The 72089-nt window shown below is 38.2% G+C and overlaps 1 protein-coding gene and 1 non-coding gene across 2 annotated transcripts; both read right to left on the bottom strand.

Moving 5' to 3' along the window:
* Window positions 1–36070: 36070 nt before the first annotated feature.
* Window positions 36071–39768, bottom strand: CXCL8 (C-X-C motif chemokine ligand 8). Its single transcript, XM_047854837.1, has 4 exons — window positions 39613–39768; window positions 38079–38214; window positions 37710–37793; window positions 36071–37227 (listed from the first exon to the last, which is right to left on the bottom strand). The coding sequence occupies exons 1-4, from the start codon at window positions 39674–39676 to the stop codon at window positions 37206–37208; spliced, it is 306 nt and encodes a 101-aa protein (XP_047710793.1). The 5' UTR covers window positions 39677–39768; the 3' UTR covers window positions 36071–37205.
* Window positions 39769–70165: 30397 nt separating this feature from the next.
* Window positions 70166–70267, bottom strand: LOC125165008 (U6 spliceosomal RNA). The gene has a single exon (XR_007151917.1). It is a non-coding gene; the product is annotated as a U6 spliceosomal RNA (small nuclear RNA).
* Window positions 70268–72089: the final 1822 nt, after the last annotated feature.

Here is a 72089-nt window from a genome sequence, read left to right on the forward strand (position 1 = left end):
GAGGTGCCTGGGTGGCTCAGTCGGTTAAGTGTCCGACTTCAGCTCAGGTCATGATCTCGCTGTTCATGGGTTCAAGCTCCCCATCAGGCTCTGTGCTGACAGCTCAGAGCCTGGAGCCTGCTTCGGATTCTGTGTCTCCCTCTCTCTACCCCCTCCCCAACTTGTGCTCTGTGTCTCTTATTTAATCTTAAATAAACATTAAAAATAATTAAAAGAAAAAAAGAATGCATTCAGTTAACACCTCCTCTGACACAAGACCTAAAGGCACTAAGGAAAGAGAATTAATCAAGTTTTTAATTTTATTAAAATAAACAAAACACCAGAAATTCGTTTCAATGCTTTGTTGATATCTCAACTACCCCCCGGATGATTAATTTCTTACCTTAAAAGTCCCTGGTCTCTCCGTCCATAGTGTTGAAGCATATGTATGATAAGCAGTGGTTGTAAAAGATTTCAATGCAATTGGGGCTGATATTAGGGAATATCGTTTTCATATAATTAATAAAGTTATTTAATCTTAATATAATGAGACATTGCAATGTGGCATTCCATCACTCACCATATTTGTTGCTTATAACCTCCTACTCCAATCAAACTGTGGGGTTTTTTGGACACAACATGGAACATTAACATCCAGAAATGTGGCTACATACAGTCATTATATGCAGCTGTTTTCTCACTTTATAAATCTGCTCATAAATGGCATGTCAACTGAGTCTACCCGCTCATGTGTGTGTGTGTGTGTGTGTGTGTGTGTGTGTGTGTGTGTGTGTTGGAGGGTGGATATTCAATTAGAATGAAGTGTCTGAACAGGAAGTGTCTAATATTGAGAAGACCCTAGTTAAGCCAGCCATAGATCAACACCTTCCACTCCCTTTCCGGGTGCCTGTCTTGACCCAGAGTCCAAAAGAGAAAACCCACTCAGCCAGCTAGTGGTGGGCAACTCCTTAAACATAACTTTTTACCTTCCATCTGGGAAGTATTTTTTTCAGGGACAGAGCCTGCTTTGAGCATCTAGTGACCAGGATTACCAGGGTTACCCATAGAGGTTGGAAGATACAGTTTTGGTTAGCAAGCAGTTTTAGGATTCTCTTATCAGTGGCTCTATGAGTCAATTCATTCTAAAATAAAAATTATACATTCTATAATCACTTAATTCTCTAATGTAATTAATGCTTAAACTATACAGATACAAAGAAAGACCGAGAGAACAGTTGCTAATCTTTTGTGATTTCACAGTCTGTAGGTCAGAATTTTTAAAGAAATACAAAATGCACTGACATTGCTTCTAAACATAAGTTGTTTATTAAATATTCCTACATTTATATGTTTTCCTTATCTAGTCTAATAGATTCCACTACAAAAGATATAAACTAAAATGGTTCTGGGGAAGAGAATGATACTTTAGATGGGAAATTTCCTTTCTGAGATAAATCGATTCATTATTGATAGTACCTTTTATAGCTTGTTTTAAAAATCCTTCATATCTGGGGCACCTGGGTGACTCAGTTGGTTAAGCGTCCAACTCTTGATTTGGGCTCAGGTTGTGATCTCACAGTTTGTGAGTTCAAGCCCTGCATTGGGGAATTCTCTCTCTCTGTCTCTCTCTGCCCCTCCCTTGCTCTCTCTCTCTCAAAAAAAGAAAAAAAAAATATATATATATATCTTCCACATCTCAATATTTAAAAAGCATTCACTTGTTTTTTTTCCAAGAGTTTTAAAGATTGAATTTGGATTTGTTTGTTGTGCATGCTGTGAGGGAAGGAGCCACTTTTATTTTGTAAATAGATAATTTTTTTTCTCTCAGTGTACTCCTTTCCTCATTGATTTTCAATGTTGCCTTTGTGATGTGTCCATGTTCCATAGGTGCCTATTTCTGAGCTCTCTTCTCTCTTCCATTGATCTGCTTGTTTGTCTCTCACTGTATTTGTATTTTGCTGCATTTGCCTGTCATTGCATATACCACACTGCCTTAACCACTGTAAATTTGTAATAATTCTTGAAGCCCAGTATGGCAGGTGTCTTCTCCTTATTCTTTTTATTTACAAGAATCTTGGCTGTCCTAGGAACTTTTTCATGTCAATGTTAGGTTCAACTTGTCAAGATCCATGAAAATCCCAATTAAAATTTTGGTCGAGACATTATTGAGCCTATAAATCAATTTGAGGAAAATCTACATCTTCAGAATTTAAGTCTTTCCTGTCACTTAGGACAAAATATTTAAAACAACCACCAACTGTTGATTGCTTTTTGTGTGCGTTCACTCATCATGTCATATAATTTTTATGATAACTCTCTCTTGTAAGCATTATATACTGTTTTCAAGTGTGAAGAAACTCAATCTTAGAGTGTTTCAACTGACATGGATGCTCAGTAGCAGCATGGGGATTTAACACTATGTCAATCTTAGTGTAAGCTCATGCTTTTAACAAGTTTCCAGTGTTCCTTTTGCATATATCATGAAAACTTCTAGCTAAGACCTTTATTTTTTTATTTATTTATGTTTTAATGTTTATTTTTGAGAGAGAGAGAGCGCACGAGCAGGGGAGAAGAGACAGCGGGAGACACAGAATCCAAAGCAGTCTCCAGGCTATCGGCACAGAGCGCAACGCAGGGCTTGAACCCATGAGCTCTGAGATGGTGACTTGAGTCAAAGTCGGATGCTTAACTTACCAGGCACCCCTAGCTAAGACCTTTATTAAAAAGTGTTACAGGGGCACCTGGGTGGTTCAGTCGGTTAAGCATCCAACTTCGGCTCAGGTCATGATCTCACAGTTAGTGGGTTTGAGCCCCACATAGGGCTTTGCACTAACAGTGTGGAGCCTGCTTGGGATTCTCTCTCTCTCTCTCTCTCTCTCTCTCTCTCTCTCTGTCTCTCTCTCTCTCTGTTTCTCTCAGCAACAACAACAAAAGGGTTGCAGCAGCAGGTTCCCTGGAAAGAAGGGAAATGCATTGTCCCACGTGTCTCCACCATAACAAAAACACAGCACTGCTTATCACTGAATTGTCTTCTACTGATTATCTTTGTATAATCTGTATTGTTTGCTAGGGCTGCTATAAGAAAGTACCACAGGTTGATTGGCTTAAACGACAGAAATCTATTCACAGTTCCAGAGATGAGAAGAAGGAGATCAGGGTGTCATCAAGGTGGGTTCATTCTGAGAGCTGGGAGAGAGAATCTGTTCCATGCCTCTCATCTAGGCCTTCAAGTTTGCTGGCAAACTTTGCCATTCTTTGGCTAGAAGCATCACCTCCATCTCTGCGTTCATCTTCACATGACATATTCCCTGTGTGTGTACCTGCGTCCAATTTTTCTCCTTTTATGAGGACACTAGATATATTGAATTTGTTGCCCACTTTACTCCTGTATGCCTTTAGCTTCAGTAATTACATCTGCAACAACCCTATATCCAAATAAGGTCATATTCTGAGGTACTGGGGGTTATCATGTCAACACATGAATTCGGGTAGGGGGGTTGGACACAATTTTACCTATAACATGGTCCTAGTAGTAAATCGGTGCTACTTAGAAGCTTCTTAAATGAAGATAAATCTGTACCATTGTACTAATCATTATATTTATTTTTAAAGTGGAGGAAGACTATGACAAATTAGCAAGATAAAGGTCAGTCTCTGGGGAAAAGTTTTAAGGAAATCAATGTTCTACCACTATTTTATGTGGTGGGTCACTCAACCTTTGTCCTCTAAATGATGTGTGGGAACAGTGAATGCCCTCGAGTCAAAGGTAGGCACTCAGTTCTCCATGCTCCTGTCCTGCTGCTTTCATTTTGTATGTCCTCTCTGAGTCACGATGGACTTTTGTAGAGATTACCATACACCTTTGTATTCGATTACTTAGCACTGTGCTCAGTATTGGATGTTCAATAATATCACTTCTTTACTCTCATCAGGAGTTTTCTGGGAAGAGTATATGAGTTAATTTGAGGTGCATTAACATCAGCCACCCAGATTCTACTTACCACTTGGAGATGTGAACTGGTGGGGACAATAGAAACCTACACTATCTGAATTAGATAAAACACATTTTATCAGCAAAAGGTTATATGCTCATCATTGTATCTGACTACCACTGACAGATTTCTTTTGCAGGAAGAGGGGATATTAAGGTAAAAGCCTTTCTTATAAGATATATACACACACACATACATCTATATCCATCTATCTATCTATCTATCTATCTATCTATCTATCATCTAATCTATCATTTATCTCCAAGTCACTGGATCATAAATATCTGGCCCACAGTAGGTACTCAGTAGATATTTGGAGAAGAAAATAAAGGCAAAAGGGTAAGTGAAAGAAAGGAAGGGAGGAATGCCTGGGTGTCTCAGTCAATTGAGTGTCCAGCTCTTGATTTCAGCTCAGGTCACCCTGCCCACCTCTCAAAATAAGTAAATAAACTGAAAAATAAAATAAAGAAGGGGTGCCTGGGTAGCTTAGTCAGTTAATCCTCTGATTCTTGGTTTTGGCTCAGGTCAGGATATCATGGTTTTGTGGGTTCAAGTCCCATGTAGGGTTCTGCACTGGCAATGTGGAGCCTGCTTAGGATTCTCTCTCACTATCTCTCTCTCTGCTCCTCCCTAACTCACACAGTCTCTGTCTCTCTCAAAATAAATAAATAAACTTTATTTAAAAAATAAGGAAAGAAGGGAAAGAAGAAAAAAGAAGAAAGGGCAGAAGAAAGGAAGAGAATGGGAGAAGGGGCATGGAAGAGAGAAAGACAGTATCAGACTGTGATCAAATTACCCTGTAATTGGTACATAGGACTGTAGGAGTTTACTGTTGTGGCTGATGTAACTTAGTCTGAGATGGTTCCAGAAACATAGATTTGATTTCCCCACCCATCAGCCCCCGCTGATTCACTTGTTATGTAAGTTTCATGGGAAACTTCCCTTTATTTCATGTCCATAGACAAACGAAGATTTCCTGTACTTTATCCTATATTTCTAGGTATTTGAAGGATTTTTTTTGTATACCGTCTTGCAAAAACAGAAGTTTATTCTTCTCCAATTCATTTTTTCAAAATATTAATTAATTAATTAGTTAATTAATTAATCAATTATTAATTTGTACAGTTCTAAGCCTTGTTGTACTGTCGTAGATAGCCAGGGGAATAAGAGTGAATAAAATATGCAAATATTTTCTAGTGGGGAATAACAATAAGCACTAATAAACATGATAATCATGTAAATTATAAAGTATGGCAGAAGCTAATATGTCTTAGAAAAGCCCAAAACAGAACAGGGTAAGGGGAATGAGGAGTGTGGTGAAGGGTAGAAGGTGGATAGACAGATACATTGGATTCCATGAGTTTAAAGAGGACCTTTGCCTTGGCTGGTAATTCACATAACTAGAATGTTATGTGAGCTATAGTTTAATGCTATATTTTATCCTTTGGTATGGCCCCAATAAAAAATAAACAGCCAAGTTTAAAAAATAAAATACCAAGTTTATCCCTTGGTATGGCCCCAATAAAAAATAAACAGCTCAAGTTTTGGAGGCCCAACTGACCAGCATATTGTGTTGGTTACATTACCCTCAACTATATACTTGACTAGCCAAGTGGAGTCTGTGCGATAATGAATACATCCTGTCATATCTAAATCAACTCTTCAGGGAGAGTGGAACAGTCAATTGATCAATTATAAGAAAAGACTCTTAAGGGGTGGCTCTGGGGTGGTTCAGTCAGTTAAGTGACCAACTTTTAATTTCATCTCAGGTTGTGATCTCTGGGTCACGATATCAAGCTTCTTGTTGGGCTCCATGCTAGGCATGGAGTCTGCTTGAGATTCTTTCACTTGTGGGTTCTCTCCCTCTATCTCTCTTAATTAAAAAAAAGAGATAAAAGAAAAGAAAAGAAAAGAGAAAAGAAAAGAAAAGAAAAGAGAAAAGAAAAGAAAAAAAGAAAAGAAAAGAAAAGAAAAGAAAAGAAAAGAAAAGAAAAGAAAAGAAAAGAAAAAGAAAACTTTTAGTTAACTAAGGTTGGATGAATTGATCCATAGGGCACATTGTTTTTTTAAGCTTATACCAATATTTACTATTAGTGATTGCTTTCATTGTTCTTGACCTCCCCTTACTCTCTGATTCTGAAGTATTTAAAAGTATTATCTTCAGCCAACATCCAGGTGAGCAAACTGTCAAAAAGGGGGAGAAAAAATCATAGTGAGGGAAACAGTGCAGATGTGTCTTAAGTGGAGATGCCAACATAAGGACACAGAGACCACAACTTATGTATATTCCACAAATCAAGAGGTTTCCCGGAAAGCTCACAAGAAGTAGAACTGCCCTCCCCTCCCTAATAATTCTGTTAGCCTACTCTGGGGAGTGTTCCCTTTTTTATTTCAGCCAATTGTTGTACTTTAGAAAATAAATTAAATAGAAGATTTAATTTTAATAGTCTGAGGTTTTTCCTCTAAACTTTGGCTTTGCCCTTCTTTGTGGAGACAGACTTTACAGGCAACAGTGATCCCGGCTGATCCTGGCTCTTAGAGCAGATTATTGGATACTCCTACATTTTGCCAGCCAGTTGTGAAAACTTTGGTAGCTTGAAAAGACCTATGGGGAAAGTATTCACACCTCAGAATTTGGCAAGTGCTGCAAATCAGGGCTCTTCTGAGAGCTGTTGCCAGCACACCACTGTCACAGCCTTGTCTTCCTCGTGGTGGCTGTCCCGTAAGTGTGCCTTTCAGATCTCCAACTGCAAGAAGCCTCATTGACTCTTGCCTTCAGCTGCTATGCCCTGAAACTTACCATTGTTTTTGCCTTAAGGCCAGCTTTCTCAAGCATGGCTCCTCATTGACAGTGAAGCATGGCAGGGATGCTAAAGTAGATCCCCTTCCTGGGAGATGCAGATCTCCTCTGACAGGTGACTTTGGCTCTATGATTCCCGGATGACCTTACCTAACTCTCCCTTGAGCTGCCCTGCAGTCCAAGGTGCCTCCTCCAGTCAACCTACTTTCATTCCCACCTTTACCCTGGATCAGACCTGCATTGTGTTCTGATGACTCTCACAGTCTCCTCCAGCTCCCTCCCCATTTTCTCTCACATGCATTTACTCTAACAAACTTCTTGCATATCCAGTCCTGATATCTGCTTCTCAGAGGATTTGGACTCACTCACACATACACGGGTACATCATCAGCTGCACCCTAGTTAATATCTCTGAATTATGGCACTACTCTGTATTTCATCATCCCCATATATTCTTCCACACACAGTTGCCTTCAATCCTATTCCCTAAGTATGTATTCCTTGGCGAACTCTCTTTTCCTTTCATTCACATTATATTCTGCTACACTACACAGAATACTCATTATTTTTAAAGATTTCTACTGCAGGGTAACATACATCCTAAAAAATACACATATTTTAAACTCACTGAGTTTTAACAAACTGAACTAGCTTCAAGAAACAGAATATTACCAGTACCCTAGAATCCTCTTTCTTATTACTTTCTAATCACATCCTATACCCAAGGGTAACCATGATTCCGAATTCTGAAAATATACCTTGTATTTTATCTTTTTTTCTTCTTTATATAAGTGGAATCATATAGTACATAAATTTTTGTGTTTGACTTTTTAAACTCAACAATACACTTTTGTGTATAATCGTAGGCAGTTTATTCTCCATGTTTGAGTTGCAATGCTGTAGAATATTCCATTATGTGAACATTTCAATATATTCTATTGTTGATAGACTTTTCAGTAATTTTCAATTTAGCACCACTACAAAATAGTATTGCTGTGTACATTCTTTTAAGTTTATACTTAAATTCCAGTTAATTAGCATACACTGTAATATTAGTTTCAGATGTACAATATAGTGATTCAACATTTATGTATGTTACCTGGTACTCATCACAGCAAATCTACTCCTTAATCCCAATCACCAATTTAACCCATCTCCCCACCCACCTCCCCTCTGGTAACCATAAGTTTGTTCTCTATATTTGGAAGTCTGTTTCTTGGTTTGCTCCTTTCTCTCTTCCCTCTCCTTGCTCTTAAATTCTACATATGAATGAAATGATATGGTATTTGTCTTTCTCTGACTGATTTATTTCACTTAGCATACTACTCCCTAGCTCCATCCATGTAGTTGCAAATGGCAAGATTTCATTATTTTTTATGGCTGGGTAATATCCCATTGTGTGTGTGTGTGTGTGTGTGTGAGTGTGTGTGTGTGTGTGAGTGTGTGTGCGTGTGTGTGTGTGTACATTCCCACTGTTTCTGGGAATGCAAACTGGTGCAGCCACTCTGGAAAACAGTATGGAAGTTCCTCAAATAGTTAAAAATGAAACTACCCTACGATCCAGCAATTGCACTACTAATATTTACCTAAAGAATACAAAGGGAAAATGTGAATTCAAAGGGATATATGCACCCCAATGCTAATAGCAGCATTATCAACAAAACCAAATTATGGAAACAGCCCAGATGTCCCTCAACTGATGAATGGATACAGAAGATGTGGTGTATATATACAACAGAATATAACTCAGGTATGTACATTCTATTACATGACTTTTTAGGACACATTTCTATTGGGTTTATCTAAGAAAGGATTTAGTGCGTCATAAGCAATGTATATGTCAGCTTGAGTAGATGCTGCCAAATGGTTTTCCCAACTGTAGCATTTACACTCCCACCAGCAGACTTTAAGAGTTCCATTTGCTCCACATCCTGACCAATACTTAAATATTGTCTATTTCTATTTTAGCCTGTCTGATGAGTATGCTCATTGTTCATCTGCGATTTTGTTAGTACTTAAATGGATCTCTAATTGCTTTGTTTCTGTACCATTGTATCACAAAGAATGATTGCTATTGACTCTTACTCTCCTTTATTAAGTTTCGCTTGTCCTTTGAATCAGAAATGTTGCCAGTTCTGTGTCTTTCTGATATAAATAGAATAATAGTTGTCTTCCATTCCAATTCTTTGCAGTCATTGATGAATAAGGTAGCTACTTCCTTTTTTTATTAAGTATAATTTATTGTCAGATTGGTTTCCATACAACACCCAGTGCTCATCCCAGCAGGAGGAGGGCTCCTCAATGCCCATCACCCACTATCCCCTCTCCCCCACCTCCCATCAACCCTCAGTTTGTTCTCAATATGTAAGAGTCTCTTGTGGTTTGCCTCTCTCCCTCTCTGTAACTTTTTCCGCCTCTTCCCTTCCCCCATGGTCTTCTGTTAAGTTTCTCAGGATCCACATATGAATGAAAAAATGTGGTATCTGTATTTCTCTGCCTGACTTATTTCACTTAGCATAATACCCTCCAGTTCCATCCACGTTGCTGCAAAAAGCCAGATTTCATTCTTTCTCATTGCCAAGTATTCCATTGTATATATAAACCACATCTTCTTTATCCATTCATCAGTTGATGAACATTTAGGCTCTTTCCATAATTTGGCTATTGTTGAGAGTGCTGCTATAAACATTGGGGTACAAGAGCCCCTATGCATCAGTACTCTGTATCCCTTGGGTAAACTCCTAGCAGTGCTATTGCTGGGTCATAGGGTAGTTCTATTTTTAATTTTTTGAGGAACCTCCACACTGTTTTCCAGAGAGGCTGCACCAGTTTGCATTCCCACTGATAGTGCAAGAGGGTTCCCATTTCTTCACATCCTCTCCAGCATCTATAGTCTCCTGATTTGTTCATTTTAGCCTCTCTAACCGGCATGAGGTGGTATCTCTGTGTGGTTTTGATTTGTATTTCCCCGATGAGGAGTGATGTTGAGCATCTTTTCATTTGTCTGTTGGCTATCTGAATGTCTTTGGAAAAGTGTCTATTCATGTCTTCTTCCCATTTCTTCACTGGATTATTTGTTTTTTGGCTGTGGAGTTTGGTGAGTTCTTTACAGGTTTTGGATACTAGCCCTTTATCTAGTATGTCACTTGCAAATATCTTTTCCCATTCCGTCGGTTGCCTTTTAGTTTTGTTGATTGTTTTCTTTGCAGTGCAGAAGCTTTTTATCTTGATGAGGACCCAATAGTTCATTTTTTCCTTTAATTCCCTTGCCTTTGGAGATGTGTTGAATAAGAAATTGCTGCAGCTGAGATCAAAGAGGTTTTTTCCTGCTTTCTCCTCTGGGGTTTTGATGGTTTCCTGTCTCACATTTAGGTCCTTTATCCATTTTGAGTTTATTTTTGTGAATGGTGTGAGAAAGTGGTCTAGTTTCATTCTTCTGTATGTTGCTGTCCAGTTCTCCCAGCACCATTTGTTGAAGAGACTGTCTTTTTTCCATTGGATATTCTTTCCTGCTTTGTCAAAGATTAGTTGGCCATACATTTGTGGGTCCAATTCTGGAGTCTCTATTCTATTCCATTGGTCTATGTGTCTGTTTTTTTGTACCAATACCATGCTGTCTTGATGATGACAGCTTTGTAGTAGAGGCTGAAGTCTGGGATTGTGATGCTTCCTGCTTTGGTGTTCTTCTTCAATATTACTTTGGCTATTCACGGTTTTTGTGGTTCCATACAAATTTGAGGATTGTTTGTTCTAGCTTCGAGAGGAATGCTGGTACAATTTTGATTGGGATTGCATTGAATGTGTAGATTGCTTTGGGTAGTATTGACATTTTAGCAATATTTGTTTTTCCAATCCGTGAGCAGGGAATGTTTTTCCATTTCTTTGTATCTTCTTCAATTTCCATCATAAGCTTTCTATAGTTTTCAGCAAACAGATATTTTACATTTTTGGTTAGGTTTATTCCTAGGTATTTTATGCTTCTTGGTGCAATTGTGAATGGGATCAGTTTCTTTATTTCTCTTTCTGTTGCTTCATTATTGGTGTATAAAAATGCAACCGATTTCTGTACATTAATTTTGTACCCTGTGACTTTGCTGAGTTCATGTATCCGTTCTAGCAGACTTTTGGTGGAGTCTGTTGTGTTTTCCATGCAGAGAGCATCACGTCGTCTGCGAAAAGTGAAAGTTTGACTTCATCTTTGCCAATTTTGATGCCTTTGATTTCCTTTTGTTGTCTGATTGCTGATGCCAAGACTTCCAACACTATGTTAAACAACAGCAGTGAGAGTGGACATCCCTGTCGTGTTCTTGATCTCAGCGGGGAAAGCTCTCAATTTTTCCCCATTGAGGATGATGTTAGCTGTGGGCTTTTCATAAATGGCTTTTACAATCTTTAAGTATGTTCCTTCTATCCCGACTTTCTCGAGGGTTTATATTAAGAATAAAAGCATTTGTCAAATGCTTTTTCTGCACCTATCAACAGGATCTTATGGTTCTTATCTTTTCTTTTATTAATGTGATGTACCACATTGATTGATTTGTGAATATTGAACCAACCCTGCAGCCAAGGAATGAATCCCACTTGACCGTGGTGAATAATTCTTTTTACATGCTGCTGCATTTGATTTGCTAGTACCTTGTTGAGAATTTTTGCATCCATATTCATTAGGGATATTGGGATATTGGCCTGTAGTTCTCTTTTTTTTTTGCTGGGTCTCTGTCTGGTTTGGGAATCAAAGTAATGCTGGTGTCATAGAATGAGTCTGGAAATTTTCCTTCCCTTTCTATTTTTTGAAACAGCTTGAGAAGGATAGGTATTAACTCTGCTTTAAATCTCTAGTAGAATTCCCCAGGAAGCCATCTGGTTCAGGACTCTTATTTGTTGGGAGAGTTTTGATAACTGGTTCAATTTCTTCACTAGTTATGGGTCTGTTCAAATTTTCTACTTCTTCCCATTTGCGTTTTAGTAGTGTATGGGTTTTTAGGAATTTGTCCATTTCTTCTAGGTTGTCCAGTTTGTTGGCATATAATTTTTCATAGTATTCCTTGATAATTGCTTGTATATCTGAGGCATTGGTTGTCGTAATCCTATTTTCATTCATGATTTTATGGATTTGGGTCCTTTCTCTTTTCTTTTCTTTTCTTTTTTTTTCAATATATGAAATTTATTGTCAAATTGGTTTCCATACAACACCCAGTGCTCATCCCAAAAGGTGCCCTCCTCAATACCCATAACACACCCTCCCCTCCCTCCCACACCCATCAACCCTCAGTTTGTTCTCAGTTTTTAAGAGTCTCTTACGCTTTGGCTCTCTCCCACTCTAACCTCTTTTTTTTTCTTCCCCTCCGCCATGGGTTTCTGTAAGTTTCTCAGGATCCACATAAGAGTGAAAACATATTATCTGTCTTTCTCTGTATGGCTTATTTCACTTAGCATCACACTCTCCAGTTCCATCCACGTTGCTACAAAGGGCCATATTTCATTCTTTCTCATTGCCACGTAGTACTCCATTGTGTATATAAACCACAATTTCTTTATCCATTCATCAGTTGATGGACATTTAGGCTCTTTCCATAATTTGGCTATTGTTGAGAGTGCTGCTATAAACATTGGGGTAAAAGTGCCCCTATGCATCAGTACTCCTGTATCCCTTGGGTAAATTCCTAGCAGTGCTATTATTGGGTCATAAGGTAGTTCTATTTTTAATTTTTTGAGGAACCTCCACACTGTTTTCCAGAGAGGCTGCACCAGTTTGCATTCCCACCGATAGTGCAAGAGGGTTCCCATTTCTTCACATCCTCTCCAGCATCTATAGTCTCCTGATTTGTTCATTTTGGCCACTCTGACTGGCATGAGGTGATATGTGAGTGTGGTTTTGATTTGTATGTCCCTGATGAGGAGAGACATTGAGCATCTTTTCATGTGCCTGTTGGCCATCCGGATGTCTTCTTTAGGGAAGTCTCTGTTCATGTTTTCTGCCCATTTCTTCACTGGGCTATTTGTTTTTTGGGTGTGGAGTTTGGTGAGCTCTTTATAGATTTTGGATACTAGCCCTTTGTCCAATATGTCATTTGCAAATATCTTTTCCCATTCCATCAGTTGCCTTTTAGTTTTGTTGGTTGTTTCCTTTGCTGTGCAGAAGCTTTTTATCTTCATAAGGTCCCAGTAGTTCATTTTTGCTTTTAATTCCCTTGCCTTTGGGGATGTGTCAAGTAAGAAATTGCTACAGCTGAGGTCAGAGAGGTCTTTTCCTGCTTTCTCCTCTGGGGTTTTGATGGTTTTCTCTCTCACATTCAGGTCCTTTATCCATTTTGAGTTTATTTTTGTGAATGGTGTGAGAAAGTGGTCTAGTTTCAATCTTCTGCATGTTGCTATCCAGTTCTCCCAGCACCATTTGTTAAAGAGACTGTCTTTTTTCCATTGGATGTTCTTTCCTGCTTTGTCAAAGATTAGTTGGCCATACATTTGTGGGTCTAGTTCTGGGGTTTCTATTCTATTCCATTGGTCTATGTGTCTGTTTTTGTGCCAATACCCTGCTGTCTTGATGATGACAGCTTTGTAGTAGAGGCTAAAGTCTGGGATTGTGATGCCTCCTGCTTTGGTCTTCTTCTTCAAAATTCCTTTGGCTATTCGGGGCCTTTTGTGGATCCATATGAATTTTAGGATTGCTTGTTCTAGCTTCAAGAAGAATGCTGGTGCAATTTTGATTGGGATTGCATTGAATGTGTAGATAGCTTTGGGTAGTATTGACATTTTGACAATATTTATTCTTCCAATCCATGAGCAGGGAATGTCTTTCCATTTCTTTATATCTTCTTCAATTTCCTTCATAAGCTTTCTATAGTTTTCACCATACAGATCTTTTACATCTTTGGTTAGGTTTATCCCTAGGTATTTTATGCTTCTTGGTGCAATTGTGAATGGGATCAGTTTCTTTATTTGTCTTTCTGTTGCTTCATTGTTAGTGTATAAGAATGCAACTGATTTCTGTACATTGATTTTGTATCCTGCAACTTTGCTGAATTCCTGTATCAGTTCTAGCAGACTTTTGGTGGAGTCTATCGGATTTTCCATGTATAATATCATGTCATCTGCAAAAAGCGAAAGCTTGACTTCATCTTTGCCAATTTTGATGCCTTTGATTTCCTTTTGTTGTCTGATTGCTGATGCCAGGACTTCCAACACTATGTTAAACAACAGCGGTGAGAGTGGGCATCCCTGTTGTGTTCCTGATCTCAGGGAAAAAGCTCTCAGTTTTTCCCCATTGAGGATGATGTTAGCTGTGGGCTTTTCATAAATGGCTTTTATGATCTTTTAGTATGTTCCTTCTATCCCGACTTTGTCAAGGGTTTTTATTAAGAAACGTTGCTGAATTTTGTCAAATGCCTTTTCTGCATGCATTGGCAGGATCATATGGTTCTTATCTTTTCTTTTATTAATGTGATGTATCACATTGATTGATTTGCGAATGTTGAACCAGCCCTGTGTCCCAGGAATGAATCCCACTTGGTCATGGTGAATAATTCTTTTTATATGCTGTTGAATTCGATTTGCTAGTATCTTATTGAGAATTTTTGCATCCATATTCATCAGGGATATTCGCCTGTAGTTCTCTTTTTTTACTGGGTCTCTGTCTGGTTTGGGAATCAAAGTAATGCTGGTGTCATAGAATGAGTCTGGAAGTTTTCATTCTCTTTCTATTTTTCGGAATAGCTTGAGAAGGATAGGTATTATCTCTGCTTTAAACGTCTGGTAGAACTCCCCTGGGAAGCCATCTGGTCCTGGACTCTTATTTGTTGGGAGATTTTTGATAACTGATTCAATTTCTTTGCTGGTTATGGGTCTGTTCAAGCTTTCTATTTCCTCATGATTGAGTTTTGGAAGAGTGTGGGTGTTTAGGAATTTGTCCATTTCTTCCAGGTTGTCCAGGTTGTTGGCATATAATTTTTCATAGTATTCCCTGATAATTGTTTGTATCTCTGAGGGATTGGTTGTAATAATTCCCTTTTCATTCATGATTTTATCTATTTGGGTCATCTCCCTTTTCTTTTTGAGAAGCCTGGCTAGAGGTTTGTCAATTTTTTTTTTTTTTTCAAAAAACCAACTCTTGGTTTCATTGATCTGCTCTACAGTTTTTTTAGATTCTATATTGTTTATTTCTGCTCTGATCTTTATTATTTCTCTTCTTCTGCTGGGTTTAGGCTGCCTTTGCTGTTCTGCTTCTAGTTCCTTTAGGTGTGCTGTTAGATTTTGTATTTGGGAATTTTCTTGTTTCTTGAGATAGGCCTGGATTGCAATGTATTTTCCTCTAAGGACTGCCTTCTCTGCATTCCAAAGCGTTTGGATTGTTGTATTTTCATTTTTGTTTGTTTCCATATATTTTTTATTTTCTTTTCTAATTGCCTGGTTGACCCACTCATTCGTTAGTAGGGTGTTCTTTAACCTCCATGCTTTTGGAGATTTTCCAGACATTTTCCTGTGGTTGATTTCAAGCTTCATAGCATTGTGATCTGAAAGTATGCATGGTATGATTTCAATTCTTGTATACTTATGAAGGGCTGTTTTGTGACCCAGTATGTGATCTATCTTGGAGAATGTTCCATGTGCACTCAAGAAGAAAGTATATTCTGTTGCTTTGGGATGCAGAGTTCTAAATATATCTGTCAAGTCCATCTGATCCAATGTATCATTCAGGGCCCTTGTTTCTTTATTGACCGTGTGTCTAGATGATCTATCCATATCTGTAAGTGGAGTGTTAAAGTCCCCTGCAATTACCATATTCTTATCAATAAGGTTGGTTATGTTTGTGAGTAATTGTTTTATATATCTGGGGGCTCCTGTATTCGGCGCATAGATATTTATAATTGTTAGCTCTTCCTGATGGATAGGCCCTGTGATTATTATGTAATGCCCTTCTTCATCTCTTGTTACAGCCTTTAATTTAAAGTCTAGTTTGTCTGATATAAGTATGGCTACTCCAGCTTTTTTTGACTTCCAGTGGCATGACAAATACTTCTCCATCCCCTCACTCTCAATCTGAAGGTGTCCTCAGGTCTAAAATGAGTCTCTTGTAGAAAGCAAATAGTTGGGTCTTGTTTTTTTATCCATTCTGATACCCTATGTCTTCTGGTTGGCACATTTAGTCCATTTACATTCAGTATTATTATAGAAAGATATGGGTTTAGAGTCATTGTGATGTCCATAGATATCATGCTTGTAGCAATGTCTCTGGTACTTTGTCTCACAGGATCCCCCTTAGGATCTCTTGTAGGGCTGGTTTAGTGGTGACGAAATCCTTCAGTTTTTGTTTGTTTCGGAAGACCTTTATCTCTCCTTCTATTCTAAATGACAGACTTGCTGGATATAAAGGATTCTCGGCTGCCTATTTTTTCTGTTCATCACATTGAAGATCTCCTGCCATTCCTTTATGGCCTGCCAAGTTTCAGTAGAGAGATCAGTCATGAGTCTTATAGGTCTCCCTTTATATGTTAGAGCATGTTTATCCTTAGCTGCTTTCAGAATTTTCTCTTTATCCTTGTATTTTGCCAGTTTCACTATGATATGTTGTGCAGAAGATGGATTCAAGTTACGTCTGAAGGGAGTTCTCTGTGTCTCTTGGATTTTAATGCCTTTTTCCTTCCCCAGATCAGGGAGTTCTCAGCTATTATTTCTTCAAGTACATCTTCAGCACCTTTCCCTCTCTCTTCCTCCTCTGGAATACCAATTATGCGTAGATTATTTCTCCTTAGTGCATCACTTAGTTCTCTAATTTTCACCTCATACTCCTGGATTTTTTTATCTCTCTTTTTCTCAGCTTCTTCTTTTTCCATAATTTTATCTTCTACTTCACCTATTCTCTCCTCTGCCTCTTCAATCAGAGCTGTGGTCGTCTCCATTTTATTTTGCAGCTCATTAACAGCATTTTTTAGCTCTTCCTGGCTGTTCCTTAGTCTCTTGATCTCTGTAGCAAGATATTCTCTGCTGTCCTATGTACTGTTTTCAAGCCCAGCGATTAATTTTATGACTATTATTCTAAATTCACTTTCTGTTATATTGTTTAAATCATTTTTGATCAGTTTGTTAGCTGTCGTTATTTCCTGGACATTTTTTTGAGGGGAATTCTTCCGTTTCATCATTTTGGATAGTCCCTGGAGTGGTGCAGAACTTCGGGGCACTTCCCCTGTGCTGTCTTGAATAACTTACGTTGGTGGGCGAGGCTGCAGTCAGACCTGATGTCTGCCTCCAGCCCACCGCTGGGGCCACAGTCAGACTGGTGTGTACCTTCTCTTCCCCTCTCCTAGAGGCAGGATTCACTGTGGCGAGGCCCGTCTGGGCTACTTGCACACTGCCAGGCTTGTGGTGCTGGGGATCTGGCGTATTAGTTGGGGTCGATTGGCAAGGTGCACGGGGGCAGGAGGGGTAGGATTAGCTCACTTTTATTTTGGAGATCTGCTTCGGGAGGGGCCCTGTGGCACCAGGAGGGAGTCAGACCCTTTTCCATGGGCCTCTCGTCTGCACTTGGCTCTGGAGACTTCATTCTGCTAGTCTTCTGGTGGTTTTCTGGGTTATTTAAGCAGGTGTAGGTGGAATCTCAGTGATCAGCAGGACGCGGTGGGCCCAGTGTCCTCTTACGCCGCCATCTTCCTTACATCCCCTTTCTCTTTTCTTTTTGAGAAGCCTGGGTAGAGGTTTATCAATTTTGTTTATTTTTTTCAAAAAACCAGCTCTTGGTTTAATTGATCTGTTCTACTGGTTTTTATTTCTTTTTTGGATTCTATATTGTTTATTTCTGCTCTGATCTTTATTATTTTTCTTCTGCTGCTGGGTTTGGGGTGTCTTTGCTGTTCTGCTTCTAGCTCCTTTAGGTGTGATGTTAGATTTTGTATTTGGGATTTTTCTTGTTTCTTTAGATAGGCCTGGATTGCAATGTATTTTCCTCTGAAGACTGCCTTTGCTGCATCCCAAAGCGTTTGGATTGTTGTATTTTCATCTTCATTTGTTTCCATATATTTTTAAAATTCTTTTCTAATTGTCTGGCTGACCCATTCATTCTTTAGTAGGATGTTCTTTAACCTCCATGCTTTTGGAGGTCTTCTAGTCTTTCCTGTAGTTGATTTCAATTTCATAGCATTATGGTCTGAAAATGTGCATGGTATGATCTCAATTCTTTTATAGTTATTGAGGGCTGTTTTGTGACCAGTATGTGATCTATCTTGGAGAATGTTCCATGTGCATGTGAGAAGTAAATATATTCTGTTGCTTTGGGATGCAGAATTCTAAATATATCTGTCATGTCCATCTGATCCAATGTATCATTCAGGGCCATTGTTTCTTTACTGATTCTCTGTCTAGATGATCTATCCATCGTTGTACGTGGAGTATTAAAGTCCCCTGAAATTACCACATTCTTATCAATAAGGTTGCTTATGTTTGTGATTGTTTTTTATATTTGGGTGCTACTGAATTCTGTGCATAGACATTTATAATTGTTAGCTCTTCCTGATGGATAGACCCTGTAATTATTACATAATGCCCCTCTTCATCTTTTATTACAACCTTTAATTTAAAGTCTAGTTTGTCTGATATAAGTATGGCTACTCCAGCTTTCTTTTGACTTCTCCATCCCCTCACTTTCAATCTGAAGGTGTCCATAGGTCTAAAATGAGTCTCTTGTCAATAGCAAATAGATGGATCTTGTTTTTTTATCCATTCTGATACCCTGTCTTTTGGTTGGAGCATTTAGTCCATTTACATTCAGCGTTATTATTGAAAGATATGTGTTTAGAGTCATTGTATTATCTGTAGATTTCTGAAGGGAGTTCTCTGTGCCTCTTGGATTTCAATGCCTGTTTCCTTCCCCAGATCAGGGACGTTCTCAGCTATGATTTGTTCAAATATGCCTTCAGCCCTTTCTCTCTCTTCTTCTTCTTCTGGAATTCCTATGATATGGATATTGTTCTGTTTGATTAAATCACTTAGTTCTTTAATTCTCCTCTTGTAATCCTGGGTTGTTGTTTTTTTATCTCTCTTTTTCTCAGCTTCCTCTTTTTTCATAATTTTATCTTCTAATTCACCCATTCTCTCCTCTGCCTCTTTAATCCGTGCTATGGCTGCCTCCATTTTATTTTGCACCGCATTTATAGCATTTTTTAATTAATTATGACTATTTTTTAGTCCCTTGATCTCTGTAGTAATAGATTCTCTGATGATCTCTATGCTTTTTTTAAGCCCAGCAATTAATTTTATAACTATTATTCTAAATTCTTGTTTAGTTATATTGCTTAAATCTGTTTTGATCAATTCTTTAGCTGTCCTTTCTTCCTGGAATTTGAGGAGAATTCTTCCATTTCATCATTTTGGCTAATTTTCTATCCCTTATGGGTTTTAAAAGCATGTTGTGTGCTCTGTACCTGTGAGCACTGCTATATTAAAAGGGGGGGGAGTCATACACTGTCCAGGGCCTGGCCCTTCAGGAGGTGGTTTTGGAGTGTTACCCGCTCTCTGTTGTTGTGACATTTATTATTTTATTTTATTTCCCTACTTGTAATGATGTTTTGGACCATCCACCAGGTGTGTTTTGATTTGTTCCTTGGAGTAGCCCTGTAAAGGAAAACAAAGATACAGACAAATAGGAGACAAAAGCAAGCAAACACACAAACAAATAAAACAAACAAACAAAGAAAAAACAAAAACAAAAAACTAGAAACAATCCAAAAGCAAAAAAACAAAAACAAAAACAAAAACAAAACCAACCAAGAAATGCTGGCTACAAGTAAAGAACAATGTGGAGGTGATTCTGATGGAAGAGCCCAGACAAAGAGAAAAATGACAGTGTCAGGGAAAAAGATAAAGTAAACATTGACTAGGCCAAGAGACTGAAAGGCTTAATCCAGCGAGAGAGAAAGGAAAATAAGAAAGGAGACAGGAAGAAAGAAAGGAAGACAAAGTTACCCAGACAGCGAAACTATATGGCTTGGTTATTCCAGAGAGAGAAAGGAGTGTAAAGAAGGAGGTGTACATCATGTGTCAAGACAATGGATTCAATAAGTCTGTTTAGACAAACCAATAACTGGAGTAACCAGCCTAGAGGAGTGAAGAGATAAGGAGGAGAAACAGTAAGGAGAATATACCTACATATCCAGAATTGACCTAGAGTTAATCCAGGCAATGCTGCAGCGCTGGTCTGGAGTAGCTGTCTCGTTCCACACGGTCTGTCCTGCTCCAGTAGATATACAGCTACCAAGGCATGGAGGGGCGTGGTTTGGTGTAAGCTGTTCCCGCCTCCACTGTGGGCCCCACCGACCGAACCCTGAAGCCTGCCTTGGTGGTGGTGGTGGGAGTTGGTGATACCCTAGTCTCTTCTCCACCAACCAGGTGGACTCCATTTGAGTTGTCCTCATTGTGCCGTGGGTGCAGACGGCGCGGTCCTTCTTGCTCTGCCAACTCTCCTGACCCTGTGCTTGGCTAGGATTCAGAGATCCACTCCGTGGGCTCTGGCGCTGGGGAAGTGCCTCTCTGTGTGGCAGGGTATGTGGTCCTGGCTGGCTTTGCCTGTGCTGTAGCACTTCAGGGAGGACTGCCTTTTCCTGCTGGAGACTACGCTGCTGACCTCACGGGGGGTGGGGGATGCAGGAAGGCTTTGTCCTGTCCCACAGCACTCCAGGGAGGGGGCTGCTTTCTCCTACCGTGGACTGCACTCCTACCGTGGTCCTGCTGAACCCAGGGCTGGCTCCCCTCCTCTCCAGGTATGTGAACAGGGAGCTGGCCCCAGTCCAGAGCAAGCCCTACAGTTAGAGATGGGATCCCTCTCAGTCACAGTCCGAGGTTTTTCTCTTGTCCAGATACAGTGCTACCCTTCCCCAGCTGCTCTTTCTCCTCCCTTTGTCCCTCTGCAGAAGGGGATCCCTTCCCTCCATGCCTACACGGGCCGTTTTTTCTCCCCCAGTTCTCACTCACCTACCTATGGTCTCTCAAGTTTTCCCGTTTTCTTCCTGGTAGATTCAGTCTCTTTTCCTCCCAGACTCTTGGGGTTCAAAGTCCTTTGGCTTCAGCACTTCTTTGAGAGAAGCCGGAAGTATGGAGCCCCCTACTTCTCTGCCATGTTGTGTGACTATTTCCTAAAGTAACACTTTACCTATGGATCAGTGATGCAAATTTTAGCAACCATAGTTGTTACCTGAATGTGTTCTTTGGAAAAACTCTGTGAAGACAAGTCCTTGTTGACATAGTTACCGCAGGTAGGGGTGGCAAAAATGCTGTATTTCTCCTACTGGTTTTCCCTGAAGCTTATCAAGATAAGAGGCTCATTCAAGGGTTTCCCAATTCTGTTGGCTTTGCAAGGGCGAATGGTTTCTCTCTCCTTTCTAACCAGGCTTCATAAAATTTTTGTTATCCTATAATGTAGAATTTAGCCATTTGTACAATAACTGTGCCCAGTTTTGTTTCCAAAAGGACACAAATTTATTTTATTTTATCAAACAAATAATATATCCGTAGTACCTTTACTTGGAAGCATGAATATTATCATCCCTAGCATTAATTTTATCTCCAGAATTGAAAGACATAAATAGGCTTCTGAAATCTCTAAGTGTCCTGGTTTTGCTTTTCCTTAGTATCCAACTGATCCCTACTGCTACAGTATGCTTTGATTTTAGACTGACAAATTCAAATTCTACATTTTTTCCAGAACTATCTATTTAGCTTATGTGTATATTTAGCTTATGTGTATATTATGTGTATACTAAATATATATATATACTATATATATAGTATATATATATACTAAATATATATATATACTATATATATAGTATATATATATACTAAATATATATATACTATATATATAGTATATATATATACTAAATATATATATACAAATATATATATACTAAATATATATAAATATATATATACTAAATATATAATATATAAATATATATATTTAGCGTACATAAATATATATATGTACTCTAATGTATATTAGCGTACATATATATATTTAGCCTATATATATATTTATATATAAAGTAAGGAAGTGTAGGTGTTCCTTATGATTATATAATTCTCAAGGCTCAAGGCAATAGCATATACTAATAATCAAATTATTACAGGTTAAATTCTTCTCTTATCCAGATATATTTACTCATAGTCATCTTTATTACTGGAGTAAACGTGAGCTACACGCTTGGAGAAGGTTTTTGCAACCATACAGGAAGAATTATTTTAGGAGGTTGACACATGTCACTCTTCCCAAGCAAGAATCAATGGATTTGCAACTTTCATTTCTTCAGATTGTTTTCTCAGAAACGAGTGACTAGATGATTATTAATAGCCCTTCCAAGTCTGCATTTTCACGGTTCAGTGCTTGGAAAAATCTCAAAAGGACACAAACATATGTCTTGTTTATTTCATACATTGTACAGTCCTTACAACATTTGGCATATGTATTATTTTATAATATATTTATTTTAATATATTTATTTTAATATATATTTATTTTAATATATTTATTTATTAATATATTTATATATTAATGTATTTATTTTAATTTTTGTTTTTAAGAAAAAAATATTAATACTAACAATTGCAGAATGAGAGGCCAAAAATTCTCCTTAAAAATAACATTTAAAGCCCTAGTAAAAGCAATCAATACTTTTTAAATTTTTTAAATGCTTACTTATTTTTGAGAGAGAGAGCATGAGCAGGGGAGGGGCAGAGAGAGAGGGAGACACAGAATCTGAAGCAGGTTCCAGGCTCTGAGCTATCAGCGCAGAGCCTGATTCAGGGCTCAAACCCACAAACCACAAGATTATGACCTGAACAAACTGTGGGCACTTAAATGACTGAGCCACCCAGGCCCCCGAAGGAATCTATACTTTTTAAAGTGATCTGGTGAGATAGAGCATCAACAGTTAATCACCACCACCACCACCACCACAGTGAAATATGATCTTTACCTGTCTACAATATTAGCATTTCTAGTAGTCATACCAATTCCTACTGAAAATTCACCATAGCCAATTCCAGTTCTTTCCATAGATACTGGATATAGTTTATTCAATATGATTATGCTATAGTTAAATTAAATACTAATCCTTTCAATTGATATAAATGCAATGTCTTTAGATAATGGAGATCAGGGAGAAAGAAAGAGAAAAACATAATGAAAACAATGTTTTTTATTTACCAGAATTCCTCGTAAAAATAAAATTGTAATTTTTGAAAAAATACTATAATGGGAAACTAGGGAGAAAGGTGAATTTTCTAAAGGGTGCTAAATGTGAGTGGAATTACTTCATGTGAGAAAATGGAAAAACTTGAGATGAGAAAAGGAGGAGAAAAAGTAGAAGAGATGAATCAATGAGATAAATTTTTAATTTTTTTAAATGTTTCTTTATTTTTGAGTGAGAGACAGACTGCACAAGCAGAAGAGGGACAGAGAGAGAGGGAGACACAGAATCTGAAGCAGGCTCCAGGCTCTGAGCTGTCAGCACAGAGCCTGATACAGGGCTCAAACTCAGAAACCATGAGATCATGACCTGAGCCAAAGTTGGACTGACTGAGCCACCCAGACACCCCAAATCAATGAAATACAGAAGACCATATGATTTTCAATGGGCCCCTTTCCTCTCCAACTAGTATTATGACAGATTTCTAAATGCATTGACAGTCTAGATTCTGAATTCTTACAAAGACTTGGACATGATGCTTAGGTCAAGTTTAATCAAATCCCAAGGGCAGGATGGCTCCAGCTGGCATCTGGGTTATAAAGTAATGGCTTTATGAATACTAAATACTCAGAAATGGAAGTTGTCTATGAGCACTCAGAGTTGCAAAGCATTTGCCAATGCCTGTGGGATGTTGAACATGTGTACCTATGTCAAATAATAATACCTATGACTACTTAATTTGCTACCTAATACTTCTTAAGGAAAGGAACAGTAGTTTACTCACTCCTATCTATTACCTGAAGTTTCCCTCACAGAGATTAATAGATGTTTGATAATGAATTCTGATGAAACTAATTTAAGTGAGCCTAACAAGATATTGTGATATAATGGAAAGAGAAGATTGACTTTGGGAACAAATGACCTAAGTCCAAATCTTGGCTCAAGGTAATCTTAAGCAAGTTCCTTAAATTTTCTGAATTTTAGTCTTATCAATTCAGAATGTGGTAATATTATCTTTCTCAAAGTCTTGTAATAAAATAAAAGAATATAAAAGTATCAATTAAATAACAGGCATAAGAATGCAGTGTGCCTGTGTGCGTGTGTGTGTGTGTGTGTGTGTGTGTGTAAAATATACATTTTATTGTCAGGCCTTCAAAGATTATAAGCCTTTGACATTAAAATTTGATATAGTAAGGACTATTTTCCTTACATTTAAAACAATCCTTTAGCTTAATTTTGTATGGCCCATGGGCTTCTGTGAAAATAGGTTCCATGAAGTGTTTATGTGAGGTTTTAATTGTAGTTTTTTTAGTATATCTATATGCAAATTTTAGTGGCAGCACTCTATCTCTGAATAAAATAATTATAAATGCATATAGTTTTTTTCTTTCTAAAATTAAATATGACTACTACTAACTTAGAAGAGAAATATAGGTGGAAATATAGAAATATAAGTAGAAATATAGAAGAGAAAGTAGGTATTAATACTGAAAGTAAGGAAATATTTTATTAAAAGTGCCTTGTCACTATTTGTAGTAATATACTGTTTGCATAAAACATCTGACATTTTTTACTCAACATTTTCATAAAAATTCAGAAATCACAAATAATTTTACTACTGCTCTTAGCATTATACCCCATTGGTGACTGTGATCTCCTTAAGCTTTTAGAGGAAGCTTAATATAACAAGGATAGAAACTGGTCAGCATTGCAGAATCTTGGGAAGTTTTAAAGACCTCATGATGACAGTTGCACCATGGAGTTAAAAATGGTACATTTCAAGGCAAGTCAAAACTGTAAATTTTTTTTCAAATCTTTATATAGATTAAAATCCTTTTTTTCCTATGGAAGTTTTTTTTTTTCTTATACTCTCCTCCATACCATAATAATCCATACCCAATAATTACTGGCAGGGAAATTTCCAGAAAGAGAGAGAAAATTGAACCACCTCAGAGAACAATTCAGTAATTGTATATTTTTCTTATGAGTTTACAGAGATTAATAGATGTTTGATCATGAGAACAATGAGCAAGAGAACAATCCCCAGATGGATCTAAGAACTCCTTGTCTTTTAGCTCTCAAGATTTTGCTTTCTTGTGAAGATATGCTTTTCTTAGAGTTTAGAGCACCAGATAGTATAAATCCTACAGAACAAACTGGGGAAATATCTAATATTACAAAATTTTTAACACATATGATACCAAAAACACAAGCAACAAAAGGAAAAAGCAGATAAGTTGGACTTCATAAAAATTAAACACTTCTGCATATCTGGCAGGCACTATCAACAGAGTGAAAAGACAACTCATAGAATAGGAGGAAATATTTGCAAATCATATATCTGATAAGGGATTAGTACCTAGAATAAATAAAGGACTCCTACACCTCAACAATAGGAAAACCCAAATGACTCAATTTAAAAATGGCCAAAGGACTCAGATAGACATTTCTTCAAAGAAAATATATAGTGGCTAATAAGCACATGTAAAAATGCTCAACATGACTTATTGCTAGGGAAATTCAAATTAAACTCACTTTGAGATGCCATTTCATACCCTTTAGGATGGGTAATATTTTTAAAAAGCAAAAGAAAATAACGTGTTGACAAGAATATGGAGAAACTGGAAATCTTGTGTGTTCCTGGTGGGAATATAAAATGGTGCAACTGCTGTGGAAAACAGTATGGTGGTTACTTAAAAAATAGAATCACCATATGATTCAGAAATTTCACTGCTGTATATATACTCCAAAGAATTGAAAGCAGGGACATGAACATATACTTGTACACCAATGTTCTTATATTACTCACAATTCACATTCATAACATTATTCACAATTGCCAAAAGGTGGAAAAAACTCAAGATTCCATTGATGGATAAATGGTTAAACAAAGTGTGGTATATACCTTCAAAGGAATATTATTCAACTTTAAAAAATGTAAGAAATTCTGACACATGGTACATCATGAATAAACCTTGAAGACATTATGCTGAGTGAAATAAGCCAGTCACAAAATGACAAAAATTGTATAATTCCAGTTATACTAGGTACCTAGAGTAGTCAAAATTATAGCTACAGAAAAAAAGAATGGTAGTTGACAGGAGCTGGAGGAGAAGAGGGAATGAGAGTTATTGTCTAATGAGCACAGAATTACAATTTGGGATTATGAAAAAGTCCTGGGTATGTATAGTGGTGATGGTTGCACAAGAACGTGAATATACTTAATGCCACTGAACTGTAAACCTAAGAATTGTTAAAATGGTATGCTTCATTATGTGTATTTTATCACAAGAAAGAGTTTTAACACAATAGGAAATTCCAGTTACCTTTATAGATAAATGATCAATAGATAGATCATGGATAGATAGATGATAGATAGATAGATAGATCGATAGATGATAGATAGATAAATAATAGATGGATGGAGACTTTTGGAAATTATGTAAAGAATTCTTAACTTGAATAAAAGTGGTAAAGAAATACACATGGGGCAGGCTTGAATTCAGACTCATGCTTCTTAAGTTGGGAATCCAGGATAGCTTATCCGAATTCCATTAATTATTCTTCACCTGTCTCTACTCAACATTAATTTTTCTAGAATATCTCTGTCTCAGGCTGCCAAATTCCTTGTTTTGAGAACTAAATAAAAAGATCTCAAGGTTATGTTAGAATTAAGCTGAAGGACATTCTGAACAGTCAGAGGCAGACACAGTGCAAAGGACAGCACAGATAACAGTCAAGGAGGGAAGCCAAGAGTCAGTACTTAAATCCAATCTCAGTTATTACATCTAAAGAAAAAGTGGGGTAGTGTAGTTAGGAGGAAAAAGAAATGCTCAGAATCCAGGATTGCCAAAACAGAGAGCAAGGCAAGAAAATATTATATGGTTCAAGAAGAAAGCCTTTAGCTTTGTTTTTACTGAATGCTAGTCAAGTCTTATTGAGTTGGAGGTCAGACAAAATAAAGTCATAGTAAGAGGAAATTTGCTTCCATATTTTATTCTCTATGCACAGACCTCATATTTATTGCATTCTGTTTTTCCATCTCCATATGTCTTTCTTCCCTTCTTCTTTTTTCATTTCATGTCAAAACAATTCAAATCATACTAAGATCTTATTAACATTGGACAAGAGAGAAGAGTAGGAAGTTGAAATTTGGTGGAGAACATTTGGTGGCTGAGAAGTGCACTTGAGCTCAGACAGGGCTGGAGACAAGTTAAGTCAACTGTAGCAACAAATCCCAGGGAAGGCACTTCTATGGTTTATGATATTTTCAGAAGATAGTGGACTCTCAGTCTGTAGTATCAGAAGGTCCATTGAAGTGGGCAAGAAATTCCAAACAATGGCTGTTTGTTTTGGGAGTGAGAGCATGTCCAAATGTAGTAAGATTTCTGTGAGGAGAGAGAGGGACAAGGAGGATGAAGAATTGTCTCTCCACTCAAAGAGTGGAATTGCCTGGAACTAGATAAATCTGGTTAATCCAATTAATGCTTGAGATTAAAGCTAGAACCTTAAGCTCTGAAGAGGACAGGGGTTAATGATAGAGTAACTAGAAATAAAATGCAAAGTGATGCATGCATAAATGAGTCCTGTTTTTTGGCCAGCTCCAGTACAAAGCATAGATATAAGGTGATATTAATTTAAGGACTGATTAGGACAAATTATTGGAAAACATGGTTATATAGAAGACTATTAGAGCTCATGGCCCATTGACTGGGTTGCTGGAATTTGCTCCTGACGTTAGTATTTATATTTTTATTCATCTTGTCAGTATAAGCCTAAGAACCTGGGAAGATTGAAGTTCAGGCTTAGCCCATCTGTTGAGCTAGTGATAGGTAACTGGGGAAAACAGAGTGAAAAGGAGACAGTTGTTAACACTTTGTTCTCTTGATCTCATTCAGACCTTGTCTCTCTTGTGTTGCATTTCATTTTAATTGGGCATTGTAAAGAATTGAATAATTTGACTTTTATTTTTTATTCATTTTTTATTTTTTTTAAGTTTATTTATTTTTCAGACAGAGAGAGACAGAGCATGAACGGGGGAGGGTCAGAGAGAGAGGGAGACACAGAATCGGAAGCAGGCTCCAGGCTCTGAGCCATCAGCCCAGAGCCCAATGCGGGGCTCGAACCCACGGACCGAGAGATCATGACCTGAGCCGAAGTCGGACGCTTAACCGACTGAGCCACCCAGGCGCCCCATAATTTGACTTTTAAATCATATTTATTGAATGTTGTTGTTGGTTTTTTTTTTTTTTGGCATTTCTTACTCTGCTATTCCAGATGCAAAAAACAAAAACAAAATAAACAACCCTAAAACATATTGTGTTTAACATATGTAGTCCAACATTTATTATCTGATCCTAATCTAAGGCAAGTAGACATAAATAGAACAATAGACTCAATAATAGAGGACCGTTGTAGACTCTGGGTCTGGAGTTCTCTCTTGTCCAGCAAGAGAGTAGGGCACAGGATTAAAAATGCAAGAGAGGCTAATGTCCAGGAGGAGATAAGAGCCCCGAGTAAGGGTCCTTGCTCCATTTTTATTAGGATCAGAAGATTTACAAGCGTGATGCGCATTTACAGAGAGACAATGAAACCATGAACATTAATTCATAGGTGTGGGGAGAAGGAGGTTTTGGAGATATGCGGGTGTTAGGGGTTTGGGTCAATACAAAACAAGATTCTGGTGCTTGGTGGAAGGTTGTTTCCAGTTAACATGAGGCCCCACCTCTGTTTACCTAACTGGCCTAAGGAACAAGAAAGAGAGAGCATGCTACCTCAGGGTCAAAAGGCATCTTTCTTTTGCTAATTAGCTCTGCTCTGGGCATATTCACCAGCTTGTCTATAGCCCTATTTACCTGTTTACCTAAACTGGTCCTTCTTCCTGTGAAAGCAGCTTGCTGCTCTTGTCCTATATCTTTGTCGTATACTGGGGGCCTGTGTCCCGTCTGTCCTACACTGAGGGTCTTTGCCCCATTTGTCATATACTGGGGGCCTTTTCCCGATCTTATTTACCCAATCTTGTTTACCCAAACTTGGGTGTGAGCATCCTATGGCTTTCTGATTCTTTATATCTTGTTAACCCATCAGTGCAGGCTCAGAGAATTCCTAAGCTTATTCCCCACAGAGGACTATATATAGTGCCAGATTTTACTATTAGATTAAAAAATTTCTTTGGGGGCTTAGTTTTTATCAGTCGATTCTGTGGTACAAACTGGCAGCCAAGAGTTTGGCTTGGCAAGTACTGTGTTTTAAGATCATTTAAATTCTTATATCTCCAGGCAGACCATGTGTTTTCCAGTTCACCATAATCCCTATGACCTCTTGCTGATGGTACTTAGATGTTACATACATTTTTCTAACCTGTTTGTTCATCAAATATGATTATCAAAACACATATAGAGATTTGGCAAGTTCTCCAAGCCCAGTATAACTCTAGGAGCAAACCTCAAAGAAGGAAAGACAAAGCTGTACAGATGTGATTAATGATAAGCTTAGCTCCATCACTGCCTAAGGGACATGCTCCCCAGAGACCAATTTCATAGCCCATGTACCAAGCTTATTATTATTGGCAGAAAACTACAACTTACTACATGCTGTAGGTTATTTATTTATTTTTTTCTCATCTCCCTACTTATTTTTTAAAATAGACTTATATTTAAAGAACTGCTTTAGATTTACAGAAAAATTGAGATAATATTACAGAGAGTTTTCATATGTCCTACATCCAGTTTCTACAATTACTAACATCTTACATTAGTCGGGTACCAATATCGTTACATGATTGTTATGGACTGAGTGTTTTTTCTCCTCAAATTTGTCTGTTGAGATCCTAACCCCCAAAGTAATGGTATTAAGAAGCAAAGCCTTTAGGAAGAAATTAAGTCATGAGAGTAGAGGCCTCTTTAATGGGATTAGTGCCTTCATAAGGAGAGATATGAGAGCTTGCTCAGACTCTGCTCTCTGCCGTGTGACACGACAACCAGGACGCAGCAGACTGCCCCTGGGGAGAGGATCCTTACTAGAACCAACCAGGTTGGCATGGATTTCCAACCTCTGGAACTGTGAGAAATAAGTATCTGTTGTTTATAAGCCACCCAGACTATGATACTTTTTATAGCAGCCCAAAGTGACCAAGACAATTCATATTAACCAAAGCCCATACCTGACTCTGATTTTCATGATTTTACCTAAAATTCCACGATACATTTTACTTAGTTGCCATGCCTCCTTAGGCTCCTCTTAGGTATAACGGTTGCTCAGAATTTCCTTGTTTAAGATAACCTTGACATTCTGACTGGTCTGACCAATTTTGACTGATCAGATATATTGTAGGAGGAAGAATGAGTTTACAGTAGAGAAACCTGAAAAATACTGTGTCAACCAAGGTCGACATCAACGTGATAAATTACGTGGATGGAAAAGAAAGATGTAATGAAAATGGCACTTTTCCTCTGTGGTCTTCCCCCTCTCCCTTCCATATATATGTATTTTTTTTGAATGAAGTCACTATGCACAGCTCACACCTCCAAGTACATAGATATCCTCCATCTATGTAAATTATTTTTAATTCTTCTGCATGGGAGATTTGTCTCTTCTCCATTCATTTATTTACTCAACCATTTATTTATATCCATATGGACTCATGGATATTTGCATTATGTTTGGGGTTATAATATACTGCTTTATTTTGTTCTCAATTTATTCAAGCTTTGGCCATTGGTCCAGCTTTCAGTTGGTTCTAGCTCTTCTTTGACATGTCCTCGTCAATTTTTTTGGAGGGAAGCACTTCCTTACTTTCTGATGTTAGAAGATACTTAAGATTCCACACATAGTTCTTGACCCAGTCTTATGATCAAACAGTTCTCCAAAAAGCCCTGGTTCATTTTGTCAGAAAATGGTGCGCTTGTTGCTACTAAGTGTCATCATTTCTAGGTCCTATAAGCTGACAAAGGAAGGATATATATCTGTTTATAAATACTGTAAATATTCCTATATGGATCCATGTATATCTATACTGAATATGAATTCATATTGGTATCTCTAACTCTAATTCATTATTACGTAGATTATTTTAGTCTCTTCCCCTGCTTATCTGAAAGCTGCTACCACAACACACACAGAGCATACCATATTTTTAAATCAGAGTTAATATATCTTTGTTCACTATAACATCTGGTCAAAATTTTAAGTAATTGGAGAAGATATAGACTGAGAAAGAAAACACACGGTTTATATAAAATTTATGTAATACTACGTGTGAAGATATAATTTAAATTCTAATTAGTAACCATTACTAATTCTTACCTTATTTTGAGATTAAAGAAAATGAAACAGAATTTTAGTAAACTGAAATTTATGAAATTTAGGAAGAGTGAAAAAATTTCTTCAGGAAAACTTTAGTGCTGGAAAAAGGACATATAAGAAGAAGTCAGTGTCCATTTCATGTCAGTGCAGAGACCTCATTCAAGCTTTGCGGGAGGATCTTGTAACCGTCCAGATATATTTATAAGTGGAATCAATAATCACAAACTTCATTTTTAAAAAGTTTCAAATCAGCTGTTTAATAAGTGTGACTGGCATATACTAGAGAAGAATGAAACTGGTGTGGAAAGTCAGTAGAGGGTTGACTCACATAAATCATGATAAAGCTGCTGGAGACCAGTAGATAACCTGAGCAGAAACAAGTTGTGACTTTAATGAAACATGTTTCCATATGGGATTCTTGTAAGGGGCATGATGAAACCTTTGGAAGCATAATGAAAAAGTAAAGGTAGGCAGAGGTGAAAAGAACTGCATCATAACATGATTAAAACATGAGCTAACCATGCCCTATGAAATAGACTTATTAGACACATTTAAACTGATCTTTAGCCCAAGTTCTGTAATTTTTTACAGAGTGATTAGAACATTCCTCTAGGTAGGTCTGAAGCGGACTTTATATGGAAATATCATCTGCAAATGTTTTCCCATCTTAATTTTCCAACATCATCTTGCTAAATCATGTTAGAAAGTCTTGTAACAATAATATTTATCCACTTGACTTTTATCTATGGGAATGCAAAAAGTGTAGAAAGATCTCTTTCTTCACTTACTGAGAGTTGGGTTCTTTGACCCTTAAGTAATCTTCTGGAGAATACCTAATTGCTCCATCTGTAAATCTTGTGGGAAGAAATAGCCTGGTGTTTACTTTGTTACATTAAAAATTTCCCTATCTGTTGTCTGTGATCTGCAAATTTAGCTGATGGTTGCTAAACTTGAGGCAATTGCTGTCTGCTGTATTTTTAAGTGAGTAATGGAGAAATTACTGCTTCTAAAGCTTTCTTTTGTTATTGCAGGGTTAATACAGTCTTAAGCAATTTTTGGTTTGCTGTATTACTACTACAAGCAAAAAGTAAAATTGTTTTTCATCTTTTCTTCTGAAATTTTCAAACCTAGGCCTGATGGAAAACAGATATATTATAATAAAAAAATGCTTTCAACTTACTTACCAAAATCTTGATGATAAAAGATTTTGCTTTGTTAACTTTAACCTATGAATCTATGTCCTGGCGCATTTCTAGCAAACAAACAAGCAGCAATTATGAAACTTACTTGATTTCGTATGTTGTGCATATGATGTATTATGTATTATACTGGTTTACAATTAATGAAGTTTTAAGGTGAACACTTTATTCTTATCTCTCCTTTTCATTTTGTGTGTGTATGTCTATTTGCACTCATGCTTCTATTTGGTAAAATTAGACTTACAATTTGTATTCCACATAAATGGATTAAAGTGATGGAGTAATAGATCACGTGCTCAAGTTTGAGTCTAAGCCTGTGTCTGTGCAAATAAAATCCATGTCTATATACGTAATTTCGCTAAAGCAAAAATTTTCAGTTCAGCAAATTGACTGGCTGTTCCTTCTCTCTCATTCTTGCACTCTCATACTTTCTCTTATTCTTTTCCGTTTTTCCTTTTTGGCTTGTTTACATGATGCCCACTCTCCAGTTTGATCCATGAATTGCCTTTTTGATGGACTATTTTGCTGTCCTATGGCAGTGGCAACATAGATGAGAAAGTGGATCAAATCCTTTAGTGTATTTTGAAAGCAAGAAAGATGAAATTAATGATTAGATTTTTAAATAAGGAGTCATTATTAAGATTTATCAGATTGGTGGTGCAGATATCTTCACCTTGCTTTCAGGGTCAGACACTGATCATATTAAAGGTGTGTACTTAACACATTAAGAGGTTTCGTGTAAGGTTGGGAGTTCTTTGATTCACATTGTCTACTTATTTACCAAAATCTTGAGAATAAAAGATTCTGCTTAGGTAACTTTAACCTATGCATCTATTTCTCAATGCATTTTTAGCAACAAACAAACAAACAAACAAACCAGCAATTATAAAAATTTGTTGGTTTTGTTTGTTGCATGTACTATGTATGTATTTTACAATTCAGTTTTAAGGTGAATACTTATTACCACCTCTAATAAAAATAATACTACAAATGGCATTAAAAGTCCCCCAAGGTCAGACTTTTGAGTTGCTTTTATGTCTTCTCACTTCCTTTTGGGAGGAGACTCTGGAAGAAGGGCCTACAATGTTCGCGATTTAAAATGATGGTAATTGGAAGCTGTTAGAAGTTTTCAATTCCAAATCTCAGCCCCTTACAGATTCCAGAGTCCATTTAGCACAGCTTTATCTGTAGGACTTGTTCTGTTTCATGCTAAACTCCAGCCACATTGAAATTCTTTCACTTCTCAATTTGTGTCATGCTCTTGCCTACAAATTACTTCTCCCCTGATGTCTAGACCAGTCTTGCCCACATATCCTTCTTCCCTTTGCGTGGCTAACTTCTCCTCATCCTTCAGTCTCCAGTTTAGATTTTCTCAGTGAAGTGTAGTCTAGTTAGGTGAGAGAACCCTTTGCTATATGCTTCTGAGAAATCTTGTATTTTTCCTGTGAATGTTATGCTAAAATTGTTTGTTATCTGTTTTATTCACTGTGTATGAGATCCATAAAAGACCGCAAAGGGTGGTAGGTAGGACAAGGGAACTTGAATCCAAAGAGGAGAATGTGGAAATGAAACTTAGGCAGAACTCTGAGGAAAAAGAGGCCCCCTCACGCGGTCTGAGAAGAAATACAGGCAAGAAGAAATCACCTTGAGAAACAATGTTTTTAGGAACAGTGAGTACCAGGGTTGAATTTCCAGTTGGTGGCTTCTTGTGTATTACTCATAAATCTCTTATTGATGCGACTATTCTGCACACTTTTGTGCTCAAGTGTATTGGGAATCAGAGGAGAGAAAGAATGGGCTTTGTGGTCCACACCACAGATAATGTCGACCCACAGAGAGAATGGCAGCGGCAGGTACCTGAGTAGTTGTAAGGAGAAAAATGACAGAGGAAAAGTTGCAGTATGAACCAATGCATGAAAAAATAAGAGAATACTCTTCTTCCTCCTTCCACATTGTGGAGCTTTCAAACAAAGTGGGCTTAAAAGACCCCAAAGCAATAGTAAATGAGTGAGGAGGTAGATAAATGTGAATCAAAGCTCTAAGATCCTTCTCTTTTGAGTAGAAATGTAAAGTTAGGCATCTGTAAGTTGGATTTCTTGAAGCTGTGGATTATTATTTTTCATCATTTGTGGAAAAGTTTCAGCCATTGACATTGTCACTTTCATTGTTGTCTCTCACCCTTTCCTCTCTCCTCCACCTGTAAAAACTCAACTAGGTATTTGTAAGATCTTATCCCCAATCCTCCATGATTTTAATTATTTTTTTATTATTAACACCTCTTTAATTCTTGGATATGAATTCCAGATAAAGTTCTTTGGTTTTAGTTCCTGGATCTCTAATTTTCTTTTCAGTAGTGTCTAATCTGTTATAAAACATCTCCACTGAGTATTTCAGTCAAATTGTTGTATTTTTACTTTTAAGAGTTTCTTTTTTACTTATTTTCAAATATGCTTGGTCTTTGATCATATTTAATCTTCTTTATCTCATATGTGTCAGTTTCACTCCTCAATTAGCTAAGAAGTGCTTTGCAATGAGTATCCACTTCCCTCTTTCGCTGAGGGCTCAGCTGTGCTAAGTTGTACAGACACCTGGGTTGGTTAGTTAAAAATATGAAGTCAGCCTTATTAGCAAAAATGGAATACAATGAGGAGTTGAGAAAGCTTCCATTGTTCTATGGAAGAGACTACCATTTGTAACCCATCTCTGGACGAGATTTCTGTTTTTCTACAAAGGTTTGTAATGTTCCACATAATATACAAAATGCTAAGAGGGAGCATTTAAGTTTTTATTTTTTTAAATTTCTCTAATGTTGATTTATTCTTGAGAGAGAGAGAGAGAGAGAGAGAGTGGAAGAGGGACAGACAGGGGAGAGAGAATCTGAAGCAGGCTCCAAGCTCCTAGCTGTCAGCACAGAGCCCTATGTGGGGCTCAAACTCACAGACCACAAGATCATGACCTGAGCCAAAGTCAGATGCTTAACCAACTGAGCCACCCAGGCACCCCAAGCATTATGTCTTTTATTTTATTTTATTTTATTTTATTTTATTTTATTTTATTTTATTTATTATTTTTTAATTTAATTTTTTAATTTTTTAATTTTTTAAATTTACATCCAAATTAGTTACCATATAGTGTTAACAATGATTTCAGGAGTAGATTCCTTAGTGCCCCTTACCCATTTAGCCCACCCCCCCTCCTACAATCCCTCCAGTAACCATGTTTGTTCTCCATATTTGTGAGTCTCTTCTGTTTTGTCCCCCTCCCTGTTTTTATATTATTTTTGTTTCCCTTCCCTTATGTTCATCTGTTTTGTCTCTTAAAGTCCTCATATGAGTGAAGTCATAATTTTTGTCTTTCTCTGACTAATTTCACTTAGCGTAAAACCATCCAGTTCCATCCACGTAGCTGCAAATAGCAAGATTTTATTCTTTTTGATTGCCGAGAAATACTCCAAGAACCACATGTTCTTTATCCATTCATCCATCGATGCACATTTGGGCTCTTTCCATACTTGGGCTATTGTTGATAGTACATTTATGTCTTTTAATGCAAAATATTATTTTTAATATAAAAATTTATAAAACAATAACTTTTAAAACTACTAAAGAAAGACAAACACCCAACAACTTTGACAATAAGTTTTATTTTAAGTTGTTTCATAGTTACACTTAGATTTCCACACCATCAAACAGCAGAACAAAATCTCTTTGGGAATACATAAAAGCATCTTCAAGTCAGAAAATAAAGTCAGTGTTTAAAAACACAATAATTTAAATAAAATTAGAAGAATCCATTTGTACATAATAAATAAGTTTTAACTAGCAAGAAATTATTCGGTTAATTTTGCCTGTTGAATTTTTGCTTCTTTGAGAAACAATTATAATTCAGGATTCTTACAATTCAACACAGCCCAGTACAAGGCAGGCAGTGACAAGACAAGGCTAGGGCTATAAAAGTAGGATTTCTAGTTCAATTACAATTTCAGATAAATAGTAATATACATATACTAAAAAATTATTCATTGTTTATCTGAAATAAAAATCAGTTGGGTCTCTTGTTTGTTTTCAATTTTGCTAAATCTGGTACCCTTGATCAACATAGTTCCCTAATGTCACATCATTTAATATCAAAATAAATAAAAATTCACTACCGTCATTATACTATCCTACCAACAATGCTTCATTTCCCATTTTCCCCAATTTATACAGAGAGATTCCCCTATTTGTGTCTTAAATAAATATATAAATAATAAATAAGCAAACAAGTTTCACTTGCACATAATAATTCGCCTGACATGAGAAAAAGTTAAAGTGCTTCCACATGTCCTCACGTCTCTGTGAGGTAGGATGGTGACTGATACTTTTTCTCCAGTTGAGGAATAAATACGGAAACAAGGACAGGGACTCATGTACCCTGGCCAGCAGGTTGAGGTTGAAAGATGTAACAATAACTACAAAACATATCCAGGATTTCCAGTTAAATTTGAATTTGTGGTAGACAATAAATAATATTTTTAACATAAGTGTGTCTAGATATTGCATGGGACAGTGTCATGGGACATTGGAAAAAAAAAAAACTATTCATTGTTTTTCCTAATCTCCAGATCTAACTGAGCATACTCTATTTTATCTGGCAACCAACCCTACACCGGACCCACACACTGCATGAAGTGCTGAAGTGAATTTGCTTGCTTGAAGTCTCATTGGCATCTTTATTGAAGAATTCTTGGAAACCATGGAGAATGTGTTTGTTTGTTTGTTTATGCATTTTGTTTTTCAGCTCTGAAAAGAAGTAAAATTAAAATCAAAATTTTGTAAATTAACATTATTCGAACCAGGAGGAGAGTATGGATCTTGAAAATACATTTACTACAGAAATTAATACAGTCCTAGATATTCGTGTGTTCGAAATGTCCTAACTGTCAACTATTGTTGAAACTATTGTTTCTATAAACAGAAAGACCAGATAAGTTACCATCCAAACCGAGACCCCTCTGAGGGAACCATACTAATGATGCATGGCACGGGATTTTAAGCCCAGACTTGCCCTGACAAACTGAGACGGATGGTCTTCCCAGTCTTGAGAACAACAAACTCACTATTGCCGCTATTTTTTTGTTAAGTCAAAGGGGCAGATCCCTAGAGAGTAGTCTTCCAGCAGAAACAAGAAAATTAGAGGCTAACTTTTAGACTGTATGTCTCAGAATAAATGAAGCATCTAAATTAAAAACAAACAAACAAACAAACAAAAAAACACAACTTACTTCTTCAAAAATATCTCCACAACCTTCTGCACCCACTTTTGCTTGGGGTCCAGGCACACCTCTTTTCCATTGACGAGCTTTACACTGAAATGACAGAGATATGATTGAATCAGTATTTAGTGGGTTTCAGACATCCCGTTGTCAATTCGAGTCGTGGTTCTTGAAATATAGGCATAAAATCTGAGTTCAAGTCGTTGTTAGCTACGAGGCATGAGAGGTACTGTATGTAAATGTCATGGAGACAAAGAATTTCTTTCTTGTCTTGCCCACTGCCGGGTTCCTGTACCTAGAACTTTGTATGACACTTCTACCTTCCTCAATTACAGGTTTGCTGGAGTAAAATATATAATCACTTTTGAAAGTACTTACATGATTTCTGAGTTTTCACAGTGTGGGCCACTGTCAATCACTGTCAGTTCTTTGATTAATTTGGGATTGAAAGGTGTGGAATGAGTTTTTATGCACTGGCATCGAAGTTCTGAACTCATTCTTGACACAACTGCAGCTGTGAAAAAAATAATAAAATCAATTCAGGATTAATTTCAACCTGGATACAGCTCTGCTGGCTACTCTCTCCTTAATTTCAACCTGATCATTTAGTGACGGGATGTTTGGTAAACATCTCATCTTTAGTAAACTCATTCTCAGAGTGGAAGCCTGGATATTCTCCTAGCTCCTAAATTCAATTAAAAAAATTGTTGGGGCGCCTGGGTGACTCAGTTGGTTGAGCGCCCAACTCTTGATTTCAGCTCAGATCATGATCCCAAGGCCATGGGATTGAGCCCTGTATCTGGCTCGATGCTGAGCCTGGAACCTGCTTGAGATTCTCTCTTTCTCTCCCTCTGCCCCTCTCCTCTACTCACGTTCTCAATCTCTCTTTTAAAATAAAAATGAAATAAAACAACAAACTGTCACTAATGACAGAATTGATTGACTTCCCGCATAAAGACTTGGAGTTGCCTTTGTGAAATGTTGACATCCTCACAGTACTTTTTTTTCTACTTGATATTGTGCAAACTTCTATGATGCCACAATGTTACCTACAGTATGTAAACTAAAATTCAACAACTGAGAAATTGCCTTCAGAAAAAGTTAATAAAAATAGATAAGTAAGTTGCACAAAGATATCTCATATCTTGGGAAAATCCTTAATGCTTAACAGAAAAGAAAAAATATATAGAAACTACATGCTATGAACATTTCTTTTTTTTTTTAATTTTTTTTTAACGTTTATTTATTTTTGAGACAGAGAGAGACAGAGCATGAACGGGGGAGGGGCAGAGAGAGAGGGAGGCACAGAATCGGAAACAGGCTCCAGGCTCTGAGCCATCAGCCCAGAGCCCAACGCGGGGCTCGAACTCACGAACCGCGAGATCGTGACCCGGGCTGAAGTCGGACGCTTAACCGACTGAGCCACCCAGGCGCCCCATTATGAACATTTCTAACTGCATTTGTTTCATAGGAGGGATCCCAAAAGGTTTACAATTTGTCAGGGTGTCTTTAAACCAAATAGGAATTGATAGTTGTCTGAAGCTGGTCACTAAAACAGCACAAGGAGTAAAATTACCAGGTTTACCATACTTGATATTAGTTAATAATAATATGGGTGATTGTAGCCTCTAATAAGATACACTCTAAATTATAGATTTAAATTAAATGTATGCATACTACACAGTATGAATGATAGGAACAGAATGTCGACATTAATCAAGCTTTATACTTTTCTAAGTGTTGTATAGATCAAGCCTAAACAATTAAAACTTCAACTGAACATGAAATGACTGTAAATATTATTTCCTTTTCTTGAATAAGAAGAATGTTATTAAAGCAGGAAGGATAATCTTGCAATCTAAGGATCACATTTAGACACAGGAAAACTGGTAGATCAGAAAGGCATGCTTACCTTCACACAGAGCTGCAGAAAGCATGAAAGCTGCTAAGAGAGCAACAACCAGCTTGGAAGTCATGTTGATGCAAGGTGCTTTCGTTCTGGTTTCTTCTTGGCTCTTGTCCTAGACGCTTGTGAGCTCTGCTGTCCCAGAGGACTTGTGTTGGATGGAGAGCCTCTGTGGCTTTTTATATTATTCACAGCAGCAGAGAATATGCACCCTCATTCTTGAATTATGTCAGAGGAAATTCCACAATATGCAACCGTCTGCCTGCCCTTTGTGAGCAGACCTGAGTCATCCCACTCCTGGAACATGCCTCTTATCAGATTTTTGGCACGATGGAAATTCTATTTGATCTTTAACATTATTTAATGTATTTCATTTAAAAACATTTTCAACCATGTTTCAAAATAACTGTTACACATTCAAGCTTCTCTTCTTTGACACATTCTTATCAGATGTACTTTTTTAATTTATAAATAAATTTATTGGAGTACCATCTGGCAATTGTTAGAGAAAGGTCATTTGTGATAACTCTTTTAGGGTATGGTCATTCCTCTAGGGAAATTACAGGTGCTGTAATGATAGAGAAAGTAATCTTGACAACCACTTTTATTAGAGACACAATTTTGAGAAGTCCGTTTCTGCGTATTTTGGAAAGTTTCCAGAAACCATTACTCTTCTCAAGGAGAGTATTACAAGTTTTCAAAAGATTTGGTTTTCTAATGTATGTTTGAAAGAATGAAAAGGCACACCTTTCAGTTTGGTTCCACTAATATTTATCAAGTAACTTCTGAGTAGTGCAGGGATCTAGAGATAGACAAGGTTAAGTACTTGTTATCAGAGAGTTTGGTCTGTCATAAGAAGAAAGCAATACACAGACCTGACTGTATTATAGAACAGACAAGTGGTACTGAGATTTTAATTCCAACAGGGACAGAAGGACAGAGTATTCCAGAAGCAGTGTGAGCAGGGTGTTGAAGAAGAAGGAGAAGATGAAGGAGAACAGCACATTCTACCTAAAAACATTGTTCAAGGACACATGAATGAAGATATGTCTGTGCTCCAGGAAGAGGTTCCCTGGGGCTACTTGATAAGGGTAGAATTAAGTAGTATCTAATGGAAAGGCAAACCGTGTATGCTTAGTGGAAAAACCATCCAGGTTCAAACTCGGTCAGCCACCTAATTTTTGTGTGGCTTTTAAACTTTCTGAGTTCCAGTTTCTAGTATCTATAAAATGGGTTAAATAACCCCACCCCGTCGCATAAAGTTAATATATGTAAACTTCCTAGCTGAACTTTTGAACTGGTAAATTCTCACCTATTCCAAGGGTTGTGACTTATATTTCTCATTGTTGTCAGATTACCCACTTCCAAACTGCAAGGATATTCAACCATTAATGATTTCCTAAAAATCTCATTTGCCTTAGAGGCATTCCTGAAAGAAGATCAGTTGCTGAAAGACCAGTTGAACCAGCTCATACCATGTAAGGTAACAATACAATAAAATAGAAACATCATCAGTTCCAGTTATGGTTTGCTAAAATTAAATCTCCAGATAAAATTCTGACAGCATTAGCACTCAAGGTGCTCTTTCAAATGAAAATCTGGAATATGGAGAGTCTTATAATCTATAGAATTCCAGAATGCTTGAGGCAGTAACTGGTTTAAACACTGATATAAAATTTAAATTAAATTCTTAGACCAAAAAAAAAAAAGATTGAAAATTAGAGCAAGGGTAATAATGTTTCAGAATTTGAACATTTGTGGGTTGGGAAGAAAACTTCCTTTGCTGAAAGATTTGTGTAGTAGGGGCACCTGGGTGGCTCAGTTGGTGAAGCGTCCAACTCTTCAGGTCATGATCTCATGGTTCCTGAGTTCGAGCCTCATATCGGGCTCTGTACTGACAGTGTGGAGCCTGCTTGGGATTCTGTCTCTCTCCTTCTCTCTCTGCCCCTCCCCCATCATGCTGACTCTCTCTCTCTCTCTCTCTCTCTCTCACACACACACACACACACACACACACAAATAAATTAATAAACATTAAAAAAAGATTTGTGTAGTGATCTCAGCTCAACTTAAATATCACTTGAATTTACTTGATGTCAGGGACAATATGGGTGTGTGTGGGGGGGAGGGGTGTATTAATTAACTCTCACAGCAGTGGGATAAGTAATAATGTCCTCATTTAACAGATGAGGACACTTCACAATGTTTCCAAGTTCATATATCTAAGTTGTGGCGTTGATGGTCCCAAAACTTACGCTTTTGAACACTGGTCTAAAAGCACATGCACAAAAGGGGAGTTCATAGAACTTTTCTTCAGGACACTAGGCTACCAAGCCATCGTTTTATGACTCCATCCTTCTTCAGTCCTCAGAGATTAGTCTCTGTTTTCTCAGGGAAGAAACACTAAGAAAAAAAAACTAAAACTCAGTCCAACTCTGGGCAAGTGCACAATTTATAAACAATTCAGTTGATTCAACATCTCTCATATTTCCCAGGAAGCTCAATAAAGCAGTGAGTTTGTCCACACAGTGAATGAGTGGGGAGGGAAATGTAATGTTTGAGTGCTTTCCAAAGATGTTGTTTGGTTTCCCGGTACTGGCATACATCGTTTTATCATGCTTTGCTTTATTGAGTTTTGCAGATACTGTGTTTTTTGTAAGTAGGTTTGTGGCAACCTTTTGAAGATAAAGTCTATAACTGCCATCTTTCTAACGGTATTTGCTCACCTTTTATCTCTGTGTCACAACTGTAATTCTCACAACATTTCACATGTTTTCTTCTCATTATATTTATTATGGTGATCTGTGGATCAGTGGTCTTTGAGGTCACCATTTAATTGTTTTGGAATGCTGCCAACCACACTCATAGAAGATGCCAAATTTAACTCACTAATGTGTGTATTCTGACCGCTACACCTACCAGCTACTCCCCATCTTTCTCTCTCTTCTCTGGCCTCCTTATTCTCTGAGATGCAACAATTATGAAATTAGGCCAATGAATAATCTGACAATGGCCTCTAAATATTCAAGTGAGATGAAGGTCACACCTCTCTCACTTTAAATCAAAAGCTAGAAATGATTAAGCTTAGTGAGGAAGGCATGTCAAAAGCTAAGATAGGCCTAAAGCCAGGCTTCTTATGCTAAACCGTTAGCTAAGTTGTAAATGCAAAGCGAAAGTTCTTGAAGGCAATTAGAAGTGAACACATGAATGATAAGAAGCAAAACAGCTTTTTTGCTGATATGGAGAGAGTTTGAGCAGTCTGGGTAGAACATCACACCAACTACAATATTCCCTTAAGCCAAATGCTAATCCAGAGCAAGACCCTAGCTCTCTTCAATTCTGTGAAGGCTGAAAGAGGTGAGGGAGCTGTAGAAGAGAAGTTTGAGCTAGCAGTGGTTGGTTCATGGAGTGTGAAGAAAGAAGTGATCTACACCACGTCAACGTGCACATTGAAGCAGCAAGTGCTGATGCAGAAGGTGCGGCAAGTGATCCAGAAGATCTAGCTAAGATAATTCATGAGGGTGGCTACCCTAAATAACAGATTTTCAGTGTAGACAAAAGAGTCTTCTATTGGAAGAGATGCCATCTAGGGCTTTCCTAGCTAGAGAGGAGAAGTCAATGTCTGGTTTCAAAGCTTCAAAAGACAGGCTGACTGTCTTGTTAGGGGCTAAAGCAGCTGAGGACTTCAAGTCGAAGGCAATGCTTATTTGCCTTCTCAATATCCTAGGGATTTTAAGAATTATGCTAAATCTACTCTGCCTGTGGTCTCTGAAGGGCACAACAAAGCCTGGATGACAGCACATGTGTTTCCAACATGGTTTACTGAATATTTAAGCCCACTGTTGAGATCTAATGATCAGAAAAAAAGATTCCTTTCAAAATAGTACTACTCATTGACAATTCACCTGGTCACCCAAAAGCTCTGATGGAACTGTATAATGAGACTAATGTTGTTCGCATGCTTGCTTAACACAACATCCATTCTGTGACCCTTAGATCAAGAAGTAATTTCAACTTTCAAGGCTTATTATTTTAGAAATACATTTTATAAGGCTATATATGGAGTGATTTCTCTGGTGTATCTGGCTACAGTACATTGAAAATCTTCTGGAATGGATTCATCATTTTAGATTCAATTAAGAACATTTGTGGTCTGTGGAACGTGGTCAAAATATCAACATTCACAGGAATTCAGAAGAAGTTGAATCCAACCCTCATGGATGACTTTGAGGGACTAACACTTCAGTGGAGGAAATAGTTGCAGATGTGGTGGAAAGAGCAAGACAACTAGAATTAGAAGTGGAGGGGCGCCTGGGTGGCGCAGTCGGTTAAGCGTCCAACTTCAGCCAGGTCACGATCTCGCGGTCCGTGAGTATGAGCCCCGCGTCGGGCTTTGGGCTGATGGCTCAGAGCCTGGAGCCTATTTCCGATTCTGTGTCTCCCTCTCTCTCTGCCCCTCCCCCGTTCATGCTCTGTCTCTCTCTGTCCCAAAAATAAATAAACGTTGAAAAAAAAATTTAATAAAAAAAAAAGAAGTGGAACCTGAAGATGTTGATTGAATTGCTGCAATCTCAGTAATACAACTTGATTGGATAAGGAGTTGATTCTTATGGATAAGCAAAAGAAAGTGGTTTCTTGAGATGGAAACCACTTCTGGTGAAGATGCTGTGGTGATTGTTGAAATGACAACAAAGGATTTAGAATATAACCTAAACTTAGTTGAGAAAGCAGCAGCTGGGTTTAAGAAGAAAGACTCTAGTTCTGGCAAAAGTTCTACTGTGGATAAAATGCTATCAAACAGCATCACATGCTACAGAGAAATCATTCATAGAGTCAATCAATGCAGTAGACTTCATTATTGTCTTATTTTAAGAGACTGCTACAAACACCCCAACCTTCAGCAACCACCACCCTGATCAGTCAACAGATCAACATTGAGGCAAGACCTTCCATCAGCAAAAAGATTACAGCTCACTGAAATTTCAGATGATGGTTAGCATTTTTAGCAATAAATTACTTTTTAATTAAGGTGTGTGCATTACTCTTTAGACACAATGCTATGGCATACTTAATAGATTACAGCATAGTATAAACAGAACTTTTATAGGCACTGGGAAAGCAAGGAATTGATTTGACTTGCATTACTGTGGTGATCTGGAACCAAACTTGCACTCTTTGAGGTATGCCTGTAGTCATGTTTCTTTCTTTCTCTTCCTACAACCAACCTAAGACTTGAGGACAAAACAGCACATGAGTTATATTACCTTTTATAGCAAAGTACATGTTTCGAAACAATACAGTTCAATGGAGTACAATATTGTTTTTAATACCACTATTTCTGGAACTTGATTGTTCATCTATTCATTTACTACACATTGGGAATACTATATAAATAAGATCTAGTCTCTGACTTCACAGAGTTTCCAGTCTAGTGCAGAATATAGATACTTAGTTCCACAAGCAAGTACAATACAGCAGTGGGTGTTGCCATACAGATAATTGTGGAAAGATCTGGAAGCAAATAAATAAGACATCTGATGCAGTTTTGATTGATGAATGGAGGTTTTCTGAAGAAACAGCTTCACAACTGTGACCTAACATGGGTGATGGGAAGATCAGAGGGGTGGGTAAAAGGAGTGACTGCCTTCCTAATGAAGGGAAAAGCAAGTACTTACAAGGTAATGAGATGTAAGAGACTATGACTATTGGGTTTCAGAAGTTGTAGAGCATTGTATGGAAAAAAGGGTAGGACTGAAGAAAGGGAAGAGTCAGGATGAGATATGTGAGCAAGATCTGCATCTTAAAAGAAAATTCCTAGTCTCTGCTTCAGTAGTCCCGGCTTGTTCAGTGAAGACATATTCTCACATGGACAGACTGACATGAATAAACCAGTCCATTATGATTAGGACCCAATCATACTAGTGACACCAAGAAGCTCAGAGTTCTAAGGATTTACAAACATGCTTTTACTTTTCCCTCAGGGCTTCCTTTGTACTTTTGCTGAGTCCTACTTACAGAAGTACCTCATTTCCCTCTGGTTCATCTCCTCATTTCCTTCCTTCTTTGGCTCAGGGTCTTGTCTGCGTCCTGACATCATCCTTAGAGGTTGAGCTCAGGAGTTCTAGTTAACCTAGGTGCTCACTTTTTTTTAATGGAGGGGAAAACCTTTTTTTATTTTTAATTTATAAGGCAAAATTACCTCTTTGAAAATGTTGTTCATCTCTCACAATGTAACTTTGATGTATTATGTCCTTGAACTCCACTCTCCATCAAAAGGATGGACAAAAACAAAGTGAGTAGAGTGGGAATAATTCTAGTCTTATTCCACCTTTAGAAAGGATTCCTTTTGAGTCATTGCATAGTGAGTGGGACTAAATGGGGTGTTGAGTAGGGGAAAGGGCTAATCAGCATGTTTGAGGAAATGCCACTTTGAAGTGGAGTAGAGAGAAATTTTTCACTGGCTAGTAAAGCTGCACATAAACATACATATTTTGGTACCCTCTAGGAATGAATACAGAGTTCATAGATCTATCAATCTTTTAGCTATTTATTTAAGTTCCAACCAGCTCCTGAGACATGAGAAACACTTAGCAAATAGAGAAAAGCATCCAGAGATCTCACAGCCATGGGACCAAGTCTATCATCCAAGAGAGAGAAGAGCTCAAAAAAGAGCCAACATAAAGATGGGTATTTACTTTTCCACACTGATACAGAACTTCTTTCATCAAACTCCCCACACAGGAAAACTGAGTGTCTTTTGGTATGTTAAATCATCTGAGTCCTCCTCCCCACCACTGCAAATAGGTATTTTAGAATTAGGGCTATTTTTTTCTTATCTCCCTACCCACCAAAAAGCTGTATTTATGTAATAGAGCAGAATGTGCTTTGAAGTGATAGGAATTTGGGTTTGAGCCAGGTCCAACACTTATTAACCAAGACACCTTGAGCAAGTTGACCCCATGCTGGTGTTGCAGTTGCTGCTGTTAATATCTGAGCCACCTTTCCTAATCTTCCTTTTGAAGAAATTACTTCCAGCTCAGCAATCCTCAAGATTAAGAGAACCATAGACAAATGCTGAACATGTATCAATGAGTTGACTTACAATGCCATTAATGCTAAATCACAAATAGAAAATATCTACCCCCTGAAATTTTAGTCAATGAAACTCAGAGTTAAGTGAAAGATGTAAAACACGTTGTTTTTTTTACTTTTTACAGATAATAAACATTTATCTCTGCTTTGTTAATATCATAACTTACCTGCCATAGTACCTCAAGGACATTTTAGTTCCATTTCCAAGTTCCAATGTCTCCAGTTTACAATTAGTAAAAAAGCTAAGTAAAGATGGCTGTTGCTGCTAAAAGTGTTCTATGTTGAAAGAAAAGGCATTTTCCAGTCTTGACAAGTTAGAGGATCAAATAGCTAAATGCAATCGTTTTGAGCAATGTCAAGTCAGAATAACTTAATCTGAAGTGTATGCATGGGTGTTGAACTAAGACAAACTGACCTTCAAGCCTAGTTTTACCACTTCTCAGCCAAACAACCATGAGAAGTGTTTTTTAACCTTTTTTGAGTCTCACTTTCCTCGTGTGAAAAATGAGAATAACACCCGTTCCATAGGTTCACAGTGAGAGTTAAATGAGGAAATACATACAAAAAAATGTCAAGAATGGTGCCTGGCACATAGGAGATACTCAGTGAATGCTAGTTTTCTTCCCCTCTAATCTGTCACTTAAGTCACACTTAACTTTGCCTGGATTGGGAGAACCACGTCGCTTTGTAAAAGTTTACCCATCAAAAAGTAAAGATGTATTGACACAACAAATCTCTTCGAGCATACACCTAGCTGCTTTTTCCCCCTTCCATTTGCAGAACTTTCTTTTTTATACCTAATAATTCAATTTACATTCGTGTGTTTTAAAAAAAGTACTATTCATATACACAAAGGACAGAGTACCATTTCAAATTCTATCCCCTAAATCCATGGAGATTTTGAGATGGAGTTTAAAGGATGGGATTGGAGGAAGAGGCTGATTGTGGAAATAGGCATTTATTGTGAACTTGGGAGATCTTTCAGTATGAAAAAAACATAAATGTTTACTTATAGTCATTTTTTATTTAATCTATAAGGCAAAATTTTATTCAACTATTTTCTTCGTTAGATTTATATTAAAACCATTTAGACTGTATATTCTAATGTTTACAATAAAATATATCTTTGAAATAACAATTATATATTATTTGTCACTAGGGTTTCTTTCGTGTGAAGTAAAGATCATAGGAAATGAAATCACTTGGCAGAAAGGGAAGTTGCCATATTAGAAATGACTGGACTTATGTGTGTGTTAATGTCTTGAGGTAAACAAGAGTCACAGAAGCAATTGAGTCAAGTGACAGAAGAAAAAGGAGTTACGAAAATGTTGAATTAAGGTGTTATAGTTTCATAAGAACAGTTTTCTTCTTTTGTCAAAGTCCTTTATTGTTTTAATCTTTTGCTTTTTATAGACATGTGATACTTTAAGGTTGGGGCGCCTGGATGGCTCAGTTGGTTAAGCATCTGACTTTAGCTCAGGTCATGATCCCATGGTTTGTGGATTCAAGCCCCTCGTCAGCCTTTGTGCTGACAGCTCAGAGCCTGCTTCGGATTCTGTGCTTCCCTTGCTCTCTGCCCCTCCCCAGCTCATGCTCTGTCTTTCTCTGTCTTTCAAAAATGAATAAATGTGAAAAAATATATTAAAACAATTTTTTTAAAGCTATGTGAAATTGAAACTCAGCAAATGGAAGAAAGTAGCTTAAGTGGAAAATAAGTCTTACGTTGTAATTCCTTTATGTTGTTTCTCACAACTCTCCTTCTTAAAACTTTGTGTTAAAGTTTTTTGTTTCATAATATGAGTTTTACCTTAACTAGTTCTTTTCCTGACTTTGACATTAGGGGTTGTTGAAATATTTAAGACACAATACGTCCAGAGTACAAACTCTGTGTTGGTGAATTCTGTTAAAGTAAGGAAAACTCAGCCTATTTGTGTAACTGTTTGTTGATATGTCTCACTCACTTGACTGGAAATTCCATGAGGTCAGAGAGCATGTCTGTCTTGTTTACAGTGTGTGCCTGCTCTTGGCTCAGTGCCCCCAATGAACAAGTGCTCTATAAACATTTCTTGGATGAAAGTACAAATTCCCCAATTTTCAGAATCTTCCCCAATAGAACAATATCAACAACAGGAACTGAAAATGTTTATCTTTGTCTATTGTTTTATTTACATGAACTCAGAAGAATCTAGTATGGAGACTACAGTTTCAGTTCATGCTATCATTTAGTGGTGGGTAGATAAAACAGTAACTAGCTCAGCCAGGCAACAATTTCTTCCTTTGGTGAATTAGCCATCCTAATTGGTGAATTAGGTGAATTCCTTTTGGTGAATTAGCATCCTTTTAGGATGCTTCTGGGCTTGGGGTGAGGGTTACAATACAACAGGCAGGATAAGGGATGGAGAGAAGCGCGCAGGAAATTCCAGTGATGGAGTAGACATCACTGATGGAGAAGGGCTCTGCTGCTCTCTTCTTTCCATCGCCTGTCTGTGGAGAGTCCAAAAGACGATATACAGTATTTCCAGAAGTCAGTGAGTGAATGCGAATGGTGTCCCACAGGTTTGGTCTAGTTAGCCTTAAATGTGCTAAGACCTAACAGATCAGCTTTCTTTTTAGGTATTACCTCGGTGGTTCTTAACTTTTTAAAATTTTAACCATTTAATCACTTGAAACTGTAGTGAAAGTTATAGGCCTTTTGCTTACTTAAACCCAAATGTACAAAGCTATACGTTAAGTTTCAGGAAGTTCACTGACCATTAAAAATTCTTAAAGAGTAAGATCAATAGAGTAAAGTGGAGGTATAACACTTGGATAGTGAGTGAATTTCAAATTTACTATTTTTAGATCACATCAACTGAAAGAGAAATATTTTCTGACCACTGTTTACTGTCCCTACATATGTCCAGGACAGAGACTTCAGAACAAAAATTCGTGAAGTTCCCAAAAGAGATGGTGGAGATGGATATGGACAAGAATTAGGAGGAGGAAGAAAATCCTCATATTATACAAATTCAAGTATGAATAACCTTTGGTTTTCTTGCTGTCCATGGGAGTAAAATCCAAACCCAATAAAGATGAAAGCTGAATACTGCTTTTAAATAATGCAACCTCCTTAGCTAATCTGCTCAAAAGATAATGCCAGTGGCAAAAGGTGGCTGATGTAGGGGGCAAAATTTTAGACCTTTCAGAATTTTCTTTAGCTTGCAAAATAGATGTGTAATTAAAAAATATGTAATGTTTTAACATGAAAAAAAATTTTGGGAAATAATTCAGATTGTGTATGGGCTTAGAGATGGGGCCAGTCTCTCAGGATTCTCTAAACTGATGCAAAATAAGGCTATAATTCTTTAATCAACTCTATTTAATCTTGTGCCCTATGTTACCTGATTTCTGGATGCGAGCCCCTTTTGTTTCTAGGTAATCTATTTTCCCATGTAGCATAATTTACTATTTGCCACATATAGAGTGTTCTTTTTCCTAACTGTGTCACGTTGCTCATCAAAATTGAATTCTTCCTTATGGTTGCTAAAACAGAAAGAAGGAAATCACCACCCATTAAAATCTAGTTGAATTTTGAAACTTAGGAAAACCTATCTACTCCAAACCTGCTGGATGAACTTGTCATGCACTTCCCTTTCCCCAGTGGTAGGAGTGGACATGGAACCATCTCCTACAAAGCTGGAGATATAAGCAAAGTGGGCAGGAAAGAGGGGAAATAAAACACCCAGCCAGGGAAGCAAGGCCTTAAAAGCACATAGCAGAGACCCAAAGAGAAATGAAGCGAGTATTGGAAAGCCAAGTTTAATGAGAAAAGTTAAAAAGACACATTTCCTTTATGGACTTAATGTACTTAGACTTCAGCAATGAGTGCAGAGAGTCCTAACTCAAAACATAATTACACCAGCAAGACCTTGTTCCTAAGTACATCCTAGGTTTTATTTTTCGTAACATTTAAAATAACTTTATATTATGGTCTCATTTATTCCCATTTAACCAATGAGGAAACACACTCAGGGAGATTAAGGAACTTGCAGAGGGTCACCTGGCAAGCAGCAGAGAGAATTAGGATTTGAACCTAAACAGGGTCCAGAGTCCAGAGACTTTGTCTTGTCTCAGAAGTTTTTCTCACGTGGCTGTAAGTCTTACAGACTTGGTTTTGAGCACACATCGTTTGCCCCCATCCTCTGCTGCCTGTGAGTGCTTGGACTGTTGGAGAAGACAGTCTCAATTCAGTGGATTCAACGCAGGACAGAGACAACATAATCTAGTAGGTCTGGTCCATCCTCCTGTCGAGGCATCAGGTTTTTCATTTGTAAAGTGAGGGAATTTGCCTATACAGTCCCTTTGTCTGATGTATTATTCTAAGAAGCATAGTGCATATGGACTACATGGAAAAGTTCGTCTGGGATGCTTGACCAGTTATGTCAGGAGAGGATACTTGCCCAAACTTCAGATTCAGCAGAACTTTAATTTGTACTTGCCCTTAAATGAAGCTAACTAAAAATTGTCATTTGCAAGGTTCTTGTCACCTTAAGGTGAAGGGGTTTGATGAAGAAAAATCCCAGAATTGGAGGTCACGAGGATGGTGTGAGTTACCATCAGATGGTGTGAGTTACCATCAGAATCCTCATCAGATTCTATTCCCATCCCAGAATGAAAGGAAATGCTTCCTGTGGTTGATCATCTCTTTCCCGACACCATTTCCTCTTACTTGGTTTACTCATGACTCTTAGGTAAGTTGCAACTATTGACCACTTGTTGTGAAACAAGTAATGTGGTTGGGGTGGAAAATTTTGTTAAGAGAAAGTAATCAAGCAAGCCTACAGGATTTGCTGGAAAGCAAAAACATCAAATTGTATGGATATCACTTGAAAACCTATGTCAAAAGTCTTCACTTTTCCATTATGTATCTATTCAACAGATACTTCCAGAGCACCTTCTGTATTTCAAGCACTTTTCTAGTTGCTTGGGAAGTCTTAGTGATTAACAAATAGAAATGGCTACCAGTGTCTTAGGTGGATAAATGTTATGGGGAAAAGCAGTAGAGCAGGGCAGCGGGCTCAGGGTGTCGGGTTGGTGAGAGGGTGAGAAGATTATAGCACTGGGGAGTCAGGGGAAGCCTCCTTGAGAGGTTGAGATTGAGCTAAGGACTGAAGGCTATAGGAACTAACTAAATGGCTATGTGGGTAAGTGTAGGCAAAGGGACAGTCTTAGAAGTAACAGAGTTGGGATCATGGCTGTGTATCTGAGGGGCAGTGAGAAGGTTGGTGTGGCTGGAACAGAGAGGCAAAGAATGAATAAAACAGGAGGGCAGAGATTTAAAGGGGCCAAATCAGATAGGCTTTGTTGGTCATTACAGGGATGTTAGCTTTTACTCTGAGTAGAGAGTCATTGCAGGGTCTGAAGCAAATCAGAGGCATGATAATGCAGCTGCTGGGGCTGGGGGGAGGGTTTTTAGTAGGACAAAGGCAAATCAGGATGACCACTTACAGGTGATCGTGGAATACAAGCGAGAGATGATAATTGTTTACACCAGACCAAGGTGGTAACAGCAGAGGTGGTAACTAATGGTCGGATTCTGGATATTTTGGAGAGCACAAAATCCTGGGGGACGGAGTATGAAATATGAGAAAGAAATGATTGATGATGAAAACTTTAAGTGTAAGCAATTGGAAGGATGGCATCTCTGTGAACTTAGACACTTGAGAAAGTATTGAAACTAACGTTGCAGAATAATTGGGGGAAATAGTGTTTAATAGAGCTTTTCCAACTGTGTCCTGAGTGGACCTCCTGAATTACACTCTATAGTTACATGAAGTGGTGGCCGTAGGGTTAGTGGTGCAAAGGCCACCAAGACAGGAAGGGAGGTGAGGGAGCGAGGGGTAGATTAATATTTTTGTTCCACTTATTGTGCTAAGGGTTTTTTTTTAAATATAAAAATCATATATGTTTAAGGTGTAAAACATACGTTTAAGGTGTAAAACATTTCTATTCGTATATGGTATACATATAGATAGTGAAATGATGACCACAGGCAAACTAAGGATCTCTTACCATTTATTTGTGTGATGAAAGTACCTGAAATTTACTCTCCTAGCAAATTTCCAGTGTTCAATACAGCATTATTAACTACAGTCACCATGGTGTACATTAGATCTCTAGACCTTTCCACCCTACATACCCGCAACTTTATACTATTTGACCAGTAACTTCCTACCTCCCCACCATAATTCCACCACCATTCTGCTCTGTTTCTGCGTGTTCAACTTTTTAAGATTCCACATATAATTGAGATGATGCAGTTGTTCTTTCTGTTTCTGGCTTATTTCACTTAGAATAATACTCTCCAGGGACGCTCGGGTGGCTCAGTGGGTTAAGTGTCTGACTCTTGATTTCAGCTCAGGTCGTGATCTCAGGGTTCATGAGATGGAGCCCTGTATCGGGCTCCATGCTGATATTATGGGGAGCCTGCTTGGGATTCTCTCTCTCTCCTTCTCTCTCTCTCTCTCTCTCTGCCCCTCCCCATGGTCACTGGCTTGCTCTTCCTCTCTCCGTCAAAATAAATAAGTAAACTTATTAAAAAAAAAAAAGAATACTCTCCAGGTTTGTCCATGTTTTTGCAAATGGCAAGATAGCTTTCTTTCTGAAGTATGAACAATATTCCATATTACAATTTTTTTTTCTTCCAGCTTTATTGACACATAATTGGCATATAACACTGTGTAAGTTTAAGGTGAATGTGTTGGTTGCTCCATTGATTCATGAATGGACATTTGAGTTGTTTATATATTTTACTATTGTGAATAATGCTGCAATCAACATGGGAACACAGATATCTCTTCAAGACACTGATTTCATTGGGTATATGCCCAGAAGTGGGATTGCTGGATCATATGGTAGTTCTATTTTTAGTTGTTGAGGAAACTTCATATCGTTTTCCACAGTGGCTATACCAATTTATATTCCCATCAGTAGTGTACAAAGGTTTCCTTTTCTTTATACCCTGGCCAACATTTGTTACCTTTTAGGTTATTATTATTTTATGATAGTAATATTAACAGGTGTGGGGTGATATTTCATTATGGTTTTGATTTCTATTTTCCTGGTAATTAGTGATGTTGAGCATCTTTTCATATACCTGTTGGCCATTTGTATGTCTTCGTGAAAAAGCATCTATTCAAGTCCTTTGCTCATTTTTTAATCAGGTTCAGTTTTTTCTTCTGTTTTATTTTGTGCTATTGAGTTGTATGAGCTCCTTATATATTTCGGATATTATTAACCCTTTACAATTACATGCCAGAAAATATTTTCTCCCAATCTGTAGGTTACCTTTTCATTTTTTGATTGTTTCTTTTGCTGTGCAGAGGCAGTTTTGTTTGTTGTAATCCCACTTGTTTATTTTTGCTTTAGTTCCATACACTTTTGGTGTTGTAACCTAAAATTCATTGCTGAGGCAACGTCAAGGAGCTTTCTCCCTATGCTATCTTCAGGGAGTTTTATTGTTTTAGATCTTACATTTAAGTCTTTCATTCATTTTCAGTTGATTTTTGCATGTGGTGTAAGATACAACTCTAGTTTCATTATTTTTGTATGTGGATATCCAGCTTTCTCAATAGCATTTATTTAAAAGATTATGGTTTCCCCAGAGTATATTGTTAGCACCCTCATTGAAAATTGGTTGCCTTATACGCTTGGGTTTATTTCTGGGCTCTCTATTCTGTTCCATTGGTCTAGGTGTCTATTTTTATGCTGATGCCATACTATTTGGGTTACTATGGCTTTCTAAGATAATTTGATATCAGGGAGTGTGATATCTCCAACTCTGTTCTTCTCTCTCAAGACTGTTTTAGCTATTTCAGGTCTTTGGTGGTTCCATACGAATTTTATAAATCTTTTTTTATATTTCTGTGAACAATGCCATTGGAACTTTGGAAGAGATTGTGTTGGATCTGTCTGTAGCTTTGAATATACTAGGCTCTTTACACAAGTTAACTCATTTAAATTTTGCCACAAATTTAGATGTTTGGTGCTATTATCCTCATTGAGATAAATGAGAAAGCTGAGGCTCAGCGAGTAAAAATGGTGTTCAAATCTGAATTCAGTTCTGAACCCTGAAGCCTGGGCTCTTTCCCCTGTGCAGAATGAGGGCCAGGCGGGACATGGAGAGTTTATAACGTGGTGTCCTAAGTCCTGAACGCTGTATTTCAAAAGATCATTTTAAGCTTAGAAATTAAGGGTTATAAGAGTATCAGGAAAAGCTTCTGATGGGTGGGAAGTTGTTTAGAAGAGCAAAATGTGTCCCACCACCACCTCCATTACATCTATTTAGTAACATTTGTGGTTTGTAAACAGAGTTCATCAAAGGGGTGCAGGTGAGAGGTAGGAATGTATTTGTCCAGGGTCTTGCATTCACAGAAACTCTTACACCCCGTCTTTGATGTTAGCACAGAACAGGGTCATACCCTAAATCACAGAGATATATTCATAGAATCTTTAGTATTCAACCTTGAACTTTTTAATCCTATCATGGACAGAGAGCCTGAATGTACTGCAAAGTGCTTATATGTATGCTTTTTTTTGTTTTTGATTTTATTTTTGATTTTTTAAAATTTACATCCAAATTAGTTACCATATAGTGCAACAATGATTTCAGGAGTAGATTCCTTAGTGCTCCTTACCCATTTAGCCCATCCCCCTCCCACAATCCCTCCAGTAACCCTCAGTTTGTTCTCCATATTTGTGAGTCTCTTCTGTTTTGTCCCCCTCCCTGTTTTTATGATTTTTGTTTCCCTTCCGTTATGTTCATCTGTTTTGTCTCTTAAAGTCCTCATATGAGTGAAGTCATGATTTTTGTCTTTCTCTGACTAATTTCACTTAGCATAATACCCACATAGTTGCAAATGGCAAGATTTCATTCTTTTTTGATTGCCGAGTAATATTCCATTGTATATATATACCACATGTTCTGTATCCATTCATCCATCAATGCACATTTGGGCACTTTCCATACTTGGGCTATTGTCGATAGTGCTGCTATAAACATGGGGGTGCATGTGTCCCTTCGAAAAAGCACACCTGTATCCCTTGGATAAATGCCTAGTAGTGCAATTGCTGGGTCGTAGAGTAGTTCTATTTTTAGTTTTTTGAGGAACCTCCATACTGTTTTCCAGAGTGGCTGCACCAGCTTGCATTCCCATTATATGTATGTATTTTTAGGTTTGGTTCTTCTATCCCTCTGCAGAAAGGCCACGACCCTAGTTTGGAATTCAATTTTTTTACTTTTATTTTTTATTCTTAGTTTTTCTTTTCCCTTTTGCTTTACTTTTAAATTACAGTATAATTAACATACATTATAATAAAATCAATGTTAGTTTCAGGTGTACAAGAAAGTGATTCAACAATTCTATACATTACTCAGTGCTCATCATGGTAAGTGCACTCTTCATCCCCTTCACCTATTCAGGAAGTGCTTATATTTTTTAACAACATGAATCTATTGCAATATACTTATGCAATCTTAAAAGTGTAATTTATGGGGACCCCTGGGTGGCTCAGTCAGTTAATTGAACAACTCTTGATTTTGGCTCAGGTCATGATCTCCCTGTGCCTGAGTTCGAGCCCCACATTGGGCTCTGTGCTGATGGTGCAGAGCCTGTATGGGATTCTCTCTGTCCCTCTCTCTCTCTCTGTCTCTGTCTCTCTGTCTCTCAAAAATACATAAATAAACTTTAAAAAATTATACACAAAAATAAAGTAGTGTAGTTTATTAAGCGTATACAGTGGATTTGTTTAAAGAAGTCTTATAATCTTGTTTTGACTCTTCTCCTTTTTCTTCTTCCTCTTCTTCTCCCTCTCTCTACCTTCAATATACTAGTATTCAAAAGAGAGAGCAAAGGGGCTAGTGGCTCGTGCTCACCTTGACTTTTCAGGGGCTTTGTGAAGATACCCTATAGCACAGCAAAGCTCTACCCACCTTCACATATATGCCATTTTTCAGGGGGGAAAAATTCTGAGAAAATAAGATATTTTATCTTTCCTATGATAAATAAGCGTTCCAGATGCAGGTCTTAAGCCATGCACTAATTCTGGGTGCTTTTGGAATCCTGCAGCCCAGTAAGGTAATGTGTAGTAAGCTACCATCGGTTAGCTTTAATCATATCTACATGGCAACATAGAAAGTTTTCTTAGTGGTAAAGGCTAACACAAAGGATCTTTTGATGTTCAGTATGTTCCAACACAAGCCCCGCCTTGTGGTTAGAAAGCAGCAACACCACACTCCTGTCTACAAGAGATCTGCCAAAAGGTGGGGCTGGGAAAGTTTCAGGAAATGCAGCCAGGATTTTAGGCAAGCACGTAGCCCTCTGTTCTTCATACTTCTCATTTCTCTGGAAATGTTATTGGTTCACCAGCTTGTTTCCTGTGTGTGTATGTGTGTGCGTGCATGAGCTGTTGCATTTAAACCCCTGGGCTTGTCAGCCTTTATATCTACCTTGTCCCAGTTTCAGCTTCATCAGAATTTCCAAAGCTTCTTGGAAATTTGGCTTCCCAGATATTTCTTCTTCCATTAACAGTGTTAGAGTCAAACAAGCTTGTTCTGAATCACCTGTTTTCAGAAACACCATGAAGATTAATGTGCAGCCCCAGCAAGAGTGGCTGGTCAGGGAGTGCGGGGCTGTGAATTGTGTGTATGTGTGTGTTGGGGAAGGGGGCGGTCTGTCCATCTATTTGTTCTGGGTGGGGAGGAGTGAGAGAAGAAAGGAGATGAGAAAGGAAGAAATGAGGGAGGGTGTTATGACACCTGTTTTTCTCTCCAGAAAACGGGCATTTCCTTCACACCATTGTTAAAATGGTTACATCAAAATATCCTTGGAATACGTACCAATGCAATGTATGATAAAGTACAGCTTTAAAAAAAACAGTTGTGGCGAAATACACATAGCATACAATTTGCCATCTTAACCATTTTTTAAAAAAATTTTTTTAATGTTTATTTATTTTTGAGACAGAGAGAGCCACAGCATGAGCAGGGAAGGAGCAGAGAGAGAGGGAGACACAGAATGTGAAGCAGGCTCCAGGCTCTGAGCTGTCAGCACTAGAGCCCGACTCGGGGCTCGAACTCACAAACTGTGAGATCATGACCTGAGCCAAAGTCGGACGCTCAACCGACTGAGCCACCCAGGCGCCCTGTCATCTTAACCATTTTTAAGTATATAGTTTGGTGATATCAAATACATGCTTGCCATGATGGTTGCCACCATCAACATGGTCCCTCTTCTGAACTGTTAGTACTGCCTTTTGAATAAAAATGACCTTGGTTCACATGGAAACTCTGACAGTGGAATCACTTTTGTCTGAGGCCTCAGTCTGTCTCGTCTGTAAATTTTTAAAAGCAAACAGACAGGGTTGTTGTGCGTAATGTTTGTAAAGTGCCTAGTAGAATGAAAAATGATTGTATTTTTATTGTTACTATGATGACTTCCTGGAATTCTAGCCAAGTATTACTTCTCCATAAATGAGATGATCCCGAACCTTTTACACCACTTCCCTCACTCTTAGATCTTTGGCCAACATACCCTGTTGCTCCATAGTTTTTACATCATCATCATCATCATCGTCATTATTATTATTATTATTATTATTTTAGAACTGTGTGTATAATTCCTGTAGCAGGGAAATGGGCCCAGAGAAGCGGGGGAGAGAAAAAAAGTAGCTGCCAAGGCAAAGAACAGTCTTTAGTGCAACCCTGTTCCAACACATTCAAATGATCTCAGCAACTAGAGCAGCAAATGCTCTGAATCAGTGGGGCACGGTCAAGGTCTGGGCAGGCAGTCCTCAGCACAGCTTTGGGAGGGCAGCCTCCATCCAAGAAGTTAAGACTCAAAGACGGCGACTTCCCTGCGTACACGGCTCGTTCTTGTGACTTGTAGCTCTGGCTAACCCAACGGACAGCCTGGGAGAGCACAACCCCATTACCCCCCTAGCTCCGCCCCTTCCATCCGCTACCGCCTCACAGTAGATCAGAGCTCCATGCCACGGACGAAACGTTTACACAGGTTAAGTTTAAAGACTTCTGCAGGAATCATAATTTACCTCTATTTATAAAACCGTTCTCACTCCCAATACATTATCCCATTCAGCCCTCAAATATGACACTTTCTTCCTCTCTCTCTCCCTCCGTCCTTCCCTTCCTTCCCTCCTCAACAATTGTAATCCCTGATTACAAATATGATTCACATTCAGTGTACAACATTTGAAAAGCAAAGAAAATAGAAAAAAGAAAACAAAAATTATCTGTAATCTGTCCATTTAGAAATAAAGGTTTTGAGATGCGTCTTCCAACGTTGCATTTGTGTTTATAAGTGTATATTTTTAAATGTGTATTTTACTGTGCATACCATTGAATTGTCTATTTCAACTTCCATTCTCTTGTCAGCATTTACTATCAGTCTGTACCTACACCTCATGAGTTTTAGCATTTGTGGTATATTATAACATGTAGTTTTACCAAGTCACTTCTTTTAACCATCTCCCTATTGGAGGCCTCCCCCACTACACTAGGCTGAACCCTCCTTTATCTGATCTTGGTCACCGTAGAAATCTGCTAAATAGTCTAACCTCAAATTTCATCCCTCCACCATCCACTCATTTCTGTAGGGCAACTTTCCAAATGTGAAGCTGGCCATGCCTTTTCCTGGTTTTAATCTTTAATCTTCAATGTCTACCCCCCACCCCCTGGTCTCCAAGATACAATTTGCATGCCTCACTGCTCTAGTTGCTGAGATCAGTTGAATGTGTTGGAACAGAGTTGTGCAAAAGACTATTCTTTGATTGCCTTGGCAGCTACTTTTTCTCTCCCCCCCACCTCTGGGCCCATTTCCCTGCTACAGGAATTATACACACAGTTCTAAGATAATAATAATAATAATAATAATAATAACAACAATGCTGTAAAAAACTCTATGGAGCAACAGGGTATGTTGGCCAAAGATCTAGGAGTGAGGGAAGTGGCATCAGTAGTTGATGGTAAAAAGGTCTGGGATCATCTCATTTATGGAGAAGTAATAAGTAGCTGGAATTCCAGGAAATAATAATAATGAGGCTTGTTGATACACAAATCACACAGCGCTCAGAAACTCCCAGGGTTTCTATTTCAGAAGGTCTAGGGGGCCTGAGAATTTGCACTTCTAAAAGTTCCAAAGTGAGGTCGATGCTGTTTTTCTAGGGAACAGAACTTAAGACCTGCCGCTAGAACCTAGTATACTGTATCATAAGTAATTTTGTGTGTCTGTTTCTCCCTTTTAGACGGTGACTTCTGTATAACAAGGTCTGAACAGAATCCTAAGATTGTAGGGATCCTGATACGGAAGCCATTCCGGGCTCAGCAGCCAAGCAGCCACTGTGACCATCCACAGTCCACTTCCTCTGCAGGCTCCAGGATGATAGATTTCTGAGGCATGACTCAATATATATTTCTGTGCAATGCCACTTGACGGCATGCCACAGGAATCATGGTATGAGCCCCTTGGCTACATGTGGAATTTCCCAAGGATTTTGGAAATCTCCCTTCAAATCCCCTTTCCACAGTGAATTTTCCATCACACGTGCCTCACAGATAAGAACAACAAAACACTACTTTCCCGTGGATAAATCACCAATTACATACATGGCTGTCATTAACTTTGCTAGTAGGCGTCACAAAAAGAGAGAAAGCTACATGATATTTGCCTTAAAATTTTGGTAAGATGTTTTCCGTACGTAAATTATTTGTATTTCTCCTAAAGGGTGAGGAGCAAGAAAGGCAGAACTCCATGCGATCGAAAATACGGTGTTGTGGGAATAAAAGCCCCTTTGAATGTGACCGAAGGGAAGGTTTTCATGGGACGAATTCAGTTCCACCTACTACTCTACTAACCATATCTGCTTTCTTGCAGATGACATGTCGAGTCTAAATCTAAAACTACCAAATTCGGGGAAAAAACCAGAAAAATGTCCATTCAACTTCCCTTAAACACAAGAAGCCGGGAACCCAAGTGCTGCTTCCCTAAAATGTTCTGGTTTCATTTTCACATGTGAAATGTGCAGGTGTTAAGCCAGTCTCTGAAACAGTGCTGATAATTGTATATGGGCAATTTCTATTAAGAAAGTGCTATTAATTTCTATAGTGGTAGCTGATGAAAGAATTCCTGCTGACTCCGTATTTTCAAAGACCCCGGTTTTGGAATTTCAGTTTCCTTAAGCAAGCTTAGATTTCAGCTTTCCTTCCTAGTACCTAAAAAGACAAAGCCGGGCAACAGGAGTGATCCGGCTCCGGCACTACCAATTTTCCCTATTTTATTATTATTATTATTTTGCAGTTGTTGCCCAATCTTTATGGGGCCACCCAAATCTGTTTCTTTTATGTCTTCATTAACAGTGTAATCGCCCGGGCACAAATTACTTAATACCTAGTACGTGAGCACACGTGTGGGGAGCTGAACTCAAAATGACGATTCAGTTTTTACCTCATGAATGATTAACAACTCGCTAGATGACTAGTAGACACTTAAGCAGCAAAAAATTAAGGTAGCCAACAACAGAGATCCATTTGAAGTGTGTTATTTCGAGCATACGTTAAAACAAATGCTTTCAAAGGAATTTTAACCTTGTTGTTTTGTGGGGGTTTTTTGTTTGTTTTATTATTTGAGAGAAAGAGAGAGAGTGCGCAAGCAGGTGAGAGACGCGGGGAGAGAGAGAGAGAGAGAGAGAGAGAGAGAGAGAGAGATTGAGAATTTTAAGCAGGCTCCATGCTCAGCATGAGGTCAGCACAGGGCTCAATCCCACGACCCCGGGATCATGACCCGAGCCAAAATCAAGAGTTGGACGCTCACCTAACTGAGCCACCCGGGTGCCCCAAATTTTACCTTTGTGTGGGCCATCTGGCTTCTACTGCTGGTCCCCAACCCCTAGGCTCCAAATGCCCCCCTGTGCCATTAAAGGTACCCTGGTTGCAAGAGTCAGAAGTGCTGGTCCACTGTGATTTCCAGACTCCTGCTCACTCCTATCAGCTCCCGTGTGTTTAGCAGTCAGGTGCAGTGAAGTGTGTATTTATATTCTGTCTCCCACCAAGAGGGGGCACTCTATCGGGACAGGGACTGTGTCATTTAAATCTACCTCTTCCACTGTGCCCCGCACATGGCTTTACTACCCCGAAAAGAGAGTGAGATTCATTAATTCCAGGACAGATGTTACTTGAGGAATATTCCAGCGCAGAACTGATTACAAGCAAAATTGTGGAGAAGCCCGCTCTCAGAGTTCTCAAACCACACCACTTCGCGCTCCGCTTCTAGGGCCCAAGACCCTCATTTTCTCTTCTCCCGTCCCCTTTTGAAAACCTCCCTTTGGATTTGTCTTTTACAATATGACATAAGTGATTAATAAAACCTAGAGTGTTCTCCCTAAGAGAAAGCTGTGCATTCGAACAGGGAACAAATCCTTAGACCAAAGGGAATTGCGGGCATCAGTCAGCGGTTGGAGAGAAATTATTTTTGTCATAGAATATTCCCAGTTCTCTTAACCCACATAGACGATGACATATTCCAATGACTTATAAGGCCACACTTGAAGTAATCCTGCGCTGGATCACATGAGTCAGACTGAACTCACTTTTTTACTAAAAAAAAAAAAAAAAAAAAAAAAAAGGAAAAAGAATGATTTTAAAGTCCAAAATAAGCAGTCAATAACAGATGGAATTACACACTGTGGAACCCATTGGGATTAATTACATAGATCTAAGTCTATGGCAGATCAGACTCTATTCTCTGATAATAAAAAGAAAACCACTTTATTCTAATGGCTCTCACTTTCCTCATCTATTAAATGAGAGTCTCAGGCAGTTGTAGCAGAGACTATTGAGCAGTCTATTTTCTTCTTGCCAGGAACTTTCCTTGTGTTTCCACGTAGCGGACCATTTGACTCACACGTCAACTCAAGAAGTTCGTGTCATTATTAGCCTCGGGTATAGATGAGGGCACTGAGGCAGAAGAGGTTATGCAGCTTGTCCAAGGTCCCGTAGGAACTAAGTGGCAGAGGAGGATTCAAACTCTGATATCAAATTCCAGAGTCTGCCTTCTTCACGTTCTCCCATGAGCTACAAAACTCTTCCAGGACTAGATCTCGTTCAGCCTTGCTGCATGTCTGATATCACAGCATTCATGCACCATAGGAAACACTTTCATGCTAAATAAATGATTGAGATAATTATATTGCCTTGTCTGTCTGACTTTCTCAGTATGTAATGATGGTTTGAGAAAGACTTGTCTAAATCTCTTTGTTTCCAGGCTAGTTTACACTTCTTTAGTATGTGGGTTCTGGAATACGAAGACCACTAATAAGTAATAACTAATATTAAAAGTTTGTTCTCCTATTTGTTGACGCTGGCAGAATGGATAAGTTTGTTGCGTGCAATCCCGTTGCACTCGAGGGGGAGCAACTGCCGGGCTATTCAAGGTCATACCTAGAATTAGAGAGCTCTAAGTGTCCTTGGAAGTCTTCTAGCCCAAACTTGACGTTACAAATTTCATCTCCTATTTTCCACTTGGGAGAATATTTTGTTGTGCATTCAGAGGCTAAAATGCAGCTAAAATTTAAGGAGTTCGAAATATTTGGCTGTATTTTTCGTGGGCAAAAGGTTTCTACTTACAAAGTTGGACAGAGCCTCTAAACGTTAAAAGGGATGGCACTATTGATGACGCTAGAACTAAGCTATATGTTAGGACCTCTATTAAAAAACCCTTATCCACCCACTTTCCCCTCTCCCCCACCCCCCATCAGGAGGGCACTTGTTGGGATGAGCAGTGGGTGTTGTATGGCAGCCAGTTTGACAATAAATTATATTAAAAAACAAAAACACAAAAAACAGAACCTTATCCAGTAACCTGACCTGGTTTGAGATTTCATCACTTAGAACTGACCTAAACGAATCATTTTCCTTTGAATTTTTTTTTTTTTTCACAGAGAGATTTGGGTCACTTTTTCATAATAAAGTGTTTATAGAAGTCTTAACTATTAAAATCATCTTGTTGCCTGCTCACGAATCCAGATAACTATCAGATAATAGACTCTACCTTGCAGTATTAAAGCTGATAATTAAACAGATTAAATGCTTTTACTCAATTTCTCTTCTTCAAAGCACTTTCCAGGTAGTTTAAGCCAACGGAGATATCAGGGAACTGGGTTCAGAGCACCTGCTCAGCTGCTTGCTTGTTCTGTGACCTTATAGGGACTAAAGTGTGTGACTAAAATAGGGATTAGACTCACCTTTATCATTCCTTTCTGTGGTTGTCCTGGTGACTAATTTATATATGGAACCTCAATAAGTGTTGGTCTCATTTGAGGGAAGTGTCAGAAAAAGTAGATGTCATATCCTTTAAAGTTCCTCAATCTGATCACCTACAAAAAGTTGAGGTTTCTCCAAGCATAGTTATAACCAGGCCATTATATGGTTCACTTTTGTGTATCTCTCTCCCTTAAAAAAAAAATGCAACACGTTGTATATCTCAGGAAAAAAAAATTCAAATTTCTTATACGTGTGTGTGCTTGTTTTAAAATCATAGCATTATTAACATATATGATCCATTATAAAACCAGGCTTATGGGGCGCCTGAGTGGCGCAGTCGGTTAAACCTCCGACTTCAGCCAGGTCACGATCTCGCGGTCCATGAGTTCGAGGCCCGTGTCAGGCTCTGGGTTGATGGCTCAGAGCCTGGAGCCTGTTTCTGATTCTGTGTCTCCCTCTCTCTCTGCCCCTCCCCCGTTCATGCTCTGCCTCTCTCTGTCCCAAAAATAAATAAACGTTGAAAAAAAAAATCCTTTAAAAAACCAGGCTTAAGTACACAGGTCTAAAAAATAATCAAGGATTACCAAGAAAGATTTCAATAACCTCTATGTTCAGTCCGAATTTGTTACTTATTTCACCTACTCTGTTATGCCAGCTAGTCTTCAGTTTATTGATGTGCCATTTTGACCTTTCTTCCCTTTGCCTTAGGATAATTTGACCGGCCTTAGAAAAATAAATTAGTTAAAAGGTAAAAGGAATGCGGGCGGGGGGGGGGGGGGCGGATTATGTTCTATCTAGTAAAGTTTAGCTAAATTAATTTCCAGATTAGATATACCTTAATAGGTAATCATTATCAGCGTCTTGAATTTTGAGCATTTGTTAAGAATACAATGAATGCGACTCCAGGGAGAATTTTCATGGGTTATTCATTGGCGCTTCTGAAATGTATTTTCAGAATAGATTTCACAATTAGCAGGCACCATCTTGTCTGCGGAGCATCCCTGAAGGAGCAAATGATCAACATTCTCTAAACAGTGACCAATTTTGGAAAACATTCATTGAAAAGGGAGATAGTGCCAAAAACATTTCATGGGAGACTTGAAATATGTCTGTTTAGCAATAACATTCTTATCTAGTTTCCTCAACTCAGGTTAACCTGATCCCCACTCTTGGTGGCTCGTGTTTATCTTTGCAGCTACCAAGTCTGCCAAACCCATCACTAGCCACATCTTCTTCCTACTTTTGAGCCACATACCCTCAGCGACACTGAAAATTTGAGCAATCCTGCACACAGGGTTGGGAGGATATCATTTTCCAAGCTGTCAAATATGTGGGTATTAGGAACAATCCCTCACATTAGCCTCCATTCTCAGATTTTATGAAATAATTGCGCCACTCAATTTCTCATTTATGATTCACCAATAAACAATAGCCCTCCTTTTTTAATAATCCCCTTGGCGGTTCTTTGTAAATATTTGAGCTAAGAGCAATTTATACCATGATGCTTACTCTTCTTCCACATTCTGGTTAGGCCTGGGTCAAATTATAAAATAAAAACAGAAAACATGGATTTACCTTCACGCAGCCCTAATTCAGCTTCAGCCCTAATTCAGCTTCCATGAGCACACTGGAGGGTCAGATAAACCTGGCTTCCAACCCTTGTTCTGAAGGTGTGACCTTCAAGAAGTCATTAAATAAAGGAATTTCTAGTTCCTTGTGTGCAAATTTGGGGTGATTAGAACAACCAACAATTGACCAATGCGATGAGTGTATGAAGAGTAATCCACACACAATAGGCATTCAATAAATGGAACAATTGTTATCACCATCATTTGCTGAAAGAATTACCGAGTTGCTTCTTTTGAAGACCTGAATAAAACTATATCTTAAATCTGCTCATAATGGGTCAAGAGTAGCAGTGAGCTATGTGAAACATTCTACTTATTTGAAAGGACGAATATATGTAATTTGCTAGGAAGTTGGTAAGGAGGACAGCCTGACATGGAGGGCAACATCCTCTTTATCTCACATGTTACTGGCACTGCCATTAGGCTGCATTTCTTCTACTGATTTAGAAAGATTGTGTCATGTATGCGAACACAAATGTTGTCATTTTTAAATGTGCCAACCATTCCACCCCGGCTTCTGACCCAGAAAATGTCGGAGGTCATGACTATACTCCTTGACATCATGAGTCTAACTTTACAAATTAGCCATACAAGACTACAGTTTCTTAGTTCTAGTTTTTCTTTTTTTCTTTTTTTCTTTTTTTAATTTTAATACTTAACTTATCATCCCAGGCATATTCATGTATGCTGTTTTATTTAATTCAAACAACTCTGTGAGATTAACCTTATTACTCCTCATCACCAATGCCAGCTACTCACTGGCTATGAACTATCAGAGGAAGGGAGTGTGGTGTATAAACCACCGCGGACAAGGGCATTTCTGATGGCAAGGGGACAGCTATGAGTCATTATCAGCCAGCACTTCTACCAGCTGAGGGAAGGGTGTATGGCCTGAAAGAAAAAGGGGATAGGGATAGGCACCAGTAGGATCTACTATAATCCCATTTTGCAGAGGGGAAATGAGAATTAGAGCATTTAAGTGACTTTACTATGCTCACATATCTGGTAATGGAAAGCCAGATCCTAAATCAGACTGCCTGATTCCAAGTCAAGTTTTCTTTCTACCATACCACAGCTGGTTTACTGAAGGATACTGCAAGGCCTGTTGTGAATTTATATAGACCACTTAAGAAGTGGTAAGTTAGGGGTGCCTGGGTGGCTCAGTCAGTTAAGCGGCCGACGTTGGCTAAGGTCATGATCTCGCGGTCCGTGAGTTCGAGCCCCGCGTCGGGCTCTGTGCTGACAGCTCAGAGCCTGGAGCCTGTTTCAGATTCTGTGTCTCCCTCTCTCTGACCCTCCCCCGTTCATGCTCTGCCTCTCTCTGTCTCAAAAATAAATAAATGTTAAAAAAAAATTTAAAAAGAAGTGGTAAGTTAGAAGAATGACTTAAGTGCATTACTCACTGTGAAAAGTGGTAGTTCTTTTAGATTTCGCTACAGTTAATCTCAACTTCAGCTGATATCCCTTCATCTTTGTTTTATGGGAACGAGAAAACATATCCATGGGCATTCTATCCATGTATCCAAGGTACATGACTGCATGTACCTCGATCTCAAATCTTCTCAGAAATTCATTCCAAACTTGAGTCCTGTCCTTTGTCTGATCTCATAGAACAGTTTTTCATTTCCTTGGAATGAAAGTTTGGGGCTTGACCATGCAAATCCTGATGTTCAGCATGTCTGTTCTTGTATGCCTTATGTCTTACAGCTCTATTTTGGATGACATCCACAGTCAGCACTCGAACTGTGATGCTAGAAGGCATCACAATGGTTGAATGGCCAACACCTAAATTCAGTAAATTGAGGATGCTATTTTGGCTAGGGCATTGCATAAGCATGGACTTGCAAGGAGACCCTTGCTTTCAAGATAATTTCACATTTAATGCAAAAGTGGAGAAATGCTCGAGATACAAAAACAAAAAAAACTGGAGCCAAGAAGAAAGAAGTTTATTCTACTTGAGAGGATTGGGAAAGTCTTCTTGGAAAAGAAAACAATTAAATGGATTTTGAGTAATAAAGAAAATTTGAAAGACAAACATTTCCCTCCCAAAGGCAGAGGTCAGAACTGAAATCAGGAACTAAAGCAAGTAGACAAATATCTGGAACCAAGACCTAACAGCACTAAGTTCAGAAATACAATGAGGGTCAGATGTGGGACCCAGAGGATAAACAAATCTCAAACCAAAATCAAAACCTGGAGTTGCCACTAAAGACTGATAGATAACCAAAACAAAATCCAGAAAAATAACCCAAACTGGAACCTAAAGATAATATGGGAAGTTTGACACAGAGTCTTTTATTGGAAAGAGAGCTTTCTAAGAACTTAGGAAAGGTTATTAACAGGAGACAGAAATGGGTCATTAGGTTGCCTCGGCCTCATCTGGTCAAAGTCACCCTGACACTTTCAGTCAGGACCTGACCACACTACTTTTAGGGATGGTGGCTTATGAAGACTTTTTGTCCAAGAATCACTTTGGAGAAGCAAAATGTCTTACTTGTTCCTATTCCTAGAACAAGCATATTGATTATAGAAATAAGATCCTCTTAATCTAGGTGGGGGCTCTAGAAAGGAAAGGGTCATCTTTGATATCTTAGTTATAATATTACAAGTTAGCAATGGCCTATAACATTATAGGGTCCTTCCTTCCTTCCTTCCTTCCTTCCTTCTTCCCTCCTTCCCTCCTTTCTCCCCCTCACCTACTCCTCCCTTCCTTTGCTCTTTCCTTCCCTCCCTCTTCTCTTTCTTCTTTCTTTCTTTCTTTAACTGTTACTTTTTGCCTAGTGACCTAGTTATTATCATGTTGGAACTAATCCACTTTCAACTAATTAGAGTAAAGAAAGAAGAGGAGATATGGGGAGAAGGAGTAAGAGTAAGAAGAAGATACTTAGGGTATCTTCTGAAGACATCTGAAGACATTCCTTTCAGGGAGCTGAGCACTCATGATACCCAGACATAATGTAGCTGAATAGTCATGATTCAGGGCTCTACAGGTAAAGCAAGAAAAAGAGAGAGTGGGGCCAGAAATAAGATTTCCAAGTGTCTATTTGAACCAGGCACAGTGACAATTATTTTGCATCATTATCTCCATTTAGTCCTCTTCATGTTACAAGGTGGTAAAGTTCCAAAAGCAAATTCACTCAGAATAATAAATATGCTTCCTTTAACTACATGCATCCAACCTGAAGGGTAGCTCGGTTTGGCATTTTGGCCAAGTAGAGGGTCTTTACTGACTTTTCTTTAGTTCCAGATAACAATTAAGAATCTCTGCCTTTATGAGATTAATAAGCTAATTTGTTTTATCTTTACACAATTGAATAGCAGACATAACCTGATTCACGAGTGAAAAAGGAACGATAAAGTGTATCATTTGTTTCTGTTCTTACAGGACTATTACCCATAACTGATATCACAGCTCTAAGAAAACCACTGGTATAACAAAGTATACCCATATATGGTTCCTGGGGATGAAAACCTTTATTGATACTACTGCTTCTCCTAACCCTGTTACATCTCAGCGAGGCCACTGTCAGCTCTAATTTTGAATATTTCCATACAGATATAATTGAAAATTAAAATACTAATTTCATATAAAGACCTAAACAGTTTAGCCTTTGCTCAACCACTATGTAGACCATTTAATTCAACACAGATTTGGTATTTGAATATTCCAAGATGTTATTGAAAGAGCTAGAGTTTCACAAGACCATTTTCAAAACATTTGGCATAGAGGTTCAAGATAACAATAAATACAAATTTTTTAGGTAATCAGATTCTGAGCACAATTTTTTACATTAACTGTTCTATTGACTCAGCCCGTTTCCTATTAATTTAAGATTTTTTTTTGACATCTCTTGTTTTCTTTGAGTAAAATCTACCTTAGGATAATATTTCTTGGTTGTTTGCTGAGTGTTCAGCCCTAAGAAGTTATTTGTTACCAAAAAAGATGATGAAGAGAAATTCATCCAGTGGAACACATCACAAGACCCTTCTGAGTACCTTTACTTCTAGCATTTAACACCAATTCAGTCCATTTTCATCATTGCTATTCATCAAGTACCTTTTGTGATAACTTGATAGTTTATGTTTTTTTAATTTTTTTTTTCAACATTTATTTATTTTTGGGACAGAGAGAGACAGAGCATGAACGGGGGAGGGGCAGAGAGAGAGGGAGACACAGAATCGGAAACAGGCTCCAGGCTCTGAGCCATCAGCCCAGAGCCTGACGCGGGGCTTGAACTCACGGACCGTGAGATCGTGACCTGGCTGAAGTCGGACGCTTAACCGACTGCGCCACCCAGGCGCCCCAATAACTTGATAGTTTAAAATTTAATCATTAACAATAATAATATAGGTCATGTACCATGAAGCCTCTTGGATGAAACGGTGAATGAGATAAACACAATTCCTGCTCTCACAGAGCATGGAGTTCAGTGGGCTCAACAATCCCCCCCACTTGAAGATTCTGAATTTCAAAATACGTGGCTCTACATTTTCCTGAGCAATTGTTCACATCTCTCTATCTCTTGGTCTAAATTGGTGACGTTAATTTATGTGTCACCCTTGCACAGGGGCCATGCAAATCTTCTCTGTATCATTCCAATTTTAATATATGTGCTGTCGAAGTGAGCACTAAATTGGTGACATTAAAAGTAGTGTATGTGGGCATCTCTATAGCCTATTATGGACGTGAGGGTTGGCAGGTCTGTGAAATAAAGCACAACACATTCATGCAGCAAATGTTTATTGTGTACTAACCATAAACCAGTTGGTGAGGATTACGATCTTGGCAACTGTAGACATATTCTCCGCTCTCCACATTTTAGAAGGATAGAGGGTTAAAAAGTAGGTACTTAAATTATCATGTGATACAGTATAGGCCCCAAGTACAGGGTTCACTCTCTCTTCTTGTCCTAGGCAGTATAGTAAGCACCATTGGACACAAGCATCCTATCTTACAGCTGCTTACAAAACCCCACTAAGTAATGGTGGCCTTGAAGAACTCAGTGTCCTGTGCAAACTAAATCCATGAGTTACTAGGATTATTCAAAATATCTGTGTTCAATCTTTGTATTCATCTCCACAGGCAAGGTCTTAAGGCCATTTCTGACAGTCTACTCCGCAGAAAATCCAGTCTGCAGATGACACATGGTGGGTACATTCTGTGATAGTCTGGGCTCACCTGCTCACAGATGTTGTGAATGGGCATCACAAGCCCAAAGCAGAGATCTGCTATTACTCTCAAAACATTTCCCGTCATCTGGAAGAAAGTCATTGGCCTTCCTTGTCTTCAACTAAGAAATGAAGGATTTAGACCAGAAGAAATAGAAAATTCTGATTCTGCCTTTACTTCTTCACATTATTCTAAAATTTTGGTTGGCTAAAGACACCACTGGGGACAAATGCATATCTCCATCCTTCGGTCATTTTACTTTTTGGTGTAAATAATACAGCTTCTCCCTTAGTATAAATGGTGCTTGGCATTTGGAGAAAACACTTGTATGGCCAGCCTTACAGCCCGCACCTTGTCTGGCAGGTATCACCACTGCAGAGACATTCGGGCACTCCATTTCCATTGTTTGGGATGAGCCATTTTCAGTCTGCAGGGTGAATGTGCCAATTGAAGAAGATGCACTTATAAAGCACCAGGCAGAGTATCGTGCAGAGTAAGCATGAAGATTGTCTTATTTATTCCATTTTCTTTTCATCTCTCCCTCCTTTTAGCTGTCCTTTAACGCATAAAATGAATTACTCCTAAAAAATTCATTTATGAAGCAAAATTCTGTATATCAAATCTACTGCCTCAGTTTTATGATTTATTAAAATATAAATTTTATGGATAAAAGAGAATCTATATTACTTTTCATGAAATACCTCTACGAAATAGTTTATTTCCTCCCATTTTAAGAGTTTCACTGTCTTTGGAGATATAAAGTAATGCTTTCTATTAGCAGATCAAATATCTCCGTGAAATTATGAATGGGATTAAATTTTCCTTTGGGAAGTCCAAGTAGATTTTTTTTAATGAAATAAAGCATGGACTAGGTTCTTGTTTTGTGCCAGCTGTTGTGATGGGCATTATGCTGTGTTGTACAAATACTGTTTTTATTTAACTTGATGCCATTATGCTATGAAGACAGTGCTAATTTACCTATGGTATTTGACCTAGCAACTCTCCTCTTCCTCCTCAGCTTCCTTTCTTCCCCTGGCTTCCAGGGCAAAACACTTTCCTAACTTTTCTCTACCTCTCTTACTCTGTCGCTGGCTCTTCTGAGACCACTAAACATTGGCAGACCTCAAGCTTTGGACCTCAGAACTTGGGCCTCTTCTCTTCTCTACTTAGACCCACTTCTGTTAACTTGAAATGTTTTTAATACTTGACAACTTCCACATTTATATGTCCAGCCTGGTCCCCTCTGCTGACTCCAGACTTGACTACCCAACTGACTTCTTGA

The sequence above is a fragment of the Prionailurus viverrinus genome, chromosome B1 (genome assembly GCF_022837055.1).
Source record: "Prionailurus viverrinus isolate Anna chromosome B1, UM_Priviv_1.0, whole genome shotgun sequence".
In the NCBI taxonomy this organism is placed as follows: Eukaryota; Metazoa; Chordata; class Mammalia; order Carnivora; family Felidae; genus Prionailurus; species Prionailurus viverrinus.

Excerpts from the sequence above, each read along its gene's own strand:
- CXCL8 (XM_047854837.1), bottom strand. The coding sequence starts at position 39,676 with ATGACTTCCAAGCTGGTTGTTGCTCTCTTAGCAGCTTTCATGCTTTCT. Across the intron at positions 38,215-39,612 it reads TTCTGCAGCTCTGTGTGAAG|CTGCAGTTGTGTCAAGAATG; the intron begins GTAAGCATGCCT and ends TTTTTTTCACAG. Across the intron at positions 37,794-38,078 it reads TGTGAAAACTCAGAAATCAT|TGTAAAGCTCGTCAATGGAA; the intron begins GTAAGTACTTTC and ends CTGTCATTTCAG.